Below are 57781 nucleotides of genomic sequence, written 5' to 3'. Positions count from 1 at the left end.
TCTAGAGCTGGGGAATGGTGTCATTTCCACCCAAATCACATGGACTGAAAGTATGTATGTATTTGTTGGGGGGAGAGGGTGTTGGGGAATTCTCAAAAGAGAACAAAGGCGGTGTTTACAGAAGAAACAAGAGCGGGTGGCAGACACAGAGGTCTACTCATGAGCCAGACCTTTCCTATTGCTGCGGACTGGGGTGTGTATGATCCTTATACTGGAGAAGGTGACTCTCACCTCCTTCTTCTGGGTGCCCTACCTTTAGTAACACAGTTAAGAATCTCAGTGTCAGTTTTAGCAGCCATGTCACCAAGTCAATGCATCTCCAAGGGCTGGGTCCCTGCCCTGTGCACCGCAGCTCAGACCAGCCTCTTCCTGCAGGACTTTGGACCCAAGTCCAGCACTTTCACATGCATCCCTCTGACATTTTGTCTTGTTACATGCAAATGAGAGCTCTGCAGAGGCTGGGGTCTTTGCCTGTCTTGTTTTCTGTTGTGTCCCCAGCGCCCAGAACAGTGCCAGAACCCAGCCCAAAGAGATACTCAGTGACTGTTTGTTGAATGAACGTGTAAGAGCAGCCATGGCTCCAGCCTTCTGAGACACCATAACACCCCTAATCCAGCCACCTGGGGCACCTGTAAGCTTAGGCCCTCCCTGTTGGATCGCGCTTCCCAGTTGACCATGGGCACCTACTACGTGTTGGGCATGGCCCACCTGCTTCATGTCCACCATCTCTCTTGACCTTCCATCCCGACGAGCCCTGTGAGGCAGGCGTTACATCCTTCTCTGGCAGGTGAGGGACACAGGGGCTCAGAGGGGTGACACATCTCATCTTCCTTTTTGCTTTGTGGTTTATTATTTGTCTCTGACGCCTCCACTAGAGTGTTGTCTGGGAGGTCAGGGATCTTCATCTATTCTATTCGGCTGGCTGACCAGTGCCTGGTCATCAGACGGGGGCCAGCTGGGACCTGGGACACTGCCCAGGGAGGTGGCCGTGAAGAACTCAGCAACAATCATACCTTCAGATCCCAGCTCAGCCACTTACTAGTGTGTGACCTTGGACATGTCACTTAACCTCCCTGTACCTCAGCTTCCTCACCAGTTAAATGGGATACAAGTGCCTGCACCCTGCAGAGTTGCTGTAAAGATACACGGAAAACCCTTAGTAGGATGCTTGACGCATGATGAGGGCTCAGTACGTGTTTGTTGTGGTTATTACCGGCCGCTCCTTGGGATAGGGCTCCAGCCTTGTCCTCCTGTGTGGGTTCTGGTCTCCACTCTGCACTCCCTGGATATGTGATCTTGGGTTATGTGACCCCTCTGGGCCCCTGTGTTTCTCACCTGCCAGAGAAGGAAGTAACACCTGCCTCACAGGACTCTCATCAGGATGGAAATTGCACAGTAAGCTGTGCCCTTATCACATTTCAGGCAGAGGGACCAGCACATGCAAAGACCCTGAGGTGGGAGCAGGCTGGCACGATCCAGGAACAGCAAGAAGACCAGTGTGACAAGCTGGTGACTGGGGGCAGCGAGTGCGTAAGGGGCAGGTGGACAGTAACACAGGCTAGACCACAGCGGGCCTGAAGCTCATTGTGGGGAGCTGGCCCTCTCTTGCCAGGGTGCTGGGAGCCACTGGAGGAATTTGAGCAGAAGAGTGACCTGGTCTGACTCATGATGAGATGATGCAGAACCATCCGGAAGGAGCACAGAGGAAGGGTTGTTCCCTGCAAGAAAGCCCAGATGTTGTTTTCAAAGGAAGGGAGGACAGATGCCGAAGACACCCATTCCCCGGGTATCCACTGCAGAGGGAGGGCAGCTCCCCAGCTCTGCAGAGGACGGCTGGCACGTAGGACAAGGCGCTGCCCACAAGGCAGTCTGGTGTGGGGGAGCCTGGCCTCTGGTGATTCTCCTACCCCCACTTCCTCTCCTTGTCCTGCCCATCCATCCGTCCATCCATCCGTCAGTCTGTGGAGCCGCTCCTGCTGGACGACACAAAGGTGTCCTGCCTCGGGCACTCCCTTTGCAGCTCCTGCACCCCCTGCAGCCACTCAGCCTCCTCACTACCTGTGAACACCCTCTGCCTCGTCTAACCTCCAGGCCTTTGCTCACTGGACCGTCCTCCTCAGCATCCCCACGGCTGCGATCCGACCAGCCTATAAAGGCGACCACACCACACTGCAAGGGGCTGCTGGTGGGCTTGTCTTCCCCACTTGCGTGTGGGCTCCTGCCAGGTGGGGGAGGGCATGCTGTCCTCCCCACCTAGCCTGGGTGGGGCGGGGCAGGATATTGGCTGAATAATGAATGATGGATGAATAAATTATAATTGAATGATGAAAGGGAAGGGTGAAGGATGGAGAGGAGATGGAAGGAAGGAAGGAAGGAAGGAAGGAAGGAAGGAAGGAAGGAAGGAAGGAAAGAAGGAGAAAGAGAGGGAGGGAGGGAAGGAAGGAAGGACCACCCAGTTCAAATGGGCCTTTCTTGGGAGCCTCCCCTGGTTTCCATGTTTCAAAGCCACATGTCATTCATTTCTTAGTGCCAGTCATCTCTGGACATGCCACCTCATCTCTCTTTCCTGTGACTCCAGAAAATATGGCTTAATCATCTCTATCTTTTCCTCCTGCCTCCCCATCCCCTTCCCGGGCCGCCCCTGACATGCTGCGCTCACAGAGAACTCAGCAGCCGCACACTGAATTCTAACAACAAGGGCCTTAGAAACACAGCAGCATCCAGCCAGGAGGCTCAGTGCTTTCCCACGGAATGGGGGGGGGGGGCTTAAATCCACTGCTCTCGGCTGGGAAGCCTCAGCCTGAAGGGGAGGCGAAGGGGCGAGGGGGGCAGGCTTCCGAGCTGTCCACGGGCAGAGCGGCTGCGCGCTGGTGTCCACGTCCAGCTGCGTGCATCATGCCCCAGCTCAGCTCCCCGACGGCCCTGTGGGAGGGGTACCCGCCTTCTAATAGCACAGGCGGGGAAACTGAGGTCACGGAGTGCTACAAGGCCACGGTCATATGGTCACAGGGCTGTTAAGAGAGGTGATTGGTTCACCCCCAGGGCAGCGGCGTGCTGGTGGCCACCTGGCTCTTCAGAAAAGAAAGAAGGAACAAGGAAAGGAAAGGGGAGAGAAGACAAAGAAGTCCCGACTTGTAGTGTTGGCCAGTTTCTGGGGTGGAAATGCTCCCACTGAGGGCAAGGGTGAGCTGCCAACACCGGGGCCTGCGAAATCCCCAAACGGGTCCCAAGTATTCCCGGGTGCCTCCGGCGTGAGCCCAGCACGAGCCGGCAAAGGTCTGTCTGGACGCCCCAGCCTGGGCCTGAGGTGGGGGTGAGGGGACCCCGCCAGCTGCAGGTCTCCCCCACGCTTCTCTGGGCCTTGCTGGCTCCCCTCGCCTGCTCTGTGGCTGCTTGGGCTCTCGAAGCTTCCCACACCATTTCCCTCCCAGAAGCCCCCTCTGCCTGCCTCTCTCTTTCTCAATCCCTCTCTCTCTCTCTCTCTGTCCTTCTGACACGGTTTCCCTCCCGCCTCTATCTGCAGGGCTTTCTATCTCTCCTTTTCTACAAGCTCTCCCTCCCTCTTAGGAAACATTTCAAAGTCTGTTTAAAAAACAACACAGTGACTGACTTTACAGGTTTTTTTCCCCTCTTCTTGAGAACAGGACGTGAGAAGGCCAGGTTGAATTTCCTGTGTGAAATGATGTGTGGGGTTTCTGAGCAAAACAAGGGTCAGGCTGTGGACCTAGAGGAGCCCGTGCCAAGGTCAGCTGGAATCAAGCCTCAGACGGTGCGGCCCAAGGGGTGCCCGGGCCCCCCCGCCGCCCTCCCTGGGGCAGGTTTTCTGGACATGTGCTGGGAGAGAGCTGGGACAGGCACAGAACATTCCACCCCATACCGCAGTTGCGCCCCATTCATCCAGGCCCTCGCCACAGGGCGAGAGGGGCCCCCCCAGCTCCTGTCCAGGCGCCGCCTCTCCCCAGTGGGCGGGATCCAGCACGAGTCAGGCTGCCTCTGTGGGCCTCAGTGTCTTCATCTGTAAAGCAAGAGTGATGAGGTGGCCATTGGGGGTCTGACAGGGGAGACTGGATGTGGGTGACACGCCCAGCAGAAGGCCTGGCGAGCGGGGGGCGGGGAGGTAACACCAGCTTACTGTCCAGCGGGGAGGAAGCGGAAGAGAGGTGTTCTGTGAAAGTACCAGCTGTAGTCTACCCTGTTATATGGCAAAACCGTGAATGGTTGAAGTTCTCCTGAGACTTCTAATAACTGGCTGTGGGGCTTTAAGCCCCTTGCTTAACCTATTCGTGCCTCAGTTTCCTAATCTGTAGAGTGGGGCTTATGATAGGACCAACCGTGTGGGGTGTCTTGCTTGGATTCATTAAGTTAATATGTAAAAAGTGCTTAAAACAATGCATACAGTAAGTGCCTAATCAGTGTCTGCTGTTATTCTCAATTGACACGGCTCTAACAGCCATTGAACAGGAGAGCGTGGACATTTCTCTGTTAGATTCAGGGAAGCTCCTGGTCGGGACACTCTCCATACGTGTCCTCCCAGGCATCATCATCAAGAGGCTCTTAACCTCTCTGTGTGGCCCTGGCGTCGTCATCTGAGACTTGGGGTACTAACAGTCCCCACCTGGTAGGCTGGGTGTGAGCACCCCTTGAGCCGCGCTCGGTGAAATGATTATCATTCGTTCTCTTCCTGGCGGCTCAGATTCCGTGCACTGTGGACATGAAGCGATTGCCTTTGTGCCACCTGGCGACTGGGGTGGTCCAGTTCCTGGGGCTCAGGTCAACCTGGCCACGCCCTCAGCAGCCCCCTCTGCGTCCCCCCCATCCAGACCTAGCTACCCAGGACCTCCCTGATTGGTTTGGGGGTGGGCATGTGACCCAAGCTGGGCCAAGGGATCCCAGCAAGCATGACGTCTGCCATCTGTTGGGGGCTTGTCACTGTTCCAAGCAAGTTTGTGCATGAATTCCTTGACCCCTCTCAGCATCTTTTTCCTCCTTTTACAGAAGGAAACAAGGAGTTAAGAAGCCTGGTTTTGGTCCTGGTTCTGCCACCGACTCCCTCTGTGATCTTGGGGAGGTCCTCTGCTTTATTTACTCAGCAGTTACTTAGTGTCAACGGCTGAGAAGTAATAATACTCGCTAACATTTACTGAGTCCTCATTGTGCGCGGTGCCACTGTAAACACTCGGCATCCGAGAGAAATGCTAGTATTTCCGCTTGACAGGTAGGAAAACAGGAGTCACCAAGGGTTCACACAGGTGATAAGTGGTAGAGCTGCGATTTGAACCCAAGTGTCTGATTCACTTGCCCGTAGACCACTAGCTACACCACCTCTGTGGAGCCGGAGGGGAGAGCATCCCGGTCCTCATAGGGTGAGGATTTAGCTCAGGGCCCCTCTTTATGGTTTCCTGGTTGGCTCTGGTGTTAAGGAAGCAGAATGGGCTGTGTCCCAGATCTGGGAGTCCCAGCTCCTACCTCACTGACGTGTGGCCCTGGGCGGATGGGCTCTACTCTGAGACTCAGTTTTCCTCTATCAATGAGGTATGTTCTCAAAGATGCTCCATGCTCTACCCACCTTCTGGGAACAGCTAGGCTCTTAGGAGCCCTCCACACCCTACCCCTGTCCCATACTGTCCATTCCTCTCGCTCCCAAGGCCTGGCCGCTCCTCTGGAGACTCACTCTGAGAGGCAGAGGGCTGTATACCTCCTGGAGTCCCTCCCCAAATGGTGGAAGGGAGGCAGACAGTTGGGGCAGCCGAGATCCAAAGGTTCTGGGTGGGTATGGATCCACGACCCCCAGCCATACAAGCCTGTCTGGCCTGGCCAGGGGTGGGGCTGTTTTAATTGATCGGTGCTGTCAGCACAGGGAAAGCAGCTGTTTTCCTCCAAATCTGAAATCGATGGGACTCAGCCTAGCAGATGCGGGTGGAAGATACAGAGCCAGGAAGAAGTTCCCCTTGAGTTTCAGAAACACTTTGCTTGGAGGGTCAGCTGGGATGGCAGGACTGCAGAGCACGCTGGGAAGCCCTGGTGTGTGGGGAGGAAGAGGCCTGGGCCAGGGGGCACCTTCTGGCCTCAGGTCCAACCCTCGTGCTTTGACAACTTTGTGCTTTAACTCATTGCTGTCTCCCTCTGGTGAGTGGCCTGGTGGGCACAGGTCTGACAGTTCTGGGCTGGGGTCATCGGTCTGGTTCTACCCCCCTCTGACATTGTCCTGCTGTGTGGCCAAGTCCCTGGGCTTCAGTTTCCCCAGGGATCAAAGGAGGAGGTCACTGAACAAATGATCAGTCACAGCAGTCCAGCTTTGCCCTCAGTGATGGTGGTGACAATATTGCCTCCTGTCTGGGCACGTAGCACTCCCCAGGAAGGGCTCATGGGGTGGACATGGCCCTTGTGGAAATCCATAACTCGTCTGTTTCACACCCTGGCCCCTGCCATCCCAGAGTGTCAATTACTGTCCCCTGTCTACACATTCCTACCCTCTCCTGGAAACTTCCCTTCAAAAGGCCTCATAATACTCAACCCCCATCCCTGGCACCTGCTCTTGACTCTTAAGGAGACTGCAGCTCCCCATAAGGTCAGGGACTGAGCCCTGACTGATTGGCAATTTCTATGGGGACAAGGTTGGCCCCCAGAAAGGGGACCTCAGGAGCTGGGCCTTCAGATAGGTCCTTGTGATGCCTCCAGAACTGGGCTCTAATGTTTGTTGGGCACAGGACACTGGGCTGATGAGCTGAGCTGGGTCCCAAGTCCTGGACACACTCTGGTTTCTGGCCTTCAGTGTCCCCATCTGCAAAAGGGGCGTGGTGAGCTGGGACAGCTTTAAGAGTCCTTCCAGGCTGATGTCCTCACACGTATGCTCTCTCTCAGTTCTGTCCACATTTCCTTGACTTCCCTCCCTCCCCTCCTCCTCTCTCCCCTCTCTGCGGCTGTTCCCTCTTCGGATCTCCTCCTCCACTCCACCTGCAGCATCCTCAGGCCTCCTGACCCAGACTAGCCCTTCCTTCCCCTGTCCCCCTCCACCCTTTAAGAAGAACCTTCAGGGGTACACATGGCTGGCTGGCTCATTCAGTAGAGCATGTGACTCTTGTCTTGGGGTTGTGAGTTCCAGTCCCACATTGGGCTTGGAGCCTACTGAAAATTTTTTAAAAAGTAAAAAAGGAACTTTCCAAAGCACCTGTGTGATCAGACCCTACCCTGCTCAGCAGCCTCCCTGGCTCCCTATTGCCCAAGACCTAGAGATCCAATCCTCCAGGCAGCACTCGAGCTGCTCTGTGCTCTGCTCCCAGCCCACCCTTCCATTCCCATCCCCACCCTCCCCGCTTGTCACCTAGTCACAACAGGCTGCTCTCATTCGTCAAGCAGGGCCCAGGGCTTCCCCGCCCCTTGGCCTTTGCTCTGGCCCTTCCATCTGCCCATAATGCCTCCCCCGCTTTTTCCTTCTGTCTAACCCTGCATCTTCTTCAGGACTCGCACACAGGGCTTGTCAGCCAGAGTTCCCGGTGTTCAGAGTTCCCATGGCCCTGACTGCAGCCTCCTCCATGCTGCAGGCCTGGGGTCAGACTTGAGGAGGCCCCACAACAGGAGGATCACTCCACAGCCTGGAGGCCTCTGACTCCTCTCAAATTCCAGGAGACCCTGGGGTCCCTGAGGACAGGGCCTAGGTGTTCTTCATGATATTTGCTCAATAAGGAAGAAAAACACTTACTATGTGCTTTTCTATGTGCTTTGCTATGCTGGACTGCCCTTCCATCGAGAGCAGGGGTAGTAATGTTTAGAATGGGGTGGGGTTAAGCATGAACGAGCTGGATTAGGAGGATTTATTCTAATCCAGGTGGATTTGAGTTAGATAGTCCTGGCTACCCAGGTCAGATTCAGCTGGGTTATCTGGGCTCTGTTGGATTAGTTAAACTGAGTTAACTGGATTGGGATAGTTAGCACAATTGGCTTAATTACATTGGACTGGTTAGGGAAAATGGCTTGTTGAGTTGAATTGAGTTGGATTACTTGGATTGAGAGAGCTGGATTGGCTTGAGCTGGGTAAACCAGGTTGGATTGTGATAGCTGAGTTAGGATATCAGGCTGGCTTTATTTAGCTGGGTTTATTCAGCTGGGTTGGGTGAGTTGGGTTGGTTTGGGCTGGTTTAGATGGATTTGATTGGTTATTTGGCTTCAGCTAGGTTAGCTGTGTTAGGCTACTGAGTTGAGTGTTAGGCTGCTATAATAGAATGCCATAGACTGGGTTCTTAAACGAAAAGCATTTATTTTGCACAGTGCTGGAGCCTGGAAGTCCTAGGTCAAGGTGTTGGCACAGAGAGGTTCTTAGTGGAGAACCTCTTCCTGATTCCCAGATGACCATCTCTTCCCCCCTCCAACCCCCAGATTTTATTTATTTATACATGAGAGACACACAGAGAGCCAGAGACACAGGCAGAGGGGGAAGCAGGTTCCCTGTGAGGAACCCAATGTGGGACTCAATCCCAGGACCCCAGGATCCTGACCTGAGCCAAAGGCAGATGCTTAACCACTGAGCCACCCAGGTGCCCCAGATGGCCATCTTCTTGTTATAGCCTCACAAGGTGAAGAGAGAAAGCTCTGCTCTCTTCATCCCTTTATAAGGGCACTAATGCCACCTTAAAGCTCCACCCTCATGACCTAATTATGTCCCAAAGGCCCCACCTCCAAATTCCACCACACTGATGATTTAGGGTTCAACATATGAATTCAGAAGGGATGCAAATGTTCAGTCTATAGAAAGTTGGGGTGGCTGACTTGGGATGGGTCAGTTGAGTTTAGCTAACTAAGTGGGCTGGACTAGGTAGGTGGGGTAGGGCTGCTTGACTCAGTCTGGTTGGTTGAATTAGGCTTGGTTAGATGGGTTGAGCTCATTACTGGGGTTGGGTTAGTTGGTTGGGTGATTGGTTTGGGTTGGCGTGGGCAGGGTTAGTTGGGTAGAGCTAGTGGGATGGGATAGGTCACTTGGGTTTGTAGAACTGGGCTAGCTTAGATAGGTTGGGTTGGTTGGCTTGTCTGGCTTAGGATAAGCTGGCTTGGTGGGCTGAGTTCCGGGCTGGCTTGGTCTGGCCTGGGTTCCGGCCTGGCTGGGGGATAGCCACAGTGCTCTGAGTTCTGCTCAATCTCCAGCTCTGAGCCAGGGCGGGTGGGGGGTGGTGGGCGCCTTGGCCACAAATAGCTGTGGGGAACACAAACAGTTTGGTCTTCAAAGACCTCAGTGGTGGTGGCTGTAACTTTCCACACGGCCCCAGTAAGCACATCTCTAAGCCCAGCTGCTGCTTCCTCTGCAAGCAAACCACAAGGTGGGGGGCGGGAGAGGTGGGGAGCATGGGGGCTCTGAGCCCCTCCTTGTCAGGCATCCCCTAGCTTAGACACCAGGTGTTCTCTACCAGAGAAAGAGACAGTGACCCCGTGGTAGGGAGCAAAGCCTGCAGTGGCCCCTATGCACTGGACCTAGCAGGGGAGGGTGAGACCATGGGGAGGCAGGAGCAGAGTGGGGGTGATGGCTAAACGAAAGGCCTGGAAAAGCTTGGGGGTCCCAGGGACTTTGGTTTCTGCACAGCTGTGGTGGGACCTGGGCTGGACATTCATTCACTCACTCATTCATCATTCGTTCATTCAAAACAGGATTTCTTGAGCACTCATCAAGGGCAAAGGGCTGGCTGGCAGGGGTCAAAGAGAGGAGTGATGATGATGACTATGAAGACAGCTGTGTGACCCTGCCAGCTCCTGTCTTCTCACTTCTACTGCTCAGACCCCTCTGTTCTCCTCTGAAGGCACCCACTGGGAACAGCTCCAAGCCCCCCTGTGCCCAAATGAGATATGCCTGTGTGCAGAGGCACCATGGTGGCCCAGCCCAGGTAGCAGGGCTTGGCACTCACCACCACCCAGGCCCCACCTCCAGCTTCCCTGCCTCTGACTTGTGGGGTACCCCACCGCCCCACCCATGCCAGCTGAGCTGCCCCTGCTGGTCCCTGGGAAAGCAGAGCCTCTAAACTCAAGGGGCCTCATAGATTGTCAGATTGCTGCTTGTACTTTAGAGATGAGGAAATGGGGGCCCAGAGTTGAGGAGTGCCTTGCTTTTGACACACAGCGCAGCAGAGGTAGAGCAAGAGCTCTATCCAAAATGTCTTGATCCCCGTGCCAGGAGTAGCCACGTGGATCAGTGGAAAGTCCATGTATTTGTGATTCAGATAGCCCTAGGCTTGCTGTTTATGCCTCTGTGGGCTTGGATAAGTGCCATACAGCCTCAGTTTCCTCTCGGGTGATGGTTCTTATGCTGGACAATTTTACCCATCAGAGGAACATTTGGAAATACCTAGAGATGCTTTTGGTTGTCCCAAATGGCGGATGCCCCTGGCATGGAGTGGGTAGAGAACAGAGAGGCTTATAAACATGCCACAGAGCACAGGACCACCCCTCGAAACCAAGATGAGCTGGTCCCAAATGTCAGTAGTGCTGAGGTTGAGCACTTCGGTTCTATGATGACCAACTCTCCCAGTTTTCCCAAAACTGATGGGTTTCCTGGGACATGAGACTTCCCGTGCTAAAACTGGGACAGTCCCAGGAAACCAGGATGGTTGGGTACACCAGCCGCCTCCTCCGGAAAATGGGTCCATCACGAGCTGCCCCCACTGCACTGTCATAAAGCTTCTGAGATTCTGTGTGCCGAGGGCATGGCACGGTGCTAGGCCGGGCTCCGCACACCCTAAACCAAGTGGGTATCACATTCACCGCTCAGTGCTTTCCAGACTTCTCCCTCCTGACATCTTTGCTTTGAATATTCCCTCCTTTATACCTGGTCCTCCTCCCAAGACTCCCAGATGGCTCTCCTCCGGGAAGCTGTCTTTGACCGGCCCATCCGTAGAGAGACCTCTCCCTCCTGGGGCTTCCTGCCACCCCATGGTCTGTCCCATCTGGAGATCCTGTTAGCTTCAGGTATTCTGAGGGCTAAGGGTTAAGGGTCTTTCTTCTTCCCAGGTAGTTCAACTCACTGTCCTGGAGTTACCTGACTCCCTGCTCATGCCCCAGCTTAACTGAGAGCTCCCCAGGGGCAGGTGCCATGCCAGGTGTCTGTGCCCTAGTGCCCAGCCCGGGGCCTGGCACAGAGGAGACAAGAGCAAACATCCACTGGATCAACATCCTAAGCCCTCACCAGGTGCCAGTGCTGCCGTCTGCAAGTCCTAGAGACCCTATCTTCTCCGCCAGCCATCCCCCTTTCCCTCCCCCTAGCATGCCTGTCGCAGGAGAGGGCACACAGCCGGGCCTCAGCCCAGACCTGGGTCTCTGCAGCCTCGATTATTGTCAGGCTTGAAGTCAGTAAGCTGGTGTGAGGCTCACAGTGCACAGAGTGAAAAGCTGGTCATAGATAGGGATGTGGGCATGAGCGCATCCCGGTAAATTACATGCATACGAAGGACATATTTTCTGGAAGTAAAAATGCACTTTGACCCTTGAGGGCAGAGTGACACCTAGACATGGGCAGGGCCTGGGCGCTATCCTGCTGTGGAAGCTTGGGCAGTTTTTGTTTTGTTTTGTTTTTAACTTCTCTGGGCCTCAGTTTCCAGAGCTGTAACCTAGGGATTATGTTAGGGCCTCCCTTCCAGGGGTGTTGAGAGGGTCCGATGAGCATCTTGCTGCAGAGGGCCTTCCATACGGCCAGTGCTCAGTGGATGCCAGCCGCTCTGGTCATTACAACCCCGAGGAGATGCTCAGAGGCCCTGAGTCCCCTGTTTTCCTTTCCATCCTGCCCCTCGTCCTGCCCTCCGGCTCCCTTATCCCAGGACCCCCCCCCCCAACAACAAAGACAGCCAAGCTCCCGCAGCCTCGTCCCAGCAGAGACCCAGCTCTGCGCACCCGCGGGCCCCGGCGCAGGCCGGGGGCTGCGGGCTGGTGGCTGGTGGCTGGTGGCTGGCACCTCGGGGAGGCCGCACGGAACCCGCAGCCCTCGGCCCTGGTTGCCCGAGCGGCCCCTCCCGCACAGGCCCTGTGGCCGCTGCCCCCCCTGCCCCCCCTGCCCACCACAGACAGGGCGCAGGCTGGGAAGGGCGGATTTGTTTACTCTTCGCCAATGCTGGGTTTTCTGTCCCTGAGGTGAGGGCTTGCTGGTTGCCCATGTTTCCTGCCTGGGTGTTCCCTGCCAGGTGCCGGGGGGACAAGTCTTCCAGCCGCCCCACCCGCGCCCCCTCCGCCCTTGCCACAAGCTCTCCCTCCAGTCCCCGGCCTGGCCACCAGAAGTGAGGCCCACGAGCCTCCGGGTCCCCTCAGGTCCCCCTGAGCGGGAAGCTGGGCCCCGCGGGCAGTGGGCTCGGGCCAGGTCGCCCTCGGGCCCGGCTGCGACGGCCGCAGACTACACACGGTGGCTCCAGAACAGCGCAGGGCCGCTGTCCTGCCAGGTCCAGCCCCGCACCCGGATCCACAGAGACGCTTTCTGCTTATTGTTGAAGGAGAGCCCCCCGAACTTGGCGGGCCGAGAGGGGGTGAGGCAGGGACCCGTCTTAAACTCCCTGACTTTGGGCTTGATGACTCAGGAAGAAACCCAGCCACACCCCACAGTCTTGGGCTGCAGGCCACTCTGTGGTGAACTGGCCTCCCAGAGACGCTTCCCCCCCAAACTTCAGTCATTCCAGTAACAACCTCACAATTTCTCTCGCTCTAAACTCACATCACACGAATATTCCTTATTTAATACACATTTTATACATATGAGTTCTTTTCATTTACATAAACTAAGCCTCATCCTCAGAAATCTTATGTCTGGCATCATAGCTTTGATTCACTAGAGATTCCCCCCCCCCCCAAAAAAAAAACACACACAAAAAACAGAAAATAACCATGAAACTAGCAACTGCTGGTCCATGGACCATCTAGAGCGTGGCCATTGGGGGTGCAATGAGGAGGTTGCTCCTGTGGAGGAGCCCCAGGCCCACTTCTCAGAGCCCCGAGACGACACAGCCTGGTGCCCTCTGAGCCACATCCAGCGACAGGAACACAGGAAGCTATTTGATGTCTCGAGAGCTGCACGGGAGCCGAGCTCCCTTCTGCCCAGCTGCTAGGCGCGGCCGGAGGAGTTCTGAAGTCTAGCTTGGCTCAGCTCAGGAGGCAGACCTGATAATAATAACCCTAATATATTGGCACAGCACTCCACAGTTTGCAGAGCCCAGTCCCAAATACTAGGCTCACTGTGAGCAGCCTAAGGTCACATGATCAGAGAGGATGGAGCTGAGAGTGATGGTCAAAGTCTCAGACTGTTACTGCTGGAGAGCCCTAAGTGTGTCTGGTCTGGTACTTCCCAGAGGTCGGTCAGTGAAGCAGCTCGAGCGGCCGTCAAAGGGGCATTGACTCACAGAGCAACGACAGACTGCAGTTCCCTTTCTCTCCTGCTTCAGTGACCACCAGGGCAGGAGCCTCAGTTGGGTGCTGGAGGGTCTCTGACGCCACTCCTATACTTGCTGGCCTCCCACCCAGATATAGTGTCTCAGAGCCACAGGCTTTAGGAGGAGAGTCTCTAGCTGGGGCTTCGGAACGGTTGCAGTAGGTGGCATCCTAAGATGGCCCCAGGATTGCCAACCCTGGTGGACACGTCCGTCCTCTTGAGTGAGGACACAGCCTGGGGAATGTGACTTAGTTAATCAAAGGCAGTTTATACTGGGTGGGCCTGGACTAATCAGAGGAGCTTTTACAAGAAGATGAAGTGTCAAGACGCGCATTCCTGCTGGCCTGGAAGACACCAAACAGCCACCCTGTGAACTGCCTGTGGGCGTCCACATAGGAAGGAACTGTGGGCAGTTCGGAGTGCTGGGAGGTGAGGGTGGTCCCTGGCTGACAGCTAGCAAGAAAACAGACGCTGCCACACAGCTACCACGGGCAGAATTCTGCTAGCACCAGGGAGTTTGGAAGAGGAGCCTCAGCCCCAGGGAGGTTTCAGCTCTGCCAACACCTTGATTCCAGCCTGGTGAGGCACCGAGCAGAGGACCCAGCTAACCCATGCCAGGACTCCTGACCTATGGGGGCCGTGAGTTAATATATTTGTGTTGATTTAAGCTGATAAATTTGTTATGCAGCAATAGGAAAGCAATGCTGGGTTTTTGCTTTCCTTACATTTACTTTTGCAGTTACTTGATATTTGTTTTCTATTTAGTGTGGAAATATAAGGTTTCCTTAAATTTTTAAAAAAGGAAAATTAATTCGATTTTTAAAATCACTGTGGCAAATTAAAATCCCTTGACATTCATACTGTCCAAAGGCATATTATGTCCCCTCTCCTTGAATCTAGGGCTGGGGGGACTGTGTCTGCTTCCACCAATAGAGTAAGACGCAAGTGACAGGATGTGACTTTCGTGTTAGGTCATCAAAGACCATGCAGCTTCTGCTGGGTTCTCTTGGGACACCTGTGCTTGAGAAGCCAGCTTTCACATGAGACCTCTGATGACCCCGAGGCCACCGGGCTAGAGAGCCACGTGTCAGCACTCCAGCCGTCAGCCCCGCTGAGCTCCCAGCTGCCAGCTGGCATCAGCTGCTTTGGGGTGAGCCAGCTTGGATGTCCGGCTCCATCAAGTCTTCAGATGAATGCACCTGCATATAAGGCACCGAACAAGAAGCACCCCACCAAGCCCTTCCTAAATTCCTGACCGCAGCATCGCAAAGAAAATCAAACAATTCTTTTAAGCTGTTGTATTTTAGGGTAATTTGTTATGCAGCAGTAGCAACTGGAACAATTAGTGACACATTTGTGTTGTTTGAAAATCAAAGAGTCCAAGAGGTTGGGATCAGCTGGCCTCCCCGGAGACTGAGTTATAGGATGCTGGAGGCTCTTCATTCACAGCCTCAGCAGCAACAAACATTTGCCGAGTGCCTACTGCATGCCATGCCTCATGGGCAATAGTAGGCGTGCGTCCTATGGAGTAGGATGGAGGCATCGTGGAGGTGGGGAGGGGAGGCCTAATTTGAAGGAGGGGACACAGATGAAGCTACCAAATCTCAGTCAATGTTTCTTTCTTTCTTTTTTTTTTTTTAAGATTTATTTATTTATTCATGAGACACAGAGAGAGAGAGAGGCAGAGACACAGGCAGAGGGAGAAGCAGGCTCCATGCAGGGAGCCCGACGTGGGACTCCAACCCGGGTCTCCAGGATCACACCCTGAGCTGAAGGCAGTGCTAAACCGCTGAGCCACCCGGGCTGCCCTCAGTCAATGTTTCTTGCAACAAACCATCCCCCCGCCCACCCCTAGGGCAGGCCATGTTGCATACTCATTCATCCATTCATTCATTCATTCATTCACAGACACTGACCAGGCACTGTGTGTCCCGTGGCTGAGAGACCTGTTCCTGTCCCCATGGCACTTGCATCCTAGTGCCATATGGAGGGTCTTGTGGAAGTGAGGTGGGAAGGAGACAGGAGCGTCGCGGGCTGAGTTGTCAGCAAAGGCATGCTGGAGCATTTATGGACCTTAACATTATTTAAACTTATGCACTTAAAATATACCACACAGCATTCTAAGCATTTTAGAATATTTACATCTATTTGAAGCCAATAGTGATATTGAGTGATATTCCTACTATCTCTTTTTTCAGATGGAATTTTGAAGCTCAGAGAGATGAGGTAACTTGCAAGAAAGAAGCAGAGTTACGGCTGGAACCCATGCCTTTCCAAGCCCACACCCCGAATCCATCATCTGTCCTGTCTCCCTGACGCACAGTGAGGCTGAGCCGACAGGATCATAGCAGGTGGGGAAAGTGCAGGAGCAAAGGCTTAGAGGCTGGAATCTTCCAGGAGCATGGGGAAGGCGAAGACAAGTGGCCGGTGGAGCAGGCTTTGAAAGCCCACTCAGGACATCTGCACACAGTTGTGTCGTTTACGGAGATGCCCAAATCATTAGAATTCACTTCTCCTCTCTCCATCTCCTCCCCCTCTCTCTTTCTCTTTCTTTCAACCAGAGCCTCTCTTTCTTTGCAGGAATGTGCTTTTTTTTTTTTTTTAAATGAGTCTAAATACATACACACATATGTGTCTGCATATACATTTTTTTTAACAAGGTAAATGTCTTTAATCAAAGCTGGCCCCCCTTAAAGGTATTTCAGTTTGCCAAGTGTATAGAGAAGATGGAGCCATCTTCTGGTTTCCAGCTCACAGATCACTTTGGCCCAGGAAGGGCTTCATGACAGTTGGGTTTATGAGAAACAGTCTCCCAGGCAGCCTGAGAAAACATGGCCCAGGAGGAGGGGGCTCGATTGCTGGGCCAAGAGGCCAGGCCTTCAGGGCACAGAGTGGCGGGGCCCCTTCTCCACCCTCATGAGACAGTTCTAGGCCTCCTTCTCTCCTGGGAGGCACGAGTGAGCATCACCTACCAGAACTGGAGGGGTCCTTTCATTTCCTGTGCAGGTGAGGTCCAGGCAGGATATCAGACTTGTCCAAGGTCATGCAGTCAGACCATGTGACAGACCCCCAGGGCAGGGCTCTTTCCTCTGCACTGGGCTCATTCATACTTAGGGATAAAGGATCATCAGAGAGTCTTCAGGTCCCCACCTCCATTTAATTTACTCAGTATTTGCTAAGGATCCATACACCTGGCTCTGTGCTGGAAGAGGGGAGAGGGGGGAAAATGCAGCTGACTCGGTTAGTCCCAGGAGCTCACTGTTCAGCAGGGGAGAGAATACAGGGGAATATTGTTAATGGTGTACAGTTTGGTGGGGAGCAGGAGGGAAAATAGAAGGGGTGGGCTGTGAGGTCTGGGCTAGAAGTGGTGGGAGAGAAAGCTGATGAGGGCATGGGAGGGAAGGGCATCCCAGGCATAGGCATAGCATGGACAAAAGCTTGGGGGTGGGGAATGCAGGGTGAATGCAGTCCTGCCCCGTTGGAACAGTCCTCGGGAGGGAAATAACATTTGGAAAGTGTGCTTGAAACCAGGTCAGGGTGGTTCTTGAAAAGCCAGGGAAAAAGATTTTGGACTTTATTCTTTTAGGCAGCAGGAGCCCTTGAAGGGTTTCGAGGGAGGACATGTCAACAAGCATGTGAAGCAAGAAGAATCACCTTTTGAAAGTTTAATGCCCCTTTACTTCTTCAGGGCTCAGCTTCTTTACCAGCAGGTTGAGGGAATTGGACTAGATCAGAGCTGGTGAGTGCCTGGCATACGTGTCACTGCTTCCCCAGCATCCACAGCGGGCATCACTAGTCGATCCCTGCACTTTCTCCCACCCAGCTCTGTTTCAGCTGCACAGCACCCAGCCAGTGTCTACCATCACATGGAACCAGCCTGGTGGAGGGTGCTGATTGGCCATTTCTCAGAAAGGTGATGTTGGTGATCTAATTGCAATGAAGACAGCAGTACTTCTCACCTTACAGAAGAGCTTTTGTCCCATCTTGCCTTCTGATCCACTCACAACTCAGGGCTGCAGAGAGATAGAAAAGTCCAACAAAACCTTTCAGCAAAAGGCTTACATCTGAGCACCAAGGGCCTGACTCCACCTTTCAGCTAAATCCCACTGTCCTCCCAGTTGGGACGAAGGGGACTGATTTAGGGGTTACCTCCGGCCTTGCCACTGTCCCCAGGGCTGCTAGGGGCTCTCTCCCGTCCCTGGCCACAGCCCTGGTGGTCCTAAACACAGAGCGCGAGGAGCTCCTGGTTTTGCTGGCACAGGACAGACGCACAGTTAGTTAGAAAAACATGTGGCTTACTCTTCCCTCTCTGGGTCCTCCAGCCACCACCTTCTAATTCAATTTCCCTTGAAAAACAATGGTTTCAGTGGAGGGAGAAACAAGATTTTCCGAAACTTTGTAAAGCTTTGCAAAATAATTACCCCCTAAACTGGCAGACTCCCTCTCAGCTGGATTTGCCCCACGCTTCCCCCTGAAATTGTCCTCCCAGATCGGATCCTGGGCGTCAGTTGGGCGAGGGGTCCCCGGAGGTCATTGCCCACCATCCTGGTTGCTCACCTCTTTGAGTGAGGACAGGTCTGGGAAGCAAGGAGGGAGGGGGAGGCGGTCCCTCTGTCCCCCACACCCGGCCAAGGCAGGAACCAAACCCCTGGTGGAAGCTCCCGGAGCTGGTTCCACCTTCATGGTGCCGTGGCTGCTCCCACAGATGGGACTGAGCCCCAGGGAGGCTGCATGAGTGCAGCCTCATGAAAGAGTCTGAGCCAGAAGGAGGCACTCAAGTGCTCCCCAATTCCTGACCCACGGAAATTGCAACATAATAAATGTTTATTGTTTTAAGCTATTAAATTTGGGGATAGTCTTTTACACAGCAAAAGATAATGTACGAGCCCAGCCCTCTGTCAGCAGAGCTTCCTGCAGTTTCTCACTGCAGCTGTTTGCCTGGCTTTGTTAAGAAAATCATCTGACACTTGGAAATAGACGAAGAGAAGGTGACGTGTCTCTTTGCTGTCGTATTGGAGCACTGTTTAAGAGGACTGCCACCGGTACTTAATTATCTGGACGGATGTACCTTTGGCTTAGTGTATGCTGTTAAAAGGCCTGGCTTTATTTTTTTAAAAGATTTCATTTATTTATTGGAGGGGGGGAGAAAGAGAGAGAGAGAGAGCACGTGCACACATGCAAATGGGGGTAGGAACAGAGTGGGAGGGAGAGGGACAAGCAGACTCTGCCCTGAGTGTGGAGTCTGATGCAGGGCTCGATCCCAGGACCCTGAGATCATGACCTGAGCCGAAACTGAGAATCTTGTGCTCAATCGACTGAGCTACGCAGGTGCCCCGAAAAGGCCTGACTTCAGAAGGTATATGTTCACTTATAGATTTCTGTCTAATAGAAAACCCCAAAAGGTTATGGATTGTTGGCCCTTTAAGACATTAACAGTTTTGTATGTAACTGAGCCATTTTATTCTAACATTCTTTCTCTAGTATTTTGTAACGGTTCCTCTAATCTCCTTTGAAACAGCATTGCCATCTTACACTGCTCTCATTTGTGAATTAAACAAATTTTTAAACATTTGTTCAATCTATATTTGAGTGGGAGTCATACTTTAAAATATATAAATATATCTGAATATACTTTGACAGCTTACATACTCTGGGACTGGGGAACTCTCTACCTATTGAGGACCCCAGGAGTCTTAGGGCGACTCCTAGAATAGGCTTAGGAGCTCTTTCTTATCCTTCTAGCTACATCCTCTAGCTCCTGTTCTTCACTGAAGGAGAACCTGAGGAAGCAAGCTGAATCCCTAATTCCCATGGCATCAACTCATCACTCAGAGCACTATCACTGGCTGCGGAGAAATGAAGAGGCTTCCATAGGGCCAGTCAGCTTTCTGCAAAAAGCCTTTCCCAGGCTTACATCCCAGCATCAAGAGCTTTTCACTATAGAGTACACAGTTTGTAACCAGAAAAATAAGTTCTTAAACAAACAAAAAGGAATGCTATCTAAATTTTTTGTCTGTGAGTGGATGGAGAATGGATATGGTGGGGGGTGGGGGTGGGAAAGAGCTATTTACTGATGCTTCTCTGTGCCTAGCCCTGTGCAGTTCAAGGGACTGGAGACTGGCAGGGGTCCACTCTGACCCTCTACCTAATCTCTCTAGGCTTTGGAGAGATCTCACCAGGTAAGATCTCACTGGCTTCCTTTCTGGCCTTGTGGCTTTGGGGATGAAGGCCAGATCTCCACCACAACCCTCTCTGTATGGCCCACCCCTGAACCCAATTTTCCCTCGTCTCATGCCAAGCTCCCCTCTTGCCCCCTTCATTCCAGGCACACTTTCACTCACTTAGGCTCACTATGATCCCTTGCACCACCTGGCCTTTGCTCATGCTGTCCTCTCTCCCTGTGATGCATCCTCGCCTTGACCACTTCCTGCCTTTATAGAGACTCAGAGCACCTGTACCCTGCACTCCCCCGCTGCACTCATTAGGTGGCAATTTAATATTTCTTTGTGAATGATTTGATAGTGTTAATCTATGCTGCTGGACTCTAGGTCATAGAAGGATGGGAGCCACCTCTGTCCTGTCCTGTCCCCCAAGGCTCACACTGGGCCTGATGAGCAGTGGATACTCAGAGCCCGGGGGGTGCAGGGCCTAGCAGTGAAGAGGCATCCGGCCGAGTTTGCTGAGCAAATAAATGAAGGTTTCATGGCAAGTAATTGGCAGAACGGGAGGCTAGCAGCCAACTTGCTGGGCTCGAGGTCCAGTGCTCCCTCTGCGGCCACATGTGCAGCGGCGGCAAATTCGTTTCTCATTAAACTGGATGGAAACGCCTTGGCCTTTCACATACCCACAAGCTGTGACTCAGGCTGTATGAAGTACAATCAAATGCACCCTCTTTTTTTTTTCTCTAAAGACAGCAGCTTACTAGCCGCAAGAGACCTCTTGACGCCTACTCACACCTCTCAGCTCAGCCAGAGGGTTTTCTTTATTTAAAAAAAAAATGTATATCACAATAGAGGTAAATGCTCATTGAAAAAAATGCAAAATGTTACCCAAGTGTGGTGAGAACAAAGTGGAAGCCCTCCTGCCATCGCACTCCCAGAAGTAACCACTGTACCATCGACACTGTAAAATAACCATAGCTGACTTTTACACGGGGGCTTGGTCTCAGCCAGGCTACTTTACAGATGAAGCGTCATGAGAGCCCAGGAGGTGGACACTTGATTTTCATTCCCATTTCATTGATGGAGAAACTGAAATGTGCAGAGAGATTGAACAAGTTGCCCAAAGTCACAAAGCCAGTAAGGGGCAGAGCTGGGATGGGCTTCCAGGGAACAGTCTGGCGCGTCCAGGTGCTTCATTTAGAGACCTCTTTTATGCAGCTGTCTACGCTTAACATCTTAGAGCACAGTTGTTCAAGGATGGAGCCCGGGAGGACCGCTTCTTCCCAGCTCTGTGACCTCGGGCTGCTTATTAAACGTCTCGGTACCTCAGCTTCTTGATCCGTGAAACAGAGAGCAGGGCAGTTCCACTCTTGGATGCTGGCGACGGGCGTGGATGGAAAGCGGCCGGAGCGCACCTGGTGCTCAGGCTATGCTGCAGGTGTCACCGTCCCCACACCGGGTGTGAGCTGTCCTCCGGGCCCTGGGATGCACACTCCTCGCTCCCCAGCAGCGAGTCTCATCCAGGGCCCGCAATGACGCCGGAGCCTGGGCTTTCTGAATTCTAGCAGACGTTACCGAGCCACACGACAACAGTTGCCTGCCACCGTGTGCCACCCGCTGCCAGCCGGGAGCCCTGGGAGCCCTGGGAGCCTACCGGTCCTGAGTTCAAGTCTCTCTCCTGGCACTGCGCTGTGCACCAGCGGCTTGGCCACTCGGCCCCGAGGTGGGCACAGAGCAGGCGCCCAGCGAGGGCCTGGAGAGCAGAGGCAGAAATGACCAAATGACGACATGACGCCCGCGCACCTCCTGCCCTGGGAGGCGGCTGTCATGGGCGTGACGTCACGGCTCATCTCTGCTGCGTCACAGTTGGACCTGAGCAGCCGCAGGTGAGGGAGGCAGCGGCTTGTCCGGAGCCACACTTCTGGGTGTAAGTGAGCTCCGTTGGCCCTGACGCGACCAGCGGGCGCCGCGGCACCAGCAGCCTCCCCCGCGCCCGCCGCAGCTGTCACACCGCTGGCCCGTGGGGCACAGGCTGGGGGCGGTGGCACGAGGGGGCCCGGGGCTGCAGCTGCCGGAGGGAGAGGCCGAGAGCCGGGTCTGGAATGAGCAGCACAGTCTCGGGACGTCGGCCCATGTCTGGCCGCCCCTCTCGGCCTGGGCCCGAAGCAGCTTCCCCGTCTGCCCAGCCGCCGGCCTCGGCTTGCACCCCCACCGTGGGGAGCCGCCTGCCTCCGGGGACCCCGCGCCCCAGGGTGGCTCTGGCTCCGGGGAGCACACTCGGAGGAGGGCAGGGCCTGGGCGGCCTGTGGCGAAGCCTCCGCTCTGAGAAGCCGGGGACAAAGCCCACTGCGGCCTCCTCCCTACTCGGGCCGTGTGACCCGCCGAGGCCCCTTCCCCGGCCTGGCCTGTCGACCCCACTTCTTCCACGCCAGCTCGTCCAGTCCTTCCTCTGGGTGTGGCGGAACCTCACGCAACCAGGTTAGTTAATCCTCCCAGTCGCCTCCTGCAGGGAAGGCTGGGACTGGCCACGGACGGCGGCGCAGAGCGCACGGGGCAGTAAGTGGCAGAGCCGGACACCGTCCCTCCGCTCTGGTAAGATGTTAGAGCCAGAAAGCCCCTGACACAGCTTCTGTTCGGGGACCTTTATCCGGCTGCTCAGCTGAATCACCTGCCCACCCCAGACCTTAACTATGGGTTTAAAAAGATCCCCAGGGTAGCCAGGGTCAGGAATCACTGATGGCCCCAAGCCCCTCATTTTTTAGACGAAGCAAGAAAGGCCCAGAGAGGCCAAGTCACTGGTGCAGGGTCACATAGCAACACTAGAACTGGGTCTTGGGGCCCCTCAACCCAGCAGGACTCTGACACTTTTCAAGGTTGATGCTAAATAATTGCATTTGGTTGGTCAACATACTACCCCCTACCCCAGCCATACCCACCCCTGGCCATGGCTGCCCAGCCCCCCAGCCTGATTTCTCCTCCAGATTGGCTGGCCCCTCTGCATTTAGAAGCAGAGGGAAAATCCACCAGGGGAAACAGTGGCAGGCGTGGGGGTCCTTTTGCCTGTGTCTGTGGGTTTGTCTTCCTCTTACCTCTTATGAGATGGGCTTGAAGGCAAACAGAGCAGTGTTCCTTGTGGAATGAAGAGGGGCCATACTTCTGCAAAGATGCTGGGGTTAGGGGGCTGGAGATGAGGGGGACCACTCAGGGGGTCCCCTTGAGCTGCGCTACTGTAAGTGAGGCTGACAGCGCAGTGAGGACCCACGGCTCAGTGCCCAGGAGCCAGGCTCCTCTCACCCCTTCCATTTGCTGATAGGTGAATATAGTCTTAACTGCCCCCGAGGGGACACCCCTCAGCAAGATGCGGCCAGTGGTTGTATGGCCCTGGCAAGATTAGATGAGAGATGAGATTAGACGTGTTGGAGGCTTCCCACAGGCAAGCATAAGCGCCTGTTGCTATCACAAGGCACCCCTCCTGAGGCTGGGCATGAGCTTGTACCTCACTGTCCAGCCCTGGCTAAGTCCCTTCCTACCCAGAAGCTTCAGTTGTCTCTTCTGTAAAATAGGAGGAGGGTGATTTCTGGGGTCCCTTCCTGCCCAGCTGTTCAGAGTTGAGTTTTTACTGCTTTCAGAGCATGTGGTAGTCACACGTTTGGAGCAGACAAGGTCAAGAGCAACACCTGCATCTGACCCTGATCCTTTCAGTAGAGTTAAGGCAGGCAGTGTTGACTATCCTCCAAGTAGGATGGGCTGGAGGGGCCCTGTCCCTTAGGACAGAACCCGGAGGCCCAGGTTGGCTCTCCTGCCCCAGCTGTGCAGTGTCTTCTTGGCCTGGAGCGTGGTTCTAAAGACCTACCATTTGTCCACACCTTCTGAAGTTCCTGTTTGTTGACCGCTTGCTATGTGTCAGGCCCTGTGATGTGATGTGACTTGCTCAAAGTCTCGGTGGCAAGAATGAGCCTGACACTGAGGCCTGTGTGGCTCTGAGTTTTCTTTTCTTTTCTTCTTTTCTTTTCTTTTTTCTTTTCTTTCTTTTCTTTTCCTTTTTTTTTTTTTTAAGATTTTTATTTATTTATTCATGAGATAGAGAGAGAGAGAGAGGCACAGAGAGAAGCAGGCTCCATGCAGGGAGCCCAACACAGGACTCAATCCCGGGTCTCCAGGATCAGGCCCTGGGCTGAAGGTGGTGCTAAACCGCTGAGCCACCCAGGCTGCCCAGGCTCTGAGTTTCTGAGCTTTGTCCTACACTGCCCTATTTTGCTAAAATAGTGCTAATGCTACCTTTCTTTCTTTTTTTTTTTTTTAAGATTTTATTTATTTATTTATTTGAGAGAGCGAGAGAGAGAGAGAGAGGAAAGAGAGCATACGTGAGACGAGGCACAGAGGGAGCAGCAGTCTCCCCACTGAGCAGGGAGCCCAGTGCGGGTCTTGATCCTGGGACTCTGGGATCATGACCTGAGCCTAAAGCAGACAACTAACTGAGCCACCCAAGTGCCCCTAATGCTACTTTTTATAATTGTCTTGTTATGCTCCTAGAGGTTTATGGCATTTGGTTAGAAGCATGGCCCCAGAAGCCAAACTGCCATCATTCAAATCCTGGATCTTACCTTTGCTGTGTGACCTGGAACAAATTACTTAACCTCTCTGTGCCTCAGATTTTACACCTGTAAAATAAGTTACTGACTTCCTTCCAAGGAGAACAGTGTAGAAAGGGAGGAGTCGGAGAGCGGGGAGAGTAACTTGACAGTTGAGAGACCTGACAAACGCTACTGTCAGCTAGTGGTCTGGGTCAGGGTCAACAATGATGGGCCATGGGGACAGTATGTGTCTTTTACATGATGTGATGAAAAGGCACTTTACCTCTGTGATCTTCCTCCTTAAATCCTATAACACCAGGGGGAATATCATGGGGAAAACACTAGAGAAATTCCAACAGAAGGACATTCTACACACACTTGACCAGCACTTCCCCAAACTGTCAAGGTCATCAAAAAAAAAAAAAAAAAAAAAGAAAAGTCAAAGAATCTGTCAGAGCCAAGAGGAGCCTAAGGAGACATGACAGCTAAGTGCAGTGTGGTATCCTGGGTGGGATCCTGGACCAGAAAAAGGACATCAGGTAAAAACTACAGACATTTGAATAAGGTATGCATGTTAGTTAACCTCAACTCAGTAATTATAACAAATACTCCATACAAAGGTCAGATATTAATAATAGGGGGACCTGGGTATGTGTGGGGTGTATGAGAACTCTGTGCTATTTTTTTTTTTTTTAATTTTAAAAGGGAATAATTAGTCCCGCATAGGGTAGTTGAAAGGGTAATTTGAGCAAATGCATGGAAATTGCTTTGAACAGAATCTGGTACATGGTAGGCTCTTGAGGATGGTTTGCCATCATTGGTATCATTGAGTTAGGGTGGGCCACCCCGTGCACATGCCGGGGGGCTGGTGGGTCAGCAGGTCACGTGGTGGCAGCCAAGGTTCTCTCCCCACTGCGGGGAAACCATTTCTCCCACAATTCTGATGTTTCCCACGGCTGGATTTTCTCACCCGCCCTGTGGCAGTCAGCCCGTGTAAAGTCCCCTGGGACAGAGGCCGTGCAAGGTGTGGGTATGGCTCCAGTCTCAGGCTGGCGAGCCTGGGGTGAACCCAATCCCCACTGGCTGGTGACCTGGAGCACATGAAGGTGCTGGTCTGAGCCTCCATTTCCTCTCTCATAAAGTGCGGGAATTGGCCTCAACCTCTTATGGCCTGGCTCGGGGTAAGTGCTCAGTAATAGGAATAGTTCCGGATGAGGCGCAGGGATGGGTTTAGCATTTCAAAGAGTGCCCTGAATTGAAATGATGCCCCTGACAGACCATTGCTCGGCACCCTCATACCCAGCCCTGCAGAACGGCCTTTCTCCTGGCCTCCAGATGGTTCCTCTCCTACTCATGCAGGGCAAGATTGGGCTCTGAGCACAGGTGGACCTAGAACCAGGGGGCAGATGGCTCTTCTGGTCCCACAAGAGGCAAGTCAGGGAGAGGCAGGGCCTGACTGCCAGCTGCTTCTCCCCAGAGGAGAGGGGTGTGGTCGTCCTGGGGGAAGGGGAGGCTAGCTGGGGGTGGCCACTATCCAGCCACACTGGAGCCAGGCCTTGGGGTGTGAAGGAGGGCTGCATGGTGTGGAGAGCCCCCATCTCCTGCCTCCAGAGACTCCAGAGCCCCATTCTGGAGACTTGCAGCCCTACCCCTGTCCTAGCCTGCCCGAGCTCCCACAGCCACACCACTGCAACACTGGTCTCAAGACTTGAAGTCTCTTTGGTCCTCCATAGTCCGATCATTGCCTCGGAGTCCCTGGCCTTGACCCCAGCCACAGACCAAGTCCTGATTCATCCTGGCACATTGCCCTGGCCACACTGAGCCCTGACCCTGCTCTGACATGGACCCATAACAATAGCCACGGTGTCCTGACCTTAAGCAGCCATGTCAGAGATGTAGATATGGCTTCTGGAAGAGCCCAGGCCTTGCACTCCCTGGGGCTGGCCTGGGGGCCCTGCTGCCCCAAATGTGAAAGCCATCCACACAGCCCTAGGACAATCTGGAATATCCACTACAAACCCTTGGCTGACCCTTGGGAGACACGGGCCCTGCACCACCCCCTTGTGACCTTGACACGTCCCACCCTCTTTGGCTTCAGTACCCCTTCTGGCCTCTGAAGGATGAATGGATGACCTTTGAGGACCTTACCAGTTCTGAGCGTTGGTGATTCAGGAGACGTGCAATGCTCTTGTGAGCGTGTTTCCAGACTTTTCCTGGCTCTGACTTCCCTCGTCTGAATCCCCTCCACTCTGCTCTCCTGGCCTCAGGCTCACAACCCAGTGGTTAGAAACAGTTCTTGGCACCACAGAGACCTAGCCTCAAGACCCAGGGTGGATCTCAGCAGGCTTCTTAGCCTCTCAGAGCCTCAGTCTGCTCATCTGTGAAGTGGGGATTTTAAACATTGGGAAGTCTCATGCAGGTGATGAGACCAAAAGATGCAGGCTTTTGGCACAGAGCCTGGCATGAGCAAAGGGTCAATACGTCAGAGCCGAACATACGACCCTTGCGTGGGGTTCCTGGGCTTTATGCGGCTCCAGTGGTGATTTAAGATGCCATAACACCTTTTCCTTCCCTTTCTCAGTGGGGAATCTGAGTCCTAGAGAGGTCAAGCTCTGTGCTGACAGAGTGGGACCAGCAGGTCCCATGGCCCGGCCCCTACCCCTCTTCCTCTGCACGCCATGGAAGCTCTCGCAGCCCCATGCAGGTTGCTGCCCCTCTCTGAGACTCAGTGTCCTTCCCTGTGAGAGAAGAGTGTGGGACCAGTGGGACCTCCCCCTCCAGCTCCCAGAGCTTCTCTGGCTCAGCTACTGAAGAGGACAGGAGTGTGCCGGGGTAGGAGGTTATGGCTGGATGGCAGGCCTTGAGAAACCTCTGGAATGTGGGTCTGAAAGTTTGGGGCCCATTTTTGCTACAATGGTCCCCTCTTCTCCCCTCCTTTCTTTTCATGACTTTTCACCAACTGTTTCTTCCCTTAATCCAAACCATTGTTTTTCCAGGGTGAAATTTAAATCAAAGCCACATGGTTCCCCCAACACACACACACCCTTGCCAAATGGAAGTGTGTTCTGGGGGGAAAAATAACGACCCTGTTGGAGGGGACTCTGATCTCTTTGTGGGGATCACCAGGCATTGGGAAGATTTGGGGGGCTTTGAGTTGGCTTGACGGCTGTGGGCTCAGAAGTTCCTAGGCCCTAATGTGACTCAGGCCAGGAGCAGGGGATGGGCCATGATTCCTCCATGGCTCAGGCAAGAGCCCCTTTCCTGAGCCTAGGGTCTCCATCTCATAAGCCAGGGGCACATGGGATGGTGCCCAGACCCCTGAGCTCCATCTAGGGGTGGATGGGTTCATAAGGTCAGCCCACAAGGCTTGGCCATTCAGGTGACTTGAGGCAGGGCAGCAACGCAGTCCCTGGTTTGCCTCTGACTCTCACTTGCTGTGAGTCTGGGCAAATAAATTCCTTAACTTCTTCGAGCTTCAGTTTCCTCCTCGGTAAAATGGGAAGCTCTTGCCAGACCTCTCTCTTGGGGCCGTGGGGAGAGGATGTGGGCAGATGGTCAGCATGAAGTAGCTGAAGCACTAAACACTTGCTGCACACAGTGCGGCTCACACGAGCAGCTTTTAGGAAGATGCAGAAGTGAGGAGGGTCTTGGAGAGGAAGGAGGGAGGTGCCAGGCACAGTACCAGGAGGGAAGATGGAGAGCAGGAGGGGCAGGGGCATGTGGACACATGAGAGCCCTGGAGTGGAGGACCACAGGGCCCCGAAGGGGTCAAGCTGCCCTACTGCAGGGAGTGGAGGTAGAGGGAGCTGGGGTGGGGCTTGTGGGGGGGAGGGGGGGAGGAGCCCTGGCCAATCCTCAGGGAGGGCTCTCCAGGGGCTTCCCCAGGCCTGGTGTCTGCTTTGCATAGTCTAGCACCCCCAGGTGTGCCCATAACTTGGAGCCCCTGGGGAAGGGTGAGGTCAGGAGAGCAGGGGCAACCTCACCCCCCCACCCCCCCTCAAAGAGTTAACCACCTGCCCCCAGGCATATGTCTACAGAAGGCCTGGACACCTGTGGGGTGAGCACACTCATACACATAAGTCCCTGCGTCCAGGCACACAAACTGAGACATACATGCAAATTCACACACACTAGACTCATATGCAAAATACAGATCCAGACAGGCCCATGCCCAGAGCCACGTTTCCACATGGGGTCAGACCCCCCTACGGGAGTGTGCATGCGTGGAAACACACACTCGTGTACAGCAAGAGCCGAGGCGGCCTTCGACAGCACGGGCTCGGAGAGGACAGCCTTTCTTCTCCTTCTCCTCTCCACGAACACAAACAGCCCCTCCCAAGTGTCATCAGGCCCTGTGTCAGGCCCCGGACACAAAACAGACACAGTTCCCACTCCTGGAACTGAACGTTCTAGTGAGAAATAAAAATCGATAAAGCTTGTTGACATCATTCTTCTTTTTCACATAATCACATGATTTTGTTCCTTTAATCCTCACAAGGACCTTCTGGAGTTCGGGGTATCTGTGTGACAGACTAGGAAACGGGGCCCTGGAAGTGGGGGCCCCAGAGCCGACAGGCGGCGGCCCCACTCAGAGCCATTGGTACAGGACTTTGCTTCCCTGCAGCGACCACCACGCAGGCCAGAGAGGTTCTGGGGACGCACCCGACCCGGGGGCTGGTCTGGGCCTGCAGAGGGGTCGGCCGCTGCCGTGAGCTCACCTGTGACTCTAGACCAGCCACTGTCCTTCCACATGGTCGCATCTACTGGAAGAAATCATTCCGTCCATCATACAGAGGAGGACACAGCGTCTCTGAGAGGGCTGGTGGCCTTATGAAGTGGACACTGCATGCAGGACCAAGGGCCTCCTCGGCCGTAGGGTCAGAGAGAACCGGCTCCGTCACCCCCACCCCCACCCCCGATCAATCAGTCAAGGTCTCCCTGACCCTGGTTTCAGCTGGACACCGTGCTTGGCACAAGGCCAGGTTAAGTGGCAGAGCTCAGCCTGTCCCAGGGGCCGGCCCCATTTGCTCCAGGCTCAACCCCTAAAATCCAGCCGGCCCAGCCCGCGGGCTCCACATTGCTTCCCAGGTTACCCGGAGAGTCACCACCAAGCACTGCAGGCTGAGGGAACCATGTTCTGTGAGTGCCGGGGCAAGAGGGAACAAACATTTGGTGCTGCAGGCACTGCTCCCACTTTCCCTGCAGCCGGGAGGCGTGGGGGGCCTCACTCATTCGACCCTTCCCTAAGTGCTCATCATTTCTGGGGAGTCTCTTGGCAATCACCCTCTCCTGGGGGCAGCACCTGCTCACTAACTACTCACAGTCTGTCCCAAAGCTTTGTCACCTGGTCAAAATGAGGTGCTTTATAAAATGCACATTCCTGGGCCCCTTTCCAATCTACTGAATTGTGGTCTCAGGGCTGGAGTCTCAGAAACCGTATTTTTTCAAAGCCCAGAGATCTAGAGACTTGGAGAAGCCAGCACCAAGAGCCCCTGGCCCAGGGCCCTGACTGACTACAGTCTCCTGACTTCTTAGTCAAAATTGTTAGGCTTGTTTAATGCTGGGCCACTCCTCAAAGGATCTAGTAGATGCTCAAGAAATGTTTACTCGAGATACTGGTGGGCTGGCCAGGGTTGTGCAGCAGAGAGGTGCAGGATTGTCATTGGCCTGCTGTGTGACCGTGGGCGAGTCACTGCCCTCTCTGGGCCTTGGCTCAGTTTCTAAGGGCTGACAGTGAGCCGCTGCTGGCCCCTAAAGGCTGCTTAATCCCAGCCTGGGAAGGAAATAGACTGCTTTCCTAGGTGTCTCTGGGGGTTCCCCAGGTTACCCTCTGAAAAATGGACCCAGGACATTGAGTCACCCCGAACTAAACTGGGCACAGCCTGGATATAGAGGGTGTTATTCCACACCTAAGGGGAAGCAACCTTGGCCAGTCCCTGAACCCCAGCCTGGGCGGGAGGTCTGAACTTGAGAGAAGTGAGGACCCCCCACCCCTTCCCCAACCCCCACTCCGGGCCTCACCCCACTGTGGGGAGGCCGAGTTGGTGGGCTAAGAGCAGGTGCTTGGGCTTCTACTTCTTAGAATCCCTGTGAGGCCTGGGTGGGTGAGCTCATTTACGGGAAAGGGGGATGGGGGCTCGCTCTTCTCACCTGGCCCTCCTCGGGGGGCAGCAAGTGCGTCAGCAGCCCCGGGTCCCGCCTGCCTCCGGAAACGCCGCCCAGGGCTCAGTCACGAACCCAGGCGGGCAGGGGGGGAGCCAGAGCATTGAGGGGAGTCAGGTGACCTGCGAGGAAGCTTGGCTGGGGGCCTGGAGGCTGTGCCGGGGTGCAGAGTGAGGTCAACTTCCCCCTTCCTGGGCTTGTGCCCCTACACCCAGCTGCCCGACTGGATGTCTCTTCAGCTGTCTGTCTGTCTGGCCTCTGGCCTCTGGTCCACCATAGGCTCAGGACCTCTGCTGGGTCCCCCTGGTGCCTGTGAGGCCCGGGTTCCCATCGGCAGCCAGCCTCCAGGGGCCCTCGGGTCAGAGTCCTGCGTGGGGCGGGGTGCAGACCCCAGCCAGGGCCTGGTGGGGAGAGCCCTGCCTCCCCCAGCCCTCCCTCTCTCTCCCTCCTCCACTTCTCTGCAGCTATTTAAAGCAAGTGGTGGCCGTGGGAAACTTCTTCAGATGTGTGGTTTCGTCTTCTTCAGCACAGGGACTAGGCGTCTGCTCTCTCTCGGTCTGGTGACTCATCCAGAGTGAGAAAAGCCTTTTTGTTGCTTGACGCTCGCTCGAGGCTCTGTGGTCTGAGAACCTGGCCTGATGGGGCCTTCCCTCGCTGGGACTCCTGGAAGGCCTTGGAAGCGCCCGGAGCGGCCCCTTGGTCCTGTCACCAGACCCGGGGAGGCCAGGGGTTGAAACGCTCTGCGGGGAGGGTGCCCATCTTCAAACCTTGCCACAGCCACCATCTTCTTCAAGAGGGTGCCCCCGATTCTTCCAGAACCTCAATTCATCTCCACCTGAGCAACTCGGTCCTCTGCCCTTAGTCTTCTCATCTGTAGAGGGGGGCAGTGAGTCCGAACTTACAGGAATGTCCCACATGGTGTCTGACACACAGTAGGTGCCCAGTGGGTGTGGTTTATCACCAATGAGAGTTGCCAGCGTTTCTTGAGCCCTTATTTTGTGTCAAGCCCTTTGCATGAATGATCCCATTTGCTTCTAACAGCTCTAGGAAGTGCTTGTTAGTATCACTCCCATTTTACAGATGAGGAAACTGAGGCACAGGGAGGCAAGGAACGTATGTGTTGTCTCGTAACTAGTAAGTGCAAAGCAAGATTCGAACCCAGGCGATGAGGCTCCAGAGCCTGAGCCATTAACCACTGTGCCAGCGTGTCCCAGGGGCTTGGCACACGGTAGCTGAGAAAAGTTTGGATTCTGAGAGCCATGAAGAGCATGCTCCTTCTGCCCAGAGCCTTGTACCTGCTGTTCCCTCTGCTTGGAGACTGACTCCATTCCACTTGCCTGACCATATCCTCCTCAAGCTTGAGACCTCAACTGAAAGGTCACTTACTTCTGGAACCTTCCAAGATTGCCGGTTAGGTGCCCTCATGGCACAAGGCCCCTCTCTGCCTACTTACTCTAATTGCCTTTGGATCATGACCAGTGCAGTTGTCTGCCTGGGTTCCTACCCAGGCTGTGAGTGTCCTCAGTGCAGGGGTGGGTCTGGCCCCTCATCGCCGCATCCCCGGGGCAAGCACGCTTCCTGCCACACGATGGGTTCTCAAGGTTGTGGACTGAGTAAGTGCCCCCAGGGCGTCCAGTGACTGAGCAAAGCACGGAGAAGCATTCACCAGGAAAGTTTTCCAGGAATTTCTCTCTCATAATACAGAAATCCCTTTGGTAACCTTTGGGAGAAGCAAGCCCTTAGGCCTGGTTTTAGGGGAGGCAGGACGGTCCCAGAGGGTTTTGCAGAAAACCCGGTTTTTCAGGACAGCAGGTAGCCACCCCTCCACAGACGTGGGCATCCCCGGTCAGAGGCTTATGGCCCTGGAACATCGTGGGAGTAAGATGGAGGGAGCGTGTCCTGCGCCCCCACCATTCTCTGCCACCCCAAGGAGCACTCAGCTCTGTCCTTGGGGGTCCAGAGGTCACCAGGGGCAGGCCAGGTACTCACCACAGGGTAGGCTTGGGGCCAGAGAGAAGTTGCAGGGAAGAGGTGAGCACACAGCTTTGGGTCTCCAGGGTCTGAGGGGAGCCGGACACCCTGAGTGATGGGGGTGGGAGTGAGGCTGGGTGGCCCCGCCGGCAGGAGTAGTAGCTACTGTCTGGGGGTGTCTGGTGGGTGCCTCAAGAAGTGCCAGGAACACAGAAAGTTGTGGCCCTACACGTGGATGGGGGTACAGGCTGCACAGTAGCCGTACGAGTTGGGCAGGGGGCAGCCTGCCTGCCACGGGAGCAGCTGTGCCAGCGAAGGGGCCACCCTTTCTGCCCGCGGAAGGGGCCGTAGCCACAGCAGCCACACTGACGGGGGTAATGCGGCGGACAGGGGCCGCAGCCGCACCAGCGGCCCTGCAAGTGGGAGCCCTGCAGAGGACCGGAGTAGCCACACGAGCAAGAGTAGCACAGCCGACCGCAGAAGCAGATGTTCCCCTTTGACACCAAAGGCTCGGTGTTGTGAGCAGATCGGGGGCTTTGGCCACGGCCGTTCCCTCCTTCCTGGGGCCCTGGCTGCCTTGCAGGCCCTGCAAGAGGCAGTGCAGGCCCGTGGAGCTGAGGACGGTGGACACGAGGGGAAACTGTGGGCAGGACCCTGGAGGTGGCAGCAGAGAGGCCCAGGCCACAGGTCAGGCCCTGGGGTAGGGGGAGGCTCAGGTGTTGGCGGGGTCCTTCCCAGCCCCCCAAGTGCTTCTTGCAGCCCCTCCTGCCTTGGGTCCTCCCCCTGCCCGAAACACCCCCTGATGCACAGATGAGAACACACGGGCTTGGCAAGTCGGCGAATTTGAAAGTTGGGGAGCCAGGACCCCGAAGCCCCAGCCGCCGGCCTGTCATGTAGGTGAGATCCACTTCATCGCTCAGAAGCTCCTGGAAGAGGAAGGAAGAAGGGAGCATGGACAGCGGGAAGGACTGCTGCAAAGAGAAGCAGGGCACGAGGAGTTGGAGACGGGGGGCCCTGAGCAGACCTCTCCTCTCTGGGGGTCTCAGTGCCTGCCATCTGGAAAACCACTCGGCCTTGCCATCCCCAAGGGCTCTCCCGGCTGGCGGCTCTACAACAGGGGGGGATGGCATGTGGCCGAAGGAAGGGGAGTGGGTGGCCAGGGCAGGCTGCTCCTCGCTGGGACCTTTGCACCCCCACTACCCCAAAGACGGCGGCCAGAGATGTAGAGCGACTTGGCCAAGGTCGCACAGCAACTCAGGAGGGCAGGGGAGGGGAACGTCACTTGACCAGGGGCGGGGGTGGGGGGAACAAGTCCTGGGGGTTCAGGCACGTGGAGATGAACAAAAGCTGTGCAGTTGAGCCCCCCTCCGCCCCCGCCACCCCAGCCTCTCCTCTTGCCGAAACGCCCCAACACAGGAAGAGCAGTCTTCACCCTGGCCGCAGCTGCCTACCTCACTTGGAAAGCCACAGATTCACTGAAAACCCAGACCCTGCTCTGCCCATTTCCAACTCCCTGTGCTGGCCTCGGAGTTATAGGTGTCTCCCCATTATACGGAGGAGGAGGCTGAGGCCAGCAAGAGCAAAGGACTTGTCTGACGCCCCCCAGGAGGCCATGTCAGAGCAGGGTCCAGACCCTCAGTGTCCTAACTGGTGGTTCCTGCCCTGTGTCCCCCAACCACCACCACCACCGAAACTAAAGATTTATCAAGGGCCCCAGAATTTAATCCTGGTCTGTCAGGGACTGCCCAGATATGTGCCCAGCCAGGTCTGATTCCTGTGGCAACCCCAGCCTTGCCTTTGAGCTCAGCCCTGCCAGCCCCAGGTCCCAGGTCCTACCTGCTGCCCTGCCACCCAAGCAGTGTCCAGGAGAGCCCTGGAGAGGACAGGCCAGAGCTGAGCACCAAAGCTCTGCTAGGCCTTAGCGGGATCAACCTAAGGAGGAGTCCTCTGCAGTTTACCCAGCCCTTGACAGTTTGCAGAGCCAGGATTTCTCCTCCCCGAGCTCCCTGCCTCACACCAGCCCATGGACAGACGGGAAGCCAGGGGGCACCTGCTTGGCTAAAACCCCACTCTCGTCCTCAGCTCTTTTCCTCTTTGGTGCTGAGTTCAGGAGGTTGGGTCCCTTAGAGGCAGAAACGCTTCTGAGAAAGTTCCCTGTGAATCCCAGAAGGGAAGTTTGCAAAGGATTCTGAGGCAGTGGGGAGCTGGGGGTCAGGGGATGAGACACCCCACCAGGGTCACACAGTGAGTTTGGGCAGAGCTGGCAGGGGAAGTCCGTCTGCCATCCCCGCCCCAGCACCTGGCTCTCATCAGACAGCTGAGCTGAGCGAGGCTGGGCTCGTGCATGCTCCCAGGGTGGTCTGGGCAGGCGAGGCGGGGAGCCCCCTCCACAGCTTGGAAGCCACCCGCTTCATAGCACCCCCACCATGTGAGGGAAATCCTAAAGCCCAGACAGTTGTGGAAATGAAGGGCCCCCTCCTCACTCTACTTACATACCCCCTGCCCTTTGCACATGACTGGAAATGTCTGACCTGGGGCCCTGGCCGGATTCTAGTCCAGCCCAGACAAAAAAATTTCCACTGTGGTTTGGAATGGACCATGGCCATCACTTCCTGGGCCCCAGGGGAGGTGAGGGTCAGGCAAAAGACTAGAAAAGAGGGTGACCCCACTGTCGGGCTCACGGAGACATGAGTGCAGGGGGAGGGGCATTGGCACAAGAGTCTACCCATCGAGGGTCCACCCTGGTGGGACCATGGACTCACTGTGTGACTTCCAGCAAATTCCTCTCCTGTCTACTCCTCTAGAAAGAATGTTGCCTCACGGCTCTTCTTGTCAGGGCATCTTGAATACTCTCCTAAGGGAGTAGAAGGGACACAAGGGAAACTGAGGCCGCAGGAGTTGAGAAGGAGTGGGGCTTTGAGCCACAGAGATCTGAGATCAAATTCTGGCTCTGCCAGTTACTTGCTCTGTGGCCTTGGGCAAGTGACTTGGCCTCTCCGAACCCCCATCTCTGTACCAGTCACACTAATAATCACATGATTTAACCCCTTCCTCTCTGCCACTGCTCCAAGCGATTCCTCACAAGACACCCCCAACCACCGGTGGGGTGGTGCTCTGCTACCCCTGTGGGAGACGAGGGATTGAATGAATCTTGGTGGCCTGGGATCTGAACCCTGACGGCCTGACTCCAAATGCATGGTCCTTAGCACCTGCTGTACAAGAGGGGCCATCGTGAAGATTAAATGAGATCTTCTGAGCAAAGTTCCTCGCTCACTGTGCTTAGCACTGGAAGTTACTGTCGGATAATTATTACTGTTCTTCATCTTGCTCCGCTTTCCCTGGTACATGCTGGCCCCACTTCCTAAGATCAGGTGACCTTCCATTGCTTCTCTGTGGAGTGCCCACCCGCCCTGGGTCTAGGGAAGTCCCCCTGGCCTCTTTGCCCTCCAGGCCCTGGGGCCATGCCCCTCCCTGGGGGGGGGGGCTGGGAGGGCCTGTTGGAGGACAGGCCACCTGCCCCAGACCCCATGGTGGCTCTCAGCATGAGGAGCCCCAACCCCATTCCTACTACACATGGGCTGCCTCCCAGTACTGGGTAGTTGGGGGTACTGGGGACTGCTGGGGAGACTCACTGCTTTGACACATCTGAGATGGGCTTTGTTTGCAAGTGGAGCCGTTGGTTGCATCCCAGATTCTCTGGGACATCTACCCTCGGTGCCAGAAAGTCCAGCATTAGCCGGCCATCCTCTGGGGTCAAGTACATCTGGGGATGGGCTAGATCCTTAAGTGGGTGTGGGGAATGAGGCAGAGTCCAGGGCAGGGTGCAGAGGGGGGTCTGAGGATGAGTGCAGCCACCAGCCAGGTGGGTTTGCACCTCACCTATCTGCTGGGTGCTTTAGGTACCCCTCAGCTCTATGGTGAGTGCTGGGGTTTGAAATTTCGACAGAGGCAAGGAAGGTTTTTTCCCAGATTCTTCCCATTACCCTTTCCCTCGGCTGGCTCTTTTACGTGTCCATTTGCTTGTTGAGGCACCAGTTATTTTTTGAGCACCTACCCACTGGCTGTTGGCACCCGTGAGCCCACCTGATGTTGGCATGTCACCCAGCTGAGCATGGCCCATGTGTGTCCCCTGCTCTTCCCCTCTCTCTCGACTCTCCCATCTCACCCTCATGGGTCCAGGGGGTGGGGAAGCTGGGGTGGAACTCAGAGGGGTCGCGGTTGTCACCAAGAGGGAGACTGGCTGGTGGTCTTCAGCTGTGAAGTCGGCTTTGGTTTTTCGGTTGAGAATCACACCCACACTCGCAACCTGCGGGAAGGAAGGTGATTGGGGCCAGATTCTGTGTTTTCTGGAAACACCACAGGGCGGTGAAAGGTTTTCCAGGCCCTAACCTCAAGCCAAACAGGCAAGATTTTAATCACTGAACGGTCTTTTGGTGTCTCCCATGACCTGGATCTGGCTTTACAACCTAAGAACACCAGGAAGAGAGAAACCCTCAACACAGAGGCCCCGTCACCTACAGAGAGCACAACAGAACATTTGTCAAGCACTGACTCTGTGCCAAACACTTTCCATGCGTTTGCCCATTTAGTTCTCAAACCTGTCCCATGACAGGTGGGATTCTCACTTACTGGATTGGGTTGCTGAGGCTCGGAGATGTCAAGTGACACCGTTTCTGAATTGCCAGGCCCTACACCCCCATGCTCCTGGTGCCTACCTCATTCCACACCTGCAGTGCCTCAGGAGCACCGCATGGGCGGGGCGGGCAGCACCTGGTGAGGAGCCAAGAAGAGGACCCTGTGGACCAGGAGGCCCAGGCGCAGCCCCTGCTCAGGAAATGTCTGTTGACACACAATCCTGCTTTTGTAAAAACAAACCGGGGTCACAAGTGGATGAAATAGAACTGGAATAAAATATACCAAATGTTAATATTCTAGTAGAGAGGATAAGGAAGGACTTTTCGTTTTGTCTTCTGTGTGTATCCGTATTCTCCAAATTTGCTATAAGAAGGAAAGAGAGGAGGAAGGAAAGGAGGCGGGAAGGGAGGGAGGAAGGGGGGGAGGAGAAGGAGATAGGAAAAAAAGAAGAAAGGAAGAGAAAGGGAGAAAGAAAGAAAGAAAAAGAAAGAAAGAAAGAAAAAGAAAGAAAGAAAGAAAAAGAAAGAAAGAAGAAAGAAAGAAAGAAAGAAAGAAGAAGAAAGAAAGAAAGAAGAAAGAAAGAAAGAAAGAAAGAAAGAAAGAAAGAAAGAAAGAAAGAAAGAAAGAAAGAAAGAGAAAGAAAGAAAGAAAAGACAATAAAATGGAGCTCCGATGCCGATCCCAGAGCTGTCCACCCAACTTGGAGCTCAGGGGGTTCGGGGAAGGGTGGCCCGACATGGCTGTGGTTGGCAGGACAGGCTTCCCGGTGAGTGGCCACTGGGCTCCAGACACAAGAGAGCACATGGACCGCTGGCTCCTGCTGGCCTCCGAAGTTCTCTCTCAGGGTCAGAAGACATCAACTTTGAGCATCTTGGGGCACAGGTAGGTGGGGAAGGCATAGTGGCTCTGGGGGCTAGTGGTCAAGGGTGAGGACCTTGGGGTCAGGCAGATCTGGGGGGCCCAGCGCCCCTTTTAGTTGGAGTACCACCTGGAGGAAGTCATTGGCTCTGTGAGCCTCAGTTTCCCCATCTGCAAACAGGGCTCCAGAGGGCTATTCTGAGGACTACATGAGCTCATGCACGCAGAGGATCGGCCAGTCCCTGGCATGTAGTACAGAGGTGCTCACACCATGGCAGCCCTTGCTCCTTGGTTTTGGCTTCCAGGCCCCAGTGGCCTTTGGCCAAAGCCCTGGCATTCAGGCTGGGAGTTGGTGGGAGGGGAATTGGGTCTAACCCCCTCGCTTAAGGGGAAGAACCTGAGGCTCAGGGAGGAGAGAAGGTAAAGTACAGGAGAGGACCTCCAGCTGCTTCCCCCAGGCCTCAAGGCACCTGCACAGAAAGTGTGGGGCTTGGCTGCTCCAGGAGATCTGGGACCTGTGTCAGTGCTCCCTAGGTGTGGTCTGAACACCTTCCTTGTGATGGGCATCTCCCCTCCTCCCACCCACCCCCAGGGTGGGTTCAGGACCCAAGGACCAACAAAGTTCTCCTTCTTGCTCTCCTTCTGAGTCAGCCCCACCACACCACGGAGGTGACTCAGAGAAGACACGGCCCCAAGCCACACCCTATCCATCCCTGGAGAGGGGAGCTTCACCTCAGGGCTGGGGTTCCCAGAGTCTGCCCTGCCCCACCTCCACCTCTCAGGCCTGGGAAGAAGAGGGATGGAAGGATGGAGAAGGAGGAAAAGGAGCAGGAGGGGGCTGGACACCAGGCCAGGCCAAGTGTTCCAGTCCTGTCTCCACTATAGCCCCAGCTAAAAGTCTACCGTGGAGGTAGCGAGAAACCCAGGGCACCCCATTATTCACATTTGTGCAGTGGCTCATTTGTGCAGCAAACACTGGTGAAGCTCCCACTCTGTGCTAGGCACTGGCTGGGCCCCGGGGTATGAGATGAATCAGACCCGGTGCCCACACCCCGGGGGCTCCCAGTCTGCTGGAGGAGACAGACATAAAAACAAATCATTAAAGACATGAATGAAACTCTTTGAGATAAAAATACACGGGATCTGCGAACACAGAGGGGCCACTGAGATGATAAACTTAGCGTTTTACGCAAATTTAACTGGAGGGAGAACTCATGTACCAGCCCTGAGTGGGGCGGCAGGGGGCGGGGTGGGGTGGGGTGGGGTGGGCGGGGAGAGGCCAGGGTGGGGGCCAAGATCTTGAGGGATACCAGAGGCTCCACCCACTGCGAGTGATCTTCCCACCTGCCACCAGCATTTCAGGGGCCCTCTGGGAAGCGTTACCCCTCTGAGATTGGGGACTGGGGGTTGGCCTTGCAGAATGCAGGAATCAGATTCAGATTCCACTGGACCTTGATCTGCAAGCCACTTAATCTGTGACCCTACAAGTTACTCAGCCCCGAAACCTTAGTTTTCTCATCTGCCAAGCGGGGGCCCGGATTGAAATATAATTCTAATAGCCAGTATTTGCAGAACATTTGCTGTGTACCAGGCATAGGGCCAAATGCTTTGCATACGTTACGTGTGCAGTCCTTACATCCGCCCTGTGAGGTAAATGCTATTAATAGAAAACGTCTCTTATCCAATGAGAGCAAAACCAGTGGTTGGTTAATAGAAAAAGTATTTAAAGCAGGACATCTTATGATACATAAAATAAGCATTTATTGAATGTAACACGTGTGCGTGTACGTTTATTAGACGATCTTCTGATGCAGGGCCAAGGCTCTTTGACACCCGAGGCCTCTGGCCAAAGTCCTACCTTGTTTTTCTTGCACAAAACAAACCTGTACAGCAGCGGTCATGGTTCCCATGTGGGTTCCTTTAAAGCGGCGGGAGACCTTAGCGGCGCTTGTGAAGCGATTGGGAAGCAGAAGACGTTTGGATTTTTAATAACCTCTCCCCACTTCGAACCCACATCTAAATCAACTGAACTTTTTGGTGGATTTTAAGCAATTGTTTCCCCCCACTCTTTTGTCCTTTGTCTTGCCCACACATAAATTCAGCAGAATTTTGTTTTCCTTTTTTTTTTTTTTTTTTTTTTTGACAACTCTCCTTTATTGGATCTTTCTGAGGTTTTTTTTTCTTAGTTTCCAGAGCCACAAGAACTCTCTGTCCTGCTCTCATTCGGGTCCTGCTCAGTGGTTTAGCAGTGGCAGCTGGCAACTCCGGGTTTGGGGACAGACCTCGCTGTGCCAACACCAGCACCTTGAGGGCGCTAGGCCGTGGCCGCCCAGCCTGGAACATCCAGAACCCTGTGACATCCACTGATCCGCCGTTCAAAGGAGAATGCTTATAAATCTGGGGAATCTGTTCACGGGAGGCCAGCGAAGGCAGCCTGTACTGTTTTGTCCTCATTTTACAGGTGGGGAAATTGAGGTCCCTGATGTCATTCCCCCCCACGACCACCCTAGGCTTGGCAGAGCTAGGATTTGAACCCCACCCCGTCGTGTGGCTCCATGTTCTTTATTCTCCTATTCTGCGGCCTCTTTAACTCTCTGAGACCCTGTGGGCCCCTGGCTTCCCTGTAGAAAGACTAAAGGATATTGTGATGTCCCATGTGGGATTTGAGGCTTGTTTAAAAAAATCCAAGCACCGTGCACATGCAAGGATGATGATCCCTGCCTTCAGGGTAGGGGCTGAGTCTCTGTCAGGTCTGTGTCCCCAAGCCCAGGGCTTATGAGTGTCTGTGGAGTTGGATGGGAGCGCTGGGTTATCTTCGGTCTTTGTGTTGAGGGTCCGAAGTCCCTCACCCAGGCACTGGGCTGGGTGCTAGGATATAACAGGGAGGGGAAGCAGACATGGTCACTGCCTTCATTGAGCTCGTGGTCCGGGGGATCTTTCCAGTACCTCTCACATCCAAGTCTCCTCTGGCTCAGACTCCCTCTGGGGGGACTCGAGGGGACAGTGAATGTGCAAAGCACAGAGCTGGGATCCCTGGGTGGCGCAGCGGTTTGGCGCCTGCCTTTGGCCCAGGGCGCGATCCTGGAGACCCGGGATCGAATCCCACGTCGGGCTCCCGGTGCATGGAGCCTGCTTCTCCCTCTGCCTAGGTCTCTGCCTCTCTCTCTCTCTCTCTCTCTGTGTGACTATCATAAATAAATAAAAATTAAAAAAAAAACAACAACAAAAACAAAGCACAGAGCTTAAGGGGTCAGATAGATCTGAGTTCCAATTTTGATTTGGCCGCTTACTGGCTGTGTAACCCTGGGCCAGCGGTGACCTCTCTGAGCCTCAGAGGGGATGCTAACGTCTCATTAGAGGCTCTCAGTGGGCAGACATCTGTGAGTGCCCAGCACGCAGTAGGGCCGGGAAGGAGAAGCTCCTGCAAGCCTCTGGAACAGGAGCCCCACTGGCAGGGAGGTGCTCGGCTGTGGTCAGGGGACTGGGCAGGCAGCCCTGAGCAGCTTCCGACAGTTGGTGGCTGCGGAGAGGGACACGGTGAACGGGGGAAATGAAAAGAGGCCAGACGCTGTCCAGGCCACAGCACGCAAGGGGCGCCTCACTCAGCCACCCGTCCCTCCCAGGCTCAGAAAGGGGAAGACGGCCCAGACCGGGAAGTGGGCGACTTCTGATGACCACCTCATGGGGACCGCGCCAGCCCGAGCAGGAAGTGGTCGGCCCCTTCCCACCCCCTACGCCAAGCCAGGCCCTGCCTGAGCTCACACTTGGGAAACAGCTGGGCCCGAAAGTCCCTTTCTCTGGTCTGTTCTGGGAGCAGCGCTTTGTTCTTAGAAAACCATGGCTGGGGCCCCTGACTTTGCGGCCGGGGGTCCGCAGACCTGGGCTCTCCTCCTAGCTCTGCTACTTCCTTGGGCTGAGGTCCTCGCTGAGCTGCTTCCCTGTCTGGACCTGTTCCCCATCTGTCAGATGGGGTGATAATCCCCCACCTGCGACCTCAGAGAGACCATGAACATTGAGAGTCCTGAAAGGTCAGAGCTGGAAAGTCCCCGGCTTCTTATGGATGAGGAGACTGAGGCCGGAGAGGGAAGGACACACATGAGCAGTCTCAAGGATCTCACCTAGCAGTGACATTTGAGGTTTTGGGAAGAGCACTGGATTGGGAGCATTCCTTGCAGTGGGACATTGGTCAAGTCACCCATCCTTTCTGAGCCTTTCTCTGCAACAAGAGACCAAGCCTTATCTCTCAGGGTTGTTTTGGAGCTCACCAAAGATGATGCATACGGGAGGTGCCTTGTAAACTGTAATTTGCTCAACAGTGAATGGCGTCTGAGCCGAGGTGGGGCTGGACTGGAACTCAGATGTCCTAGGTCCTGCTCTTTGCAGGCCTGTCCTCAGACTCCACGTACAGGGAGTGGGATCTGGGCCTCCAGAACTGCCTGGTGGGGAGGATTGCTCTTGCTTTTCTCCATCTTCTTGGGTGAGAGGTGACAAATCTCTTTTCCCTGAATCCACTGAGTCACTGGAGGCTGTGCTTCTGGGTGTGAAGAATTCATCGCACCCACGTCAGTAGCTAGAGATGCTTATCAGCACTGACGCCCACCCCATAGCTTGCTCTGCCCGCCAACTCCACCCTTCCTGCATGCTCCCAGGGCCCTCCTAGGACCCCAGAGCCCGAGCAACCTGGGTGCTGCGGGCTGCAGGAGTGAAGAGGCTGGACCGGCCCTTCTAGGCCAGGCCTCCCCGCTGCTGCCTGGCACTGGCCACTCAGGCCTCGGGCTTCAGGAGAGAAGGCCTCAGCCAAGGGAGTCCCGGATGGTAGAATTGGCAGGGGAGTAAGAGATGAGCCCACCCAGGGGGCACAAAGGGGGTCCGTGGGTCCGAAGGACAGCTGGAAACCCCCCAGCCACACGCAGACTTGTGGATGTATATGATACATATGGTTGTGTGCCTGTGCGGTTGTGTGTACATGTGACTGTGTGTGTGTCTACATTTCCTGAGGAGTGTGTCCAGATTTCATTATATTTTGAAAGCAAAATTAAAAATGTAGGACTACTGTGCTTTCTCCATTTTCCCATTTGGTAAACGAAGAAACTGAGGCACAGAGAGGTGAAGTGACTCACAGTCTTATAGGCAGGATATGGGGAGGTGGGTACTTGGTGCTCCAATTATAACCTCCTTTTTCTGGTTCAAAAATAGTCTCTGGAAAGTTCAAAGGAAATCTCTATCCCAACCCCCATCCCAGGACATTGAGTGGGGCTGGAGCTGGGGAAACTAAGCTTACCCAGGAGAGAGGAAGGTTAGGTTAGGTCCCCTGAGCCAGTCCCCACAGCTCCTACCATGACCATGGCCACTACCATCAGCATTGTCACCACCGTGACCACCAGCAACATGGGATCGTCCCTACAGTCTGAACCAATGACCTTGCTTCCACCAAAGTCAACGTTGGGATGCCCGGCTCAGGTTTCATCTAGAACGCTGTGAGGCCAGCCCAAGGGTGGGATGAAAACCAGCCTCTGGTTCTAACGTGACTAGAGCTTTCTGAACTGAAAATGCCCATTATGAGATGAGCTCGACCGACCTGACCCTCATCTAAGATCCCCTTAAAGCTAGGTAGGACAGGTAAGGCCTCATCTGATTAAGATTGGGAAAAAGTGCAGGTGGTTCCTTCCATCTTTCTACAAATACATATTTATTATCATTTTAGCTGACCCCTCTCCAGCACCGACGGGACACTGCTCTAAGTATTTTAGGTAAATGAACTAACTTAGTCTTTGCTGCAACTCTGAGATACATAGTATTATTATCCCCAGTTTGTAGTTGCACAGAGGTCAAATAACTTGCCCAAGGGTGGTGCGGGCTGCAGGAGCCACCTAGTAGATGCCTGGGAGAAGGTTGGAACCCATCCTCCAGTCAGAGTCTACGCTCTGAACCATTACACGACACTGTCGGATTGGAGGAGTACAGGCAGGCCCCAGAAAACCTCAGATGCACAACCCCAGCAAATGACTGTGATTTCTTTGAAGGCATGGGCTATATAGCATTTGCATTGCTGTGTTCTCAGGGCCTAGCACTAGGCCTGGTACACAGAAGGGGCTCAATAAATGCTGGCTGAGTCAGTGAATCAATTGATTACGCTGGCCTGAGCCACACCTGAGTACAATCACTGAAGCTACGGTTCTTCTTCCAGCCAACAGGGGGCAGCATGTATAATAAGATGAGACCTCCTCTAGCAGCCAGGAAGAAGGAATTAGGAGAAAAGGAGGAAATACTGTGTGGCAGGCATGAACAGCTGTTGATGAAAAACAACTTGAAACAAGCCCTGGGTCCCAGCATGATAGGATATCATGGCTGGTGTTCTTAATCTGATAGCTGAGGAAATTGAGGTCCAGAGATGAGGAGGTTCTTGCCCAAGGTCACACAAGAGAGTGGCAGAGCCAGGCTTGGGACCCAAGTCTCCTGGGCTCTTGCCTCACCAGAATGGTATAAACAGCTGATAGGTTAGAATATGGACCAGGCCACCCGTTGTCCATCAGGGCAAGGTAGGCCCTGACATGGCAGGTGCTAGAAGTTACCAATCAGGGGCAGCCCTTTGTGCACATGGACAGGTTGCCCCCTGGTGGCAGTAACTGGCAGGTACCCAGAAACATAGTCCAGATTTTGTTGCCAATAGGATGGATTTCCTCCTTACCCATCCAGGTTTGGCCTCAGGCTATGGAAAGACAAGGGAAGAGGTTGCAATCCTTCCCAGGTCTTGCAGTCCAATGGATGAGGCAGGATGGCCCCTGGAACAGGACAGAGAGCATGTGTGCCTGAGTCCCCAGGATCACAGCCAGTGGCCACCCTGTGCCCCCACACCATGTTCGGCACTGCGGATGCCCCATGTCTTTCAGGCCTACAGGATCCTGTGGGGTAGCTACTCATACTTTCCCCATGGACTGTTAGGAAGCTGAGGCTCAGAAATGGGACACAATTTTGCTCAAAGTCCCACAGTTAGGAAACAGTTGCTGGGGATTGAACCCCAGCCCAGCAGATCCCAGGTCTAGGGCTTGTTCAAGTGTCCCATGTGATCACCACCACAGCTTTGAGTGAGCGTGGTCAGCTTGGACTGGGATGGTCTTGGAAGGCTCCTGGGGGAAAGTGGGGCTGCACTATCTCAAAGGCCAAGCCAACTCCTTATGGTGACATCACCCATTGACGATGATGACAGCCACCACCACAGCAAATACCATCAATAAGTCTTTAGTGCCACATGCAGTGGTTTAAATACTTTCTGTGGGTCATTTATTCATTCATCATATTGATAAATATTGACAAATATGTATCAAGCATCTCCTCTGCTCCTATGTTTTAGGTGTGGAGGTCTGTGAACACAACAGCCAAAAGTTCCTGCCCTCATGAAACTTGTATGCTGGACAAATGGATATGATGGATAATGAACAAAATTAATAATCCACGCTCATAGTGTGTAGAGTGGTAATAACTTTTGGGGGAAAAGTAGGGGAAAAGGATGGAGAGAGGGGCTTGGGGGAGTATTTTAAACTATGTGGTCAGAGAAGTTTCCCCTGAGATAACATGTGAACAGAAAACTGAAGGAGAAGGAAGTGAGCCATGTGGGGATCTGAAGGAAGAGTATTCTGGACAGAGGGAACAGAGAGTGCAAAGGCTCTGAGACAACTGTTTCATTGATTCTTCTTGGTCAACCTTGAGTTATTACCACCATTGTTCCCATTTCATAGACCCTCCAGGTTAGGGTGCACTTTCTGTGTTTGGTAGGAAGAGGCAGGGCGGATGGAGAGCTGAGGCCCAGAAAGATCATGCCCAAATTCATGACCCTTAGAGAGAAGGGGCTCTCCTACTTAGAGGGGCTTGTACCTCAACCCACTGCCAGGGAGGGTGACTGAGGAACATCAGTGACTAATCTTAGCCTGACCAGCCACTGCCCACGAACCATAGGTCAATCTGTGGTTGGGGTCAGAGGTCATCCTGGGGTCTGAGGTTTGTGGCTGGATCAGGGGTCAGTCTGTGGCTAGGATCAAGAGTCAATCTGTGGCCAGGTCAAGAGTCAGTATATGGTTTGGTTCAGGGGTCAGTCTGTGACAAGGAACACAGCCAGTCTGTCTTCGAATTAGGACTCTGTCCATCACTAGGGTCAAAGACCAGAGGGGCCAAGGCCAAAGCTCAGCAGAGTTGGGGTGTATGTCTGTGGAATAAAGGCTGCCAACTAAGCTGCATCAGGCCAAAGTCTGATCTCAGAGCCAGGCCGGGGCAGATCATCAGGTGCCCTAACCTCTGAGCCTCGGTCCTGTCAAGCACAAATGCTGGGCAGAGAGGACACACCAGTTCCCTCCATTCCCCCATGTCAGCTTTAAAAAGTCTGGGCAAACCAGCCCAAAGCCTCCCCATTCTTCCAACAGCCTGGCAAACTCAGTTGATCTAAAACCCACCTACTCCCATGTAACAGATGGAGAAACTGAGCCCAGAGAGGGCCAGGACCTGCCCAATGTCATACTGAAGGTGAGGGCCTAGCCTGAACCAGAGCACAACACTCCTGACACCCATAATTTTCCTAGTCTGAGTCTAGAGCCAGGCCCACCACCTGCTCAGTCACTGCTTGGGGGAGGGAGGTTCGAGGAAGCCAAGGCCCCTACGAGGAGGAGGGCACAAAAGGGAAAACAAAAGCCTCAAGTAGGAATCGGGGGCTCTGGGATTCTGGTCCTTATTGGCTGACATCATTCAAGACTCCCAAGAGGCTTGCTCATCTGTTTGTTCACTGAGTCTTTTTTTTTCTTTTTTTTTTTAATTTTTATTTTATTTATGATAGTCACAGAGAGAGAGAGAGAGAGAGAGAGAGGGAGAGGCAGAGACATAGGCAGAGGGAGAAGCAGGCTCCATGCACCGGGAGCCTGACGTGGGATTCGATCCCGGGTCTCCAGGATCGCACCCTGGGCCAAAGGCAGGCGCTAAACCACTGCGCCACCCAGGGATCCCTTCACTGAGTCACTGATTCAACACATCTTCGTGGGTAACTTCTCTAGCCCTCAGTCTCCTTATCTGTAAAGTGGGCAGATTCCCTTTCCAGGATTGTTGTGGGAGTCACATGAGAAAACAGGTGGGCAGCTCACGGTCCCTGAGCACATAGCGGGTGTGGCAGTGGCAAATGACGCCTGTGCCCCACCCACCTCCTCGCACTTGCCCTTCCGGGCACAGGCCACCGGGGCAGTTTCCACCCACAGTGCCTGCAGCCACTACCTGACAGCTCTCCCTGGCCACAGGTGTGGCCCAGCCACAGTGTCTGGGAATTAGCACTTCCCTGGACGGGGCACTCGACCCAGGATTGACAGGAACTGGGAAATAGATATCCAGCTTGCTCGCCTTGCCTCGCTGGATGGATCTGAGTGCTCCGCCCATCCCCTTCCTGCAGCAATAACTTGCCCCATGTCACACTCTTCGCAGGCTCCTTCCCTCCCTCTCACTTCCCCAGTCCCCTGCAGGAGCTCCCTGGGGTCATGGCTCAAATGAACCTACAACTCAAGTCCTAGCTTTAGGGTCTACGTTTGGATCAGGCCAGCCTCAGGCATGCGCATCTCACATGGGGCATCTCATTGAGTCATCTACCTGAGAAGTAGGTCTCACTGGCCCATTCCACAGAATCCAAGGTTCAGAAGGCTGAAGACCCTTGTGCAGGGTCACACGGTAAGTAAAGTGGCAGATCTCGAGCTCCTCCCCAGGACCTTCCATCTCCAGAGCCGACCCCCTCAACGATGATGTTATTCAGCCCTCCTCAGGGATCTCCCTCATAGGGGAAGGACAAGCCAGGACCGAGGGGAGAAGGAGGTAGGTGCTGGTGGCAGTGTTGCCATACAGGCAATGATCCCTCAGCAAGCCAAGAACACTTCATGGGGACATGAGACTTGACCTGAGTGTTGAAGGATGCAGAGTTGTCCAGGTGGTGAAAAACAGGAATGCACGCCAGGTAGAAGGAAGGGCGTGTGTAAAGGCTCAGAGGCACGAAAGCGGCTGTCAGGTTTACAGAATGCCAAAGAGCAATGGGACTGTGCGCAATGTGATGCATTCAGGGGAGTGGTGGGAACCTTTGCTGCAGTGTCAGGCCCTTCGTGACAGGTGGTGGCCTGGGTGCCAGAGAGTGCAAGGAGGCACCAGAAGGCCAGCAGAGGCTTGAGCCAGCAGCGTGATGTGGTCAGATGGGGTGGCCCTGGTAGCTATATGGAGGGAGGATAGTGCTTGATGCATTGTATACGCTCAACACGTACGTAAGTCTTACCATTAATCCTTGGTTTTATGATTTGAGCTCTTGCATATTGCTATGAAAACCTCTACCCCAATGTAAGGAATAAGCATTCTCTTCTAGAAATGTCAAATTTTGTTCTTTCTCACGGTAGGGCTTTAAATCATCTGAAATTGATGTTTGGTGTGAGGTAGGGATCTCATTTTACCTTTTCTATCTGGGTAGCCAGTTAACCTAGCACCATTTCTTTAATAACTAGGTCACTTTGCAAATGCTGATTTCTGCCCTACGCTATGTCCCATGTGTAAGAGGATATATTTATAAGCTCTCTCTCTCACTATTGAACCACTCTCCCTTAGTTACTATACCTTTCTAATAAGTCACAGTATCTGAAAAGACAAGTTCTTTATTTGTGCAAAGTTGTGTTAGTGTATTAGTCTCCTATCACCGATATAACAAATCACCATAAATACACAAGCTTCTACTCCTACAGTTCTGGAGGTCAGAAGTCTGAAATCAGTTTCCCTGGGCTGAAGTCAAGATGTCAGCAAGACTGCGTTCCTTTCTGGAGGTTCCAACAGAGAATCCATTTCCCAGCCTTTTCCAGAATCTAGCGGCCACCTGTGTCCCTTGACTTGGTGTGCCTTCCTGCGATTTCAACATGTGTCACCTCTCTCCACCTGGGGATCTGTGAAACTAGAAACAAGCTCTCTGTTTCCCAGAGACAAAGGTGGGACGGGCACAAGGTTCAGGTTACAGACATTCCCATTTGAAAAGGGAAACAGTGAAAGGGGGGAAAAGAACCCAGTCATCAGTCCAACCCAATTTCAAAACCCAACAGGGCAAACTCCATTGCGTCTCAAGGCCTGGGAAAAGCCCTCCACGGCTTGCAGCTCTGCACTCCATGTGCAAAACAGCAACACAGCTGCAAACACTGCCAACCCTACCTCATGCCGTAGGTAAAAGTAAACTCAAAATGAACTATAGACCGAAGCAAGCATTACATTAAGTGAAAAGGTCAGACCAAAAGAGTGCATAGTGTCTAAGTCAACGTATATGAAATTCTAGAAAAAACTGAGCTACAGTGACAGAAAGTAGACCAATGATTGCCAGGGGCCAAGGGGTGGGGGGAAGGATCTGACTGACCACAAGGGTGTGAGGCAATTTTTGGGGGGGATAGGAATGGTCTATATCTTGGTGGTGGTGGTTCACAACTGTGGAAAGAAGTAAAGAGAAAAAGAAAGTAGGGGGGAGCGAGGCAGGAGGAGTGGCGGGGGGAAGAGGTGGGGGCAGGGGGTGGGGAGGACAGGAGGCCTGGGGTAATGAGGAGGGAAGAGCCAAGCGGAGCAGGCCCAGGGTGGGGGGTGGCCTCTGTCAATCAGGAGGGTCTGGCCCATGAAGGCTTCAGGCTGCCAGGCCCCCCGACAGGTCTACCGGAGTTCTGGCCCCAGGACCTCTGGGAAAGACATCTTCTGCTCCCACTTTTCCTGAACAGAAAAACAATGAGAACACCTGGATTTTTCTTAGCATGCTGTCGTGCCTCAGTTTTCTCTTGAGGGGAGGGATTTTAGGCTGTTCCACTTATTGCTGTGCCCAACTCAAAAGGTGTCTGGCGCGTAGTTGCATAGTACACACTCAGTAAGTGTAGGCTGTTTGTGTTATTCTCATTGTGTCCCTGAGCAAACTAAGGGTAGGGAGCCTATGCCACCTCCCATGGCAGAGGGGAGACCCCCTGCCCCCTCCCCACCAGCCCCATGCCATCTGGCCCCGAAGCCCAGCTGTAATCAGCATACTAACTGCTCCGTGCAGGGCCCCTGGGGCTGAGCTCAGGCCTCCCCCTACGGAGACAGGCCTTCCGGTGGACATGAAGCCACGTCAGCCTCGGGGGTCTGCTGATTCTCTGGTCCAGGAGCAGCCTCTGCCTGCCCGAGGAGAGGCCTCTAGTGGGTCCTGCCAGCCTGAGTTCAAGTGCTGGCTCTGCAATCGCCTGTGTGACCTTGGGTAGATTGCCCAACCCATGCCTCAGTCTCCTCACCTGTAAAGTAGGGAGAATGGTATTACCTACTCCAAGGACTGAGGACGAAAGAAGTGAACCTGAGTGGAGTGCTTAGAGCAGAGCGGGGGCCTCATGAATATCGGTCACTGTCAAGGGACATCTGGCTCATGCTTCCCCGTCCTCCTAGAGGCCCTGCCTCCTGCCCAGGTGGCCGGTGGGGCTGAGCAGAGACCACCTGCTTTCTGAGAGGGCTGGCCCAGCCCCTCCTGCCCCATCTCAGAGTCCTGTCCATGCAGGGGGCCACGGTAAGGCCCTCAATCAATAGGCCCCGCTGATGGTGGCTTTAGGATCTCAACCACCAGCCACTGGAGTCCAGCTGGCCCAGACCACCAGTCCAGCAGGGGCTGGGAGCCAGTGGGAGCCATAGCAATGGGGAGAGAGGGAGCCAGGTTCCCAGGCAGCCTAGGGCCACTGCTGAGGATTTGGAGGGGAACTTACTTTGCTGACACCAGCCCCCCGGTAGGTATGGGTGGGGACGGGGCAAGGCTGCCAACACCTTGCTGGGTGATCTTTCCAAACCACTTCTCTCTGAGCATCCTTTCCTTCTGTCAAATGGGGGGGGGGGGATGAGGGTGGGGGGTCCCTGCGTGCTCTGCCTCAAGCGCTGTTACAGAGGCTCCATCCAGTACCTAGGGCCGGGGCCTGTGCTATGGGCTTTACAAGCATTGTCTCAGCACAGTTTGCAAATGAGGAAACTGAGGCTTATATGGTCCTAAGAGCTTTCTCTTTGGGGAGCTCATTTCACAAATGGGGACACTGAGGCTCAAGGAGGTGACCAGTCTGTCCTAGAGGCTTCTTGAAGGAGGCCAAGTCTCAGGTTCAAGAAGAAATTCTCTTCTTCTCAGCCCAAATGTGAGCAAACACCTTGCCCTGCCCCTCCCAGGCCCCTTTGTTCACCTGGAAGTCAACGTGAGGACTATTTTTTTTTTACTTCCTGTTTTTCAAGCCTGACAGCAAAGGGCCAACCCAGGACCTTTCTTAGAGACTGCGGCTCCCACCACGAGCCCACTTCTGCTGCAGCAGCTTGGACCCTACTGTCCTCTGCCCAGCCCCTCTGCCCCCCGCCACGGCACCAGGGAGGCATTTATAGAAACCTTTGCTCAGATCTCGCATCCCTCAGACCAGCAGCCTCTCAGCAAAGTCACCACCCCGGCAGATCCTCCAGGGATGCGGCTGTTGAGCCCCTCACCCCGGGCTGGAGCAGGAGCTGCAAAGCTCACTGCCTCAGTCCAGAGCAAGGATGGCCCTCACCCCATCATCCAGCTGCTTCCTGCAGACCTGCTCCTGTGCACACCCCCAAACCACATCCAGGGTGAGGCTGGCGGTGCCCAGGCCCAAACCCACACCACCGCAGGCTTCCTGGGGGAGGCAGCATGTTCTGGGCACTGGCTCTCTGGGGGACACTTTTCAAGTCCCCATCCAGTCCCCTCCCAGCATGAAACACTGTGGCTCCAGCCTAGCCCTCGTGTGGCCACATCTCTGAGACCCTGAACCCATAATATCAATATGAATAAGGAGTGGGGGGACAGTCACTGCTATTTATTCAACCCTTCATAAATGTCAGGAGCTGCATTCAGCACTTTAAATTTATCTCATTTTCATCCCAAACAAGCCTATGAGAAAGGTATTGTGATGGTCCCCCATTTTATAGATGATGGAAATTGAGACTCAGAAAGGTTAAGTAATGAACCCAATGTCACCCACCTAGAAAGTGGGGGCTGGGGCCAGGATTAGAACCCACTTTCTATAATTCACTGGCCTCCCATACCCTCCGCACTCCCTACTGGTCCCTCCCTGATGTTTCCCTGGACACAGACCATCCTAGCCCAGGGAGATGCTGTCCTGAGCAGCAAAGTGGCTGCCTTAGGCCAGGCAGGTGGCACAAATTGTGCTGCCCTCCCTTACCCTGCGAGCCCCTCCCTACTCCCCTTGCCCTGCTCAGACCAGGACTCCCCAGTCCTAGAGTAGGGCTACTTGGATCCCCTCTTGACCCTCATATACCCAGCATCCAGCCTGCCATTCAGAGCTAGGCAGTCAGCCCAAAGTTCCCCTCGGGATTCTGTTTGCTTCCCATTCCCCAGGCCACCAGCAGATCTATTACTCATCTCATTTCTATTATTCATTTATTCAGTGGGTTTAGGGGCAATCAGGAGGCCCTAGGGACTCAGGACCAGATCGGCTGAGGGCCAGGCCCAGCCTCTGTGTGGACACTAATGCCTTATCAAGGCTCTGGAAAGGTCATCATCGTGGAGGCCTTGGGCTGCTGTACGTGGCTGCTGTGGTCAGTGCTGGGGCAGGAGCCAGTGTCCAAGGCCACGCTTGTCTGCCCTGGCATCAGCCCCTGCTTGCCAGAAAAGGCTGGAAGGAGAGAAGGAATGGGGGGGCAGGCAGGCCTGTTGGGGGTCCCCTGGTTATGCAGCAACCACAGAGGCAGGCAGGGCCAACCCTCTGCAGAAGCCTTCACATCATCCCCAACCTCACCACATCCACACAGTTTCCTTTCATCCCCCCCTCCCCCGCTTTACTGGCCTCTAAGTCAGAAGACAGCAGGAGGACCTCAGATATGAGGTTCAAATATGAATAGTCAGACCCAAGCATCCCTCCCCCCGACCCTGACGACCATGACTGTCACTGAAGTGCATGGGCACCCACACTCCTCCTTGTTGCCCATTTGTCTCCATTTGCCACTCATCACCCCTTAGGGGTGATGTCCTGAAAGCACCCTGAGCCTTGGGAGTTAAAAGCAACCCTCTTCCCTCTTCCCTGCAACTCCTTGCTCCTTTTCGGAGGTGGGCCCTTAATAGCCTGATATCTACTCTACAGATCCTTCTCTGTGCATTTAAAAAACCTAAATAGATATTATTTAGATCTTCACATGCAGGATTTACTTTATCTAAATAGGACCATGCTATACCTGCTTTTCTCTAAATTGAATTTTCTATTTTATTTTTTTAATATTTTATTTATTTATTCATGAGAGACACAGAGAGAGGCAGAGACACAGGCAGAGGGAGAAGCAGGCTCCATGCAGGGAGCCCGCTGCGGCACCCAATCCCAGGATTCCGGGATCACGACCTGAGCCGAAGGCAGATGCTCAACTGCTGAGCCACCCAGGTGCCCCTAAATTGCCTTTTTAAAAAGTAGTGTGAATATTTTTCCGTATTTGCATCTACAGATCTATCATCCTGACTGTTAGCTGTTGCAGATTTTATACTGAAAGCAAACAAAGCAGAAAGCCTAAATCATCCAGATGCTATAGCTTTTTTTTTCCTTAGCTATGTAAATCAAGAAGTAAAAAGCCCCAGATATGGTATCTTTTGTATCCTTTTCCCAAGACTACGGAGACAAAACTGTATAGAAGCTATAAACTCATTCAGCCATACACACACACACACACAGACACACAGACACACACACACACACACACACATTTTCTTACAAAGCGGAATTGTGCTATTTACCCTGCTCTATAATTAGCTTTTTAATTTAGCAGCCAGTCTCGCAGATTTCTCCAGATGAGTGCATTTTGATGTTACTTGATTCTCCCTCCGCTGCATGGATATGCCCTAACATAGCCACCATTCCCCCTTTGAGGGACCTCGGAGTTAGTTCCAGGCCTTGGCTATGCTGAAATGAAGGGCCTTCCACACCGTCCCTGCGCCTTCCTTCTGCGGCCGCGAGCCTGCGGGGCTGGGGGGACATTCGGTGAGCGTGTGCGTTGCGGGGACGGTGGTCAGAGCGTGTGGCTAGATCCCTCACCCCAGCCGTACCCCTAGCCCTGCCTCCTCTGGGCAGCCGAACCGTTAGCCTGCCAGGGACTCAGCAAGCCTCGGGGACTAAAAATAAACCAGCGAGCTCCGATGGCCGCGTCGAGCAGGCCCGTTCAGACTTGCGCTGCCCGCGGTGACCGCAGGCCCGTCCTGTTCCTCCCACCTGCCCTCGTCCCAGCCGCCCTCGCCGTTCTTCCCCCTGCAGTGCGGGCATGTGGGGCTCCCAGGCCAGTCGCACAAGCTGGGGGGTTCCTGGGCCTTCTCTCTGGGGCCCTGGGCGGCCACTCAGCTGCTCCTCTGTCCAGTTGTGCCAAACTGATGCGAAGCTAAAAAGCTCTAAAACTGAGGCAGGAAAATTGGATCCGCTATTGATGCTCGTCACTTGGGTGACTTTTGTGACACATTAGCCACAGCCCAGCCAACAGCGACTGCCCTCAAAACAGTGTGTGTGGCCGGGGCTGGTGCAGGGGGTGGGGGAGGGTAGAGGGGTGAAGATAAAGACAGAGGCGTGGGGGCCAAGGTAGGGGCACAAGTGACCTTTGCTCTGCGCCCAGAAAACTTTGCAGGAAAAAATGGTCAGAGAAAGGCAGCTCTGGGAACCCCGAGGACCTCCGTTCCCCCGGGAGGTGGGGAAACAGCCTCAGGCCCTTTTTGTGCTGAGTCTGCCGTCCTGGCAACCGGCCTACTATGTGCGGCCAGGGTGCTCTTTAAAGTACCTGGTATCCTAACCACGTTAAAGCTCACATTCTAGAAACAGAATCCTGGACAGTCAAGGCCGGGGCCTCGGAGAGTAAACAGACCAACGACACCCACGCTGGCTCTGAGAAGTGGACTCCTGAGTCACCCCAGGGAGTCCGACTGGGCCAGCCTGGGGTAGGGCCTGAGCACGTGGATTGGGAACACATTTCCATGCTCAAGACCCTTAATTTCTAACCCAGCTGTGTTCTCTGGAGTCTTGGGAATTGCAGAGACTCCTGCGGGGGTGAGGGGGCTAAGCGTGTGGGATCCCAGGCCCCTCCCCTCTTCAGCTGGGCTGCTGCCATTCTGGTCTATTCTATATACTGTATTTCCCCTGGTGGAAGACGTCTTCAATTGATTTTAAGACACACCATGGTTTTATGCACCACGGAGAAAAGTATCACCAGCTAAACTAAGACAAACTCTAGATGACAAAGTTCATCTCAACTTCAGAGATGTTAAAGGTGAAACGTGCATTCCAGAAGCCACAGAATAGTGGTGTTGCACTCACGTCTTCCCTGACATCCTACAACTCTTAGGGATGTCTTTTTACCTCTTCCACAGGACCCCAAGGCCCCAGGTCCTCTGACCCTAGATCTCCAGCCACCTCCCCAAACCACTAACCTCTTCTCTGTGCTCCTGCTCTTTGGCTTTCTGTCTTCAGGCACTTGTATCCTTCTTGTCCCTTCCCACCACAGGGCCCTTGCACAGGCTGTGCCTGCTTCCCTTTCCTTCTTAACATATTCATGCTGAAGAACACAACTCATTTGCCACTTCCTCACGAAGGCCTTTCCTGACCAACTTTCCCAGGTCACAGACACCCCCACCCCCGGCCACCACCATTCTATGCTGTCTGGTGTCACGTTCATGATGCTGGTGTCAGCTGCAATCTCACCTTGTTGTGTGTCATTAGGTGATGAATGTAGGACTTCCCTGACTGACTGTAAACCCCATGGAAGTAGGGACTGCCCTGTTTTGACTTGCTATTGAATCCTTTGCACCTAACACTGTGCCTGGCACATAGCAGGTGCACTGCGATCTACACATGCAGGTGCCTGTCCCCTCCAATATGGAGCTCCAGGTTTTAGTGCTTTGAGAGGGGCCACACTGTCCCATGCCGGCCTCATTGGCTTGGTCACGGGGACGCAGAGATGGCAGCTCATAGAGATGACCACATGCGATGGTTACCCCATCTCCTCCACCCTGGCTTCTACACTCGTCCAGCCTCTTTGCTCAGCTGCCCCGTGGAGCTCCGTTCTGCTTTCCTGTTCCCCTGTTCCCACCTCCACCTGCCATTCACTCAGGAAACCAAGCCAGAGACAGACAGTGAAGAGGGGCAAAGACCACCTGCCAAGTGTGTCCAGCAAGCTAGCAGGGCAAGGAGGCACTGAGAACCGGACCAAGGAGAGAGTTCTAGAAAAAAAGCATTATCCAGAATCTGGGAATCAGGCTTCGGAGCTTGAATCATTGCCCCACACAGGCAAGCTCAATTTCTCTGCGCCTCAGTTTCTTCATCTGTAAAATGGGAACAATAAAAGCAGCTTCAGAGGCAGCGGGGAATTGAGGAACACATAGGGCAGCAGGCTTGATGGTGCCTCAGGAAGCACGGCGCAGGGAAGCGCTTAGCACATGGCCCCTCACTGCAGCACGCCCGTGGCCAAGGTCTTGTCCCTAGGGCCTGCTGAGCTCTCATCGGCCTGGCTGCCCCCATTGATCTGACCAGGGCCCCCCTGGGAGCCCCTTCCGCACGGACAAGCCACCCTCTGCCCCCTGGGTGGCTGCCCTTTGCCAAGTTCACGGTCTGGAGCAGCCGGCCAGCTGGGTCTCCTGCTAATGAGCCTCTCGCCCCAGCCGGATCAACGTCCCCCGTCTCCATCAGTCCCTGACCTTCCCAGGGAAGCTTCTTCTCCCCCTGCGGCCTCTCCGTAGCTGCTGCCGCCTGCTCTGGGCCCTCCCCGGCTCTGGCTGGGCTGCATCTGCAATCCCCGAGCCCCACAGCTGCTCCCCCTTTGACATATGTGTTTCGGGGCCCGGGCTGCCGACTGGACACATGACCTGGGTTCAGATCTCAACTTGGTTCCTTCCTAGCTGTTTGGACTGAGTATTTGTGCACTCCCTCCCCCACCCCCTGCCCCCCTACCTTCTGCCTTTGAGTTCATTTGTTAAAGCCCTAATCTTCAGTGTGGTTGTATTTAGAGAGTGGGTCTCTAAGGAAGGTAATTCAGGCTAAATGAGGCCATAAGATTGGGCCCGAATCCAGTAGGATTAGTGCCCTTATGAGAGGCGACACCAGAAAGCTCATGCTCTCTCCATGCACGCACACAGAAGAGGTCATGTGAGCACACGTGAGCTGGAGACTGCCTGCAAGCCACGAGAAGAGGCCTCAGAACAGACTCACCTTGCCACCGCCTTGATCTCGGACTTCCAGCCTCCAGAACTGTGAGAAATACATTCCTATTGCTTCGGCCACCCAGCATGTGGTATTTTGTTAGAGCAGCCCAAGCGGACTAAGGCACTAGCTTTGTGCTAGTGGGCAAGTTCCTTAGCGTCCTTGTGCCTCAGTTTCCTCTATGTGAAGTGGACACTAGAACGCCGAGTAGTAGGGCTGCTGTGGGGACTCAACAGGTTGAGACTACAGGGGTGCAGGGGTGCGTGACAGTGCTCTGCCCAGACGGGGCCCCTTGCCAGCAGTGATTGTTCCCGTGCCATCCCATACCCGGAATGCCTTCTTCCCCTCCATCTGGGATCCAAATTCTTCCCTTCTGACCATTCCATGGCTGGAGCCCCTCTCCTGGCCTCCCTCTCTGTCCTTCACCCCCCAGAACAACTTGAGCCCCTCCATGTGTATCAGAGCCTGGACATTTGGCCTGAAGGACCTAGGATTTTTCTCTTCCTAGATGGGTGTGTCCCATCTCCCCCTGCCTGGACCCCCTAGCATAGACATTCTTGGGAGGTAGGGTTGGGCTGTGCTTCTGTGCCTCAGTTTACTCCCTTCCCAGGACACCAAGTGCAGAGCACATGGTGTGCTCTACAGGGGTGCTGAGGAGCAAGGATGCCTCAGATTCCACCAAGAGAGATGTAGGCCCAGCCTCTCATTCCCCAGGCAAATACGCCTTTCCCTAAGTCTCTGACTCTTTGGTGAGAACCTTCTGGCTTTGGCTCTAGGCACCTCTAAACATGACACTAACAAGTGCTGACGGCTACTGGACACTGCCTTTTTAATCCTACC

At 54.3% G+C, this 57781-nt stretch overlaps 1 long non-coding RNA gene across 2 annotated transcripts; it reads right to left on the bottom strand.

The window, feature by feature from the left end:
- Positions 1-15509: 15509 nt before the first annotated feature.
- Positions 15510-31489, bottom strand: LOC140634178 (uncharacterized). 2 transcript variants are annotated; one of them, XR_012031690.1, is made up of 4 exons: positions 30267-31489; positions 28835-28879; positions 17341-17394; positions 15510-16639 (listed from the first exon to the last, which is right to left on the bottom strand). It is a non-coding gene; the product is annotated as an uncharacterized lncRNA (long non-coding RNA). The 2 variants fall into 2 exon arrangements; XR_012031691.1 differs by having other exon boundaries at positions 28835-28876; positions 30267-31488.
- Positions 31490-57781: the final 26292 nt, after the last annotated feature.

This window comes from Canis lupus, chromosome 5 (genome assembly GCF_048164855.1).
Source record: "Canis lupus baileyi chromosome 5, mCanLup2.hap1, whole genome shotgun sequence".
NCBI classification, from domain to species: domain Eukaryota; kingdom Metazoa; phylum Chordata; class Mammalia; order Carnivora; family Canidae; genus Canis; species Canis lupus.
The sequence above is the reverse complement of the archived record's forward strand: the minus strand, read 5'-3'. Positions and strand labels throughout refer to the sequence as shown.